We start from the raw sequence: 70880 nt of genomic DNA, 5'->3' as shown, positions 1-70880 counted from the left end.
CATCAGAGACTTCACACGGGTGAAAAGCCCTATAAATGCAATGAGTGTGGAAAATCCTTCAATCAAAACTCACATCTTATTATACACCAGAGAATTCACACTGGTGAGAAACCTTATGAATGTAATGAATGTGGGAAGGTCTTCAGTTATAGCTCCAGTCTTATGGTACATCAGAGAACTCATACTGGGGAGAAACCCTATAAGTGCAAAGATTGTGAGAAGGCTTTTAGTGACAGCTCACAGCTCATTGTGCATCAGAGAGTTCACACTGGAGAGAAACCCTATGAATGTATTGAATGTGGGAAAGCCTTCAGTCAGCGTTCTACTTTCAATCACCACCAGCGAACTCACACTGGAGAAAAGCAGTCAGGTCTGGCTCGGTCTGTTTTTTAAGACGTGATTCTCTAAGACAGCAAGGAACTCTGAGTTAAGGTTTCTATAGAAGAAGTATGCTCACTCTGGTCTCCTCTTGGAACCACTAATCAAAGTGGATCATTCCTTAAACGTTCTCTGGTGGTCAGGAAGGTGGGAGAGTGGGATTAACAGTATGGTCCTTCCCCACTAAGGACTACACATTTCATGTGCTTGTAGATTTCTTTCCTTCTTTCTTTTATTTCATCTGTTTAAAAATCTATCTCATTTCTTACTTAGGTGTCCCAAAATCAGAACGTGTACTTCTCAAGGACAGAGGTATTTCCTTATTGTGTTCCACTTCCTCCGTTTTACCATTTACATAAAGTCATTCTCCAAGGTACTGATTCATTCTTTCTTTCTCTTGGCTGTGGCCCTCCTTATTCTACTTTTTGAACTTCTAATATAGTCCCTCATCACTTATGTTCCCTGTCTAGAAAATCTTTTTTCTTTTCTTTTGCTAATATGTGTCCCTCAGAACCTGCCAGATCCAACTCATCTCTGAAAGACTTTCTTCTTCAAATACGTCTTCATTCATCTTAAACTGCTATTCGTTGGACCTCAGTGCTTTGACTTAGCTGGTGCTATGTGTACAACTGTTGTTAAATTGTGTTGTAAATTATTCTGTATTTAATGCATATGTGTTCATACCAACTTATAGGCTCTTTGAGGTTGGGTATAGTATCTATTTCTTTTAGTATATAGATAATAATTTTCATATGGTAGTTGTTTAATAAATACCTTTTGAAAACTCAGCCCTGTAATTGAATCATCCTTAAATTGGACACAATCTCCCCTCCCCCCATCCCCACCAGACTAGAAGCTTCTAAAGATAGAAGTGACATCTCTTCATAGGATATCTCATATAAAGCCCTCATTGATATCTTCTACGTGTACCCCTGGAAGTTTCACTATTGTTACTTCATTGTTGGTTTCTCATAAATATTCTATTGGGTTTAGGAAGTTTCCTTCTTTTCCTATTTTTTTCTTTGTTTGTTTTGGCCATTCTGCACAGCATGCAGCATCTTAGTTCCCTGACCAACGATCAAACTCACATCCCCTGCATCTGAAGTTCGGAGTCTAAACCACTGGACCACCAGGGAAGTCCCTATTCCTGTTTTTAGAAGCAGCAATATAATACAGTAGTTAAGAGAATAGATTTTTGTGCCTGGTACTCAAGGTTCAAATCCTGACTCCTTACTTTCTTACATGTGTGATCCTGAGTAAGTCATTTAGTTTCCTTGTGTCTAGCTCTTCCATATATAAAATGGAGCTACCTCAGGGCTGTGAGGGTTAAATTAGTTCATAAGTGTAAGGCACTTAAAACAGTGCTTGGCACATACTATACCCTATAATTATTATTATTGTTTTGTACTTTGAGTTTTTGTTATGGTTTTTAAGTTCTACCATTTTTTTAAAAAAAATCTGTAATTTCATGGATAATGTCCTTTATTTTTGTAATTTTAGGGGGAGCAAGTTTCTAGATAATTGAAATTTCCTTGCATTCCTGGAATAGAATCCATTTGTTAATGTTTTAAGTACAGAACCAAGTTGAATTTACTAATAAGGTTTTGCCTGCCTTGCAAAGTGTATTTGTTTTTCTTTAATTACTCTGGAAGAGCTTGAATAATGTGGGAATTATTCTTTGAACAGTAAAAATAACTGGGCTTGATCCATTTTGGGGGATGAGGGAATTGAGAGGGAAAAGTCTTTTTTTTTTTGTCCTGCCCCACCCCAAGAAGCATAAATCTTTAGCAACATTTTGATTTCTTCAATTACTGCCCTCTTTAAGTTTCTACCTCTGTGACTTTTGGTGAGCTCTATCTGGAAATCATCCTTTCTACTGGACTGTCAGAGAGTGGCATAAAGCTGCACCTAGTATTCTGTAAAGTTCTTTTTTTTTTTTGGCAGTACTCAGGCCTCTCACTGTTGTAGCCTCTCCCGTTGCAGAGCACAGGCTCCGGACGCGCAGGCTCAGTGGCCATGGCTCACAGGCCCGGCTGCTCCGTGGCACGTGGGATCTTCCTGGATCAGGGCACAAACCCGTGTCCCCTGCATCGGCAGGTGGACTCTCAACCACTGCGCCACCAGGGAAGCCCTGTAAAGTTCTTTTATTCTCTTTTGTATATGTAGTTAGGGCTGTGTTTCATCCACAGTTTTTTTTATATAGATTTTATTTAGTTATTTTTTAGGCTGCACTGGGTCTTCCTTGCTGTGCGCGGGCTTTCTCTAGTTGCGGCAAGCAGAGGCCACTCCTTGCTGCAGTGCACAGGCCTTTCACTGCAGTGGCTTCTCTTGTTGCGGAGCATGGGCTGTAGGCCTGCAGGCTTCAGTAGTTGTGGCTCGCGGGCTCTAGAGTGCAGGCTCAGTAGTGGTGGCGCATGGGCTTAGTTGCTCAGCAGCATGTGGGATCTTCCCAGACCAGGGCTCGAACCTGTGTCCCCTGCACCGGCAGGCGGACTCCCAACTACTGCGCCACCAGGGAAGCCCCATCCGTAATGTTTTACATTTTGGTTTCCTTTCAGTTTTCCTTTCATGATTGCCAAGTTTGTGGGGATTTTTTAAGGTTTTTTTTTTTTTTTGATGTGGACCATTTTTAAAGTCTTTATTGAATCTGTTACAATATTGCTTCAGTTTTATGATTTTTGCTTTTTGGCTGAGAGGCATGTGGGATCTTAGCTCCCCAACCAGGGATTGAACCCGCACCCCCTGCATTAGAAGACGAAGTCTTAAGCACTGGACCACCAGGGAGGTCCCTTGAATATATTTTTTTCTTATGTCCTTTCACTGCCTCAAGTTGCAGAGACTTTTTATTAGCCTCATATTTCATTTGTCTTTTTCTTCACTAATCAACAATATTTGCCCCAAGATAGGGAAAGTGGGTTTTCCTTGAATTGCTTTATATTCTATTTGCGTGCTGTTAAAATTGTCTGTTTAGACTTGGAGCTAGAAGGTGAGTTATAAATTTATATTACTAATATGCTGTGCAGCAGTAAAGAAGTAAAAGAGCAGCTCGACATTTTGCTAATCTGGTTGCAAATCTTCCGCCCAGAGCCCTCTTTTCTTTTTTGCTCAGCTTTCACACTATGGGTACAGTGGAGGCTCCTTCCATGTGCTCTACCTGTTGTGAATAGCTTTGTTTTAAAAGAACTGAATGTGGAAAAACCTTCAGTCACAACTCAGACTTTATTTTACCTCGGCAACTCCAAACTGAGAAAATAAACTATTCCTGAGATAAGTGTGAGAAAACATTCAGTTGTGTGAAACATCCACCAGAGACTTTATGCTTACAAGGAAGTCTACTTATTCGTGTGTGGGAAAGCCTTGGTTATAGTTTATTTCTTGTTTGGCATAACAAAACCCACCTGGGTTATAATCTGTTTTGGATTTTAGAGGGCAAGAAATCATCCAGAGCTTCTATTATTTTGTACACATTTTTGAAAAATATTGTTCCTAGAATAAGTGTAGAAAAGCTTTTAGTTATAGCACATGGCTTCTGCTCCATTCATGAGTCCACAATGCAAGTAAAGAATTACAGTAAGCAGTGTGATAGAGCTCCCAATTTGTTTTTAAAAATCAAAGTTTGGAACTTCCCTGGTGCTCCAGTCGTTAGGACTCCATGCTTCCATTGTAGGGGGCACGGGTTCGATCCCTGATCCAGGAACTAAGATCCTGTATGACGCGCGGCACAGCCAAAAAATTAAAAAAAAAAAAACAGACAAAATTTATACCCAGGAGATAGTTCAGGTGACCAAATATGGTGGTAAACGTGTTAGGAGCTGGACACTTACCCTCTTACCTCTTAAACACAAAGAAAATATTCCACAGCTATATTCTGCATCTCAAACCCTGGTAATTCATCTAAGACCAGTAGGAAAGGTCCAGAGATTTTGGGTGCTGACAAGTTGACGAGTACTGTCCCATGCTGGAAGACATTTCTGTGAAGTTGTCGACCTCTTGGAGTGTTACAAAGGATACTCTAGGTGTTAGGGACAAATTGTGAATACCCACAGGGTGGCTTTTGCTCTATAGAAAATTAAAAACAAACCCCCTATCCCCCCTAACATTAGGATGTGTTCTAGCCTGATGGAGCCTTATAAAACTCTTGCCCAAGGGGGATAATGGGAAGGTGTTATGATGTCAGCTGGCTCCAAGTACCTTGTTGTACAGGTATTTGACCCAGGATAGGACATTATAGACTGATTCCTTAGTGAACCACAACAGTCCTCCCACTAATATATGCACAGAACCAACGGCCTGTACTTTGCCCAGGTGGATGCCCTGTAGGATGAGTGCACTTTCCCTTTCAAGACCTGTGAATACCCTGCGTGAAAACACAGTTTGAGAGATATATTCGGTGTTCCACCCCCTTTTCTGATCTGTGACTCTTGGTTAGGAATTTGCAGCTGACTGAAAACATAATGTTTTTCCACCCTAGGTGGCGCAGTCCAATGACTTAAACTTTTCTAGAGATGTATGTACAGTTGGCATTTTATGATATCTAACAGGCTTCTCCCCCAAGTCCCTTCCAGTTGCAATGTCTTGTGTATGGATGATGCATTTACAAGATATTAAGTTTCCCAAGCTGGTGCCATATGGATTGTGGATGGAAAGGGACAGGGCCAACAGTCACCCAAGATTTGAGTACAATTAGATGAAAGGACAGAGTAATCACAGGACAATATATATTCCTCTAAGATTAAATGAGGAGTGGTAACAACGGCTACATGTTCAGGGTCACGGGGTGCATAGGTACATGCTCATCCACCAGGTTGTATACATTATACTTTGGTTTCCATTTGGATGAGATTGAAAAATGCTATATCCCCTCTCTGAGACTGTCTGTGTTGCTCCCCAGGCAAGGAGGGAACAGAATGATGCAATTACACCATACCTGTAGGGACCCTGGCAAGTCAGCATGACCTGATTTCAGAAAAAGGCCACTAGTGAAACCTCTAGTCAGGCTGCCTCAACAATGAGCAAAAATCGATGACACTCAGGCTCTCACTGGGGAGCCGCACTACTGGTGCCCTTAGGATTTGAGGTATGTGCAGCCTACTACACGGGCCATTTATGAGGAAGGTGGTCGTGGCAGCTGTTATGGTGCTAAAATTAAAGCCACTGGCAACTGTATTCTCCAGGCTAAGCTGTGCACTTACCACGCTATCCATTGTCAACATCTGTCCTAATGAGCAGCACTGAAATAACAAGATAGTGAATTATTTAAAAGACTTTCAAAAGAGAACCATTAGAAGAAGTCTAGACAATTCACCTCTTCTCAGGGGCTCCCTGAGGTTTCCATTGAGAGTGGATATGTGGGATATTTGAACTGTATAATCAGGAACAGCTGGGCAATTCCCAAAAAATCTGCAAGAACTAAGGAAGTTGCACATCTGGTTGGGGACCTCTGATTTGCCCAGAGCAATATGCTCGAATAAGAGTCAGGAATATCTTTCATTGGGGCAGAGCTAAAGCTGTGCTCTACCTGCTCTCCCCCAAACAAGAAGCTATAATGTCTTTGCCCGTAATTAATATCAAGGGTAAAGCCATCTTCTGACATGCCACCTGCTCTGCATCTCCAGGTTCTGGAACACCCCTTTTCCTCTTCTTGGGGGAATCATGAGTTGGTTGCTTCTCAAGGAACTATGTTGCTTCTCAAGGAAGTTGGGTGTATTAGTCTGTTTGGGCTGCCATAACGAAGTTCCACAGACTGGGTAGCTTAACCAACAGAAATTTATTTTCTCACAGTTTTGGAGCTGAAAGTTTGAGATCAAGGTGTCAGTGGAGTTGATTTCTTCTGAAACCGCTCTCCTAGGCTTGTATATGGGCATCTTCTCCTTCTGTCTTTACATGGTCTTCCCTCTGTTAGTTTATGTCCTAATTTCCTTTTCTTATACAGTGGTATTGAATTAGGATGTACCCTAATGATCTCATTTACCCTTTATTACCACTTTAAAGGCTCTATCCCTAAATATGGTCACATTGTGAGGTCCTGAGATTTAGGACTTCAACATACAAATTTGTGGGGGACACAATGTAGCCCATGGTATCAGTTTAACGGAAGGGCAAGTCTGGATTGACCTGCTAATGTGGGGATTGGCCTTATTCTTAAGTGAACACATTTCCCCCTAGGTTGAACACTGTGGCCGCTGCCTCCTAGGTTGTCTTCCAAATGGCTCCTCAATCTGTATTTTACTCTCTGTTGAAACCTGGACATTTCAGCACTATGGCAGGCACACGAATGGTTCTCTGAGGTGAGTTCCTGACTCTTTTTTTAAACGTTTTTATTGAAATATAATTCACATACCATATACTTCATCCTTGTGAAATGTACAGTTCAATGATTTTTGGTATATTCACATGCATGTGCAACCATCCCCACAGGCAGTTTTAGAACATTTTCATCACCTGAAAAAGAGATTCCCTACCTTTTACCTATCCCTCCCCCTAATTCCCCCCTCTGCCAGGCTTAATGTTTTGTTTTTACTTTTTACTATGGAGAAATTTTAATGTACACAAAATACAAAACAAGAAGAAAAAGAAATTAAGGATGGCATGTAATACATAAGTTCTAACACCACCAGTGAAGCAAAGATATAACTTGAATCTAATCAGGCCTCTTTTCCTACCTTCCAATTTACAGGAAATATAGGGGGATATGATGAGAAAATAAGTCGGATTCACTGATTTTTAATTTGTACAATGTGAGACACTATATAGGACAATTGACCTAGACTCTTTGAAAAGTCAGTGAAATGAATAAAGTTGGCCAACTGTTCTAGATTAAGAGAGACTCTTCAGAAACACAACCACCAAATGCAGTGCATGAATTTTGAATTTTTTTAAAAAGCTGTAGCAGATATTTGGGGATCAATGGAGACACTAAATATGGAATGGATGTAATATTTAATAGTAGGCCCATTTATGATAATATACAATTGTTTAGATTTCTTAAATCTGACAGTTATATTTTGCTTCTGTAAAAGAATGTCCTTATTCTTAGGACATGCATGCTGCAGTGTTTAGGGTTGGAGGCTCATGATCTCTTCAACATATTTTCAAATGGCTAACAATAACAACAAATAAAATGTGTATGTGTGTGTAGAGAGAAAAAGCGAATATGGCAAAATGACAGTTGTTGAATCTACCTAGAGGGTATATGCATGTTTGAAAGTTTCAAAATAAAGTTTGAAAAAGGTAAAAAGGGATTATGGACGGCTTGTTATAACTCAACACCTTTTAGAAGAAATGCAACTTATAGTTTGAGGCAGTGTGGCAGTAGACAAAAGAACACAAGATCTACAGTCAGAAAACCCAGTCCAAGTTTCAAATTGTCCACTACTAGCTGTGCAACCATAAGCAAATCATTTGACATATCCAGGCTTTAGTTTCCTTATCTAAAAATAAGGATAGAATTGGAATTCCCTGGCGGTCCAGTGGTTAGGACTCCACACTCTCACTGCTGAGGGCCCAGGTTCAATCCCTGGTCAGGGAACCAAGATTCCACAAGCTGCGTGGCATGGCCAAAAAAACTAAAAGTAAAAATAAATAAAAATAAGGACAGCATTAAGCCATAAAATTACTCTGAGGCTTAAATTATTTAATGCCCATGGAAGCCGTGTGTGTGTGTGTGTGTGTGTGTGTGTGTGTGTGTGTGTGTGTGTGTATGGCAGTAATGTCCCATTCACTTTTATACTTTTGAAGTATGCTTTGATCTTTTTTAAAGGACATGTATTTATTTATTTGTTTTATTTTTGGCTGCATCAGGTCTTGGTTGCCACACGTGGGATCTTCCTTGTGGCATGTGGGATCCTCTGCTGTGGTGCACGGGCTTCTCTCTAGTTGTGGCCTGCGAGCTCAGCAGTTGTGGTGCACTGGCTTAGGTGCCCCACAGCAAGCGGGATCTTGGCTCCCTGACCAGGGATTGAACCAGAGTCACCTGCATTGGAAGGCAGATTCTTAACCGCTGGACCACCAGGGAAGTCCCTGATTTTTCTTTCTTTCTTTTTTTAAGTGAATTTATTATTTATTTATTTATGGCTGCGTTGGGTCTTCGTTGCTGTGCACAGGCTTCCTCTAGTTGCAGCGAGCAGGGACTACTCTTCATTGCGGTATGCAAACTTCTCATTGTGGTGGCTTCTCTTGTTGCAGAGCATGGGCTCTAGGTGCACGGGCTTCAGCAGTTGTCGCATGCACGCTTAGTAATTGTGGCTCACGGGCTCTAGAGCGCAGGCTCAGTATTTGTGGCACATGGGCTTAGTTGCTCTGCGGCATGTGGGATCTTCCTGGACCAGGGCTCGAACCTGTGTCGCCTGCATTGGCAGACAGATTCTTAACCAGTGCACCACCAGGAAACTCCCCCCTGATCTTTTTGTAAAGCCAGAGTCATATCCTCAAAGAGACTGTGAATTACCAGAGGGAAGCATTGTGTTATCACCATTTTGACCAATAAAGTAAGACCTGAATAACTGGATATGTATTTCATTTACCCAAAAATGAGTTGTAATTTCTTTGGTTGACAGATGTCATGATAAAGATTGAAACTGCTGAATATTTAGGCAATTATGAACCCCACAAATACTCTGATTCTGAACAGTGACATCATTCTGGACTGAATGAATAGGTTTTGTCAGAAAAAATAAATATCCTTGTGGATAAAGGCAACAAGTTGGATAGGGTGGCCTGGAATTTGTATTTTTAACATGTGTCCTCATTATGCTCTCTAAAATTAGAGACCAGCTGGAGCTGGAATATTAATGAAATATTGTTACCCCCTGGGACCAGAGGTGGAGTTAAGAGTTTTAATCAGAATTAATAACTCCTCCCCCAAATAAAAGAATAGGTGAAAAGCAAGACCAAGTTGATCATTACGGTCATAATGTACATGAATATTCTTCTTAAGTGTTTCCTGATGTAGTGGCAATAGTGTTGTGCTCCTGAGTTCTACTTCCAGCATCAACTGGGGGTATGAACTTGTGCAAGTCTTATTATTTCTCTGAATCTCTGTGCCTCAATCTTCTTTGGAAAATGTTGTGCCACCTATAAGAATTGATGGATAAGAATGCTCCTGGTATGCTTTAAGTATTCAATACACATCTATTGATTAATGAGCTTCAAAGCTCATTGCTCAGATGACTTCTTTACCTACAGTCACTCCCTAGATTGTCCCATCCTGCCCTATATAGCAACACCTAAATTTACATCTCTAGCTGTGATTTCTTCACTGAACTCCTGACTCCTATCCCAATTGCCTGTTTGACATTTACTCTTGGATGTCTAATTAGCATCTCTAACTTAACACATCCATAACAAAACTATTGATCCCTCTCCCTAAACCTGTTCCTCTTTCAGTCTACTCTATTTCCAAAAGACAGTCTTATTTTAGTTGCTCAGATCAATAACCATGGAGTCATCCTTAATCAACATCCAATTAATTAGCAAATCATGCTGGACATGCCTTCAAAATATATGTAGACCATTTCTCATCACCTAAATCACCTCTAAGCTCGTCCAAGCCACCATCATTTCTCATCTGGAATAGTGCAGTAGCTTCTTAATTTCTCTACTTCTACTCTTGCCCACCTTCAGACTGTTCTCAGCAGAGCAGCCAGAGCAAATTTTTAAAACGTTATGTCATGGAGGTTTATGTCAAAATGACTAAGAACTGAAAGCAAGAAATTAGAATTTATAGAAAAACAGGTTTCTTGGCTCCATTAATATCTGATAGCTAATAAACCTTTGAACATGGGGCAGGAAAAAAAAAAAAAAAAGGTAAGATCATGTCACTTCTCATTCCCAAAACCCTCCAGTGTTATTTGGGACATATCCAAATCCCTCTTGGACCAAAACGTGCGCCCCCTTCCTTCTGGTTTAAGGCCTTTGCTTCCTGATGTTCCATCTATCAGGAATACTCCACCAGCTACCCACATGCCTAAGTTGCTCACTTCCCGTCTCTGCCTTCCCTGTCATCTATAAAATAACCCCACCACTACCTACCCCCTTCTCTCTCTCTCTCTACCTCCCTCTCTTCCTCTCTCCCTCTCTCTCTCCCCTTAGGCACTACTACATTCTAGGTATTTATTTATCCATTGTCTCCCTGACTTGAAGGTAAGCTTCATGGGGCAGTAAGTTCATTGTCTTCACTACTGTATCTGCAGAGCCTAGAACAATGACATAATAGGCACTCGACACGTATTTTTATATGCTGCCGATAAATGGTAGCCGATCCTGACTTTGAGGCTGAAAGGAGAAGGATGTGTGAAAAGGATGACTTTTCCGCTCAGCAGCCAGAGCTGGGGGTGTGACTTCAGAGAGTTTCAGTTCGAGGAAGGTAGTCTGGCCGCCCAGTTGATTGGTCCCTCTTCCCGCCCTAACCAAGTCCTTTCCCCAGGCTCCACCCCGTCCAGGATCTCTCCGCCTATTGGCTGAACTCTCCACGCCCTTTCGCCCTCTCAGCCAATGGTAGGATAAAACTGGGAGGGAGGCGGGGCCAGAGCGTCCCCTGACCTGCGGGCTCGCGAAGCGGGCACAGAGATGCAGAAACCTCCCGATGCCTAGAAGGACCGGAGGGTTAGGGTGGGAGTTAGTGGGGAGTCGGTGACGTAGTTCCTTCTCCGCATTGTTCCAAGATGTGGGTCGGGCGCTTTCGGTGCGGGGTATGTGGCAGCTTGGTGTGGGGCTTCGGGCCGGTTCTGGGAGCGGGTGGGGCACATAGGCCGGGGGCCAGGCCTCCTTCACCGCTGCCCGCTGCGGAGACGGGGGCGCGGCAGGTCAAGGGGTCGTCGTGGGCCCCGCTCCCCTTGTTCTGCGCTGCCCCTTTGTCTTGGGTCTCGTCTCCTGCTCCGCGTAGCTGCTCACTCGGACCAGCTGACAGCGGTGACAGAACTGTATCATCCTCGTTGCTAGCCACGGGGCCTCCCTGGTAAAAGCGGTCCACATCCCGCTCAGGCTCTCAAAGGGCTCCGCAACACCTAAGTATATGGCTCAGATCACTAATCCAATCCCTGCTGTGTTCTCAGTGAGGAAGCAGACCCAGAGAGGAGGGCAGAGCCTTGCCGAAGATTACTCATTCATTCATTCAAAAAATACTTAGCACCAACTTGCAGTGTATTAGATCCAGGGATTACAGTTGTGTACAAGGCAGAACTATATTCTGGTAGGGAAGAAATGGAACAAGCTTGAAGGGTTAGACGCGGGGTCTGGGAATCTGAAGGGGGAAACACAAAACCGATTTTGAGGCCTAGTGATCCTGAGAGATGGGTAATCATAAAAAAATTCTCCTTCTAGCATCCCTGTAAAGCCTTATTTCTTCCTGTCTTTAAAGACATTTGACTCAGCAGAGTTTCCCTCATCCCTTTTCTGCAGACTTTTGTTGGAAAGCTGGATTGCAGAGAACTTCTCACTTGGAATGCATTTGTCAGTTAGAGGAGAATGTGGAGACTTAGATATCAATAGAACAGGTGAAAAGGAGCGACCGTGGTGTGATGGAATGAGGATTTCCTTCCGACGCAGAAGGCTTATCTCTTACTACCCATACGACCTTCAGCAAGTCATTCCATCTCTGGGAGCTTCATTTCCTCATCTTTAAAATGGGAATGATTATCCTTATTGCTCTCAGTTCAATAGGAAGGGAAGTGACCCAGGGATGGGACATTGCCCTGAGTGTCCACTTGCAGTTGAGCTGTCAGAGAACTCAAGTCGTTTCTGTGTGTTTACAGTGATCCAAGACCCCACCGGGAACTTTTTCCTGGGCAGATCCTTTGGAGTGAGGCTACTGTGCACAGGTGTGAAAGTGAGCCATTCCCTTCTCTTTGGCAGGTGAGATGTTTATTGTGAAATTAGTCTGGGGACGGGAATCCTGCCTGCTAGAGTATGGGAACCAGGTCTGAAAGGGAGCATTTCTCGAGAGAAACAGAGAAGTGGGAGGAGGACCTCTGGACCCTGAGGAGTAGAGTTTTGGTGAGGAAGGGTGATGTAGTGGAACTCAGTTTTGGGTGTCAGGAGACTTTGGCTTGAGTCCCAGCTCTCCTCTAAGTTCCAGTTTCCGCAGCTCAAAATTTTAATATGAGACGAGGTGGTCTAGGAGTTTCCTTCCAACTCTGACATTCTGAGAATCTCTGAGCAGTTAGACTAGGTCAGTCTCTTAGGGAATTTAAGCCCTTGGATGGCCCTGTTGAGACAGAACTGCCAAGAATGTCAGTATTGTCATGGTGTTTCGACAATATGAAACACCAAAGAGATAAACAGGTGGAGAGGAGGGATGAGGGTGGTCATGTGTGGAGGGTGCACTTCTCACCATCCCTACACCCAGATAGAATTAGATAGAATTCTGAACTTACTTAACGTTTCAAATCAAACATTTATTGAGCCCTATGTGCCAGGCACTGAGTGGGATCCACATACGAATATCATGGGCCCTGTTCTCTGGGGGCTTAGAGCTTAAAGTATACATGTGAGGAGGGACACAGACATACACAGAAGGAATTATGGTATAAGGCAACTTTATTTTATATTACAGATTTTTAATTTTTTTTTTAAGTGAAGAAATTTTTATATGGTCAAATCTATCAGCTTTTCTGTTATGGTGTCAACTTTTGTTTTATGCTTAAGGCCTAGGCCTTTCCCTGAGATCAAGATAATTTCTAATAGTTCTTTTTTTTGTCCTTTAAATTTTTACACTTTATTCATCTGTTTCTCTGGAATTTATTTTCAGGTATTGCCTCTTATTCATCACTCCACTGCAGCTAAACAGTAACCAAAGACCATGTGACCACTGCCCAGAGGAACCTGAAAGGCTGGTGATGCTGGTGAATTAAAGGAAGACAACGCCTCTAGGTAAAACCTCTGTCTCTCTCTCTCAGAATAGAACTTTGCCCTTTGTGGGTTCCTCACGGCCTGAAATGAATGGTGCTCCTGAGATCAGGACACTCATCCATCACTCTCAGGGATTTGTGGGTCAGAGACCTGTGGGGCCTCATTGGTCCTCTTCCATTTACTGATTGTCTGAGATTGTAATTTTGTGCCCAGTTGCCTGGATACTCCTAGTGACTTGCTATCCTTATAGCCTCATCTATCCCTCCTCCTACTTCTTTAGCTAAGACCCCACCTCCCTACTGCCTGGGAATTCTTCCAGAATTTCTGAGGGAATTTCCCATCCATTTGGGCAGAGGGCAAATAGTTAGGTTTCCTTGGATCAAACTCTCTTCAAACTATCCCTCCCTGCTCTCCTGATAAGTCTTGCTTCCTCCTCAGGTCCCCCAGAACCACCCTGAGCATCCTTACAGCACATCCTTGTGCATTTCTCTTTCTCTCTGCCTGCTCTTTAACCAAAATCTCTATTTCAGCAAGCTTATACATTTTCATGACTTCATCTGTCCCCTATGTCTTATTCTCAAATTAGTATTCCTGACATATTCTTCCTCCTCTTGTCTAAAGTGTTTTCCCACATCCCCATCTTTCTTAGTGATAGTACCATTCTCAATATTTAGACCTGGATCTGATGGCCTAGAATTCTTTCCTTTAGTCATCCTCTATATCCAGTCTGATATATGCATATGCTTTCCTGGAAATAGCTGGACTTGTTTTCTATCCTGTTGTTATTCTGGACTAGGGTCTCACTATCTCATACATTTGTTTATTCATTCAGCAAACATTTATTCAGCACCTAGAAAGTCGCAGGCCCTCTAATGGTCACCCATACTGCATTCCTAAACTTTTCTCCCAACTCATTTCCCTTCCTCCATTCTTTTTTTCAACTCTAATCCATCTGGGCTAATCTTCCGAAAGCATTCTTTTCCTAATTTCACTTTTGGGTAGGGGGATACAAAATTTATTATCCAAACTGGGATGCTTTTGTGAATTAAGGGGGGCACTATTAATAATGGTGCTGGAAAAAAATTTTTTAATAAAAAAATAAAGAATAATGATGCTGGAATAGCAGGTATAAACCAGGACTATTCTGGGAAAACCAGGGTATATGATCACCTTACTCCTAGGTGACAGCTCTTGGATTCTTTCTTTTTATTTTCCTCAGTTTACTCCTCATGGGATACCCCAGCTGCCTCTTTCCTGTTTTCCACTTCATGAAGCCCAGAGAAACATGAATGTGCTGGGGGTGGAGGGAAGTCTGGGACTAGGGGAAATGAATGGTAATGCTTGAAAAACTTTGTTCTTGACAAGTGAAAATGAGAAGGAAAGTAACAAGAAAAGAGAATAGCAAGGTAGAAAAAAGAATATGGAAAATAGAGGGAATTCCTTCGTGATCCAGTGGTTAGGGCTCCGAGCTTCCACTGCAGGGGGCACAGGTAAGATCCCTGATCAGCAAACTAGGATCCTGCAAGCTGTGCCATGGCGCAGCCAAAAAAAAAAAAAAAAGAATATAGAAAACAGAGAGGAAATTAAGGGTAGATTTCACTCTTCCATTTAGAACTTGTTTCCGTTGACCAGCAGATTATATCCATATTTTTTGCCCCGTGATTTCAGTGTTCTGGCTGGTATCACTTCACGCAATTCGATTGTTTCATTTCCTCATTTGTTCATGAAACAACAAAAAAAATTTTTTTGAGTGCTTGGTATGTGCCTGGAACTTTGCTAGGAATACAATAATGAACAATATGGACAAAAATCCCTGCCTTCATAAAGCTATGTGATAGTGTAGCCTCCCACTTATTTCTGAGTACATCAACCCTGTGCTAACATCCTTTTGAGAAAACAGTTCTTGCTTATCCTCAGGTTCAGCCAAAGTTCTACCTTTTTTTTTTTTTTTTTTAGTTCTACCTTTTTAAAGCACCTTTCCACAAGCGTCTCAAGCCCCAGCACTCACTCCCTCTCCTAGCCCTTCATCCTCTGATTGGGTACTTTGTAAATTTGTAATTTACTTTCTTAGTGTATTGTCATCACTCCATTATAAGTTCCTTAAAAGTAGGTATGATATTTCACGTTTATATTAGTCTCCTTGGGCCTCCATAACAAAATTCCACAGATTGGGTGGCTTAAACAACAGACATTTATTTTCTCACAGTTATGGAGACTAGAAGTCCAAGATCATGATGACTGGCTGATTCAGTTTCTGGTGAGGACTCTATTCCTGGCTTGTAGATAGCCACCTTCTTGCTGTGTGCTCACATGGCTTTCCTCGGTTTGTGTATGTGGTGGGAAGGGGGCAGGAGTGCAAGTTGAAAGCTAACTCTCTGGTATGTCTTCCTATATGGACACATTAATCCTACTGGGTCAGGGCCCACCCTTATAACCTCATTTAGCCTTAATTACCCACTTAGAACTCACATCTCCAAATATAGTCACATTGGGGGCTTGGGGTTCAACATATGAATTTTGGAGGGACACAGTGTGTAACAGAACTTTTTTTTTGCATTCAATAATGGTATTTATTGCTTGTGGAAGACGGAGTCATGTAAATACCTGCTTATTAATGTTTTTCTTGAACACCTCTTTTTGGAAGGCTGCAAGACTGATCTTTCCATAACAGCCTTTAAGGATATAATAGTTACTGCACTAGCTAACTGGGGAGCATTGGATCAGCCATGCCTAGAAATGAGACATCCGGGGGCTGGCTTCAGGGCACTGTCTCATTCTGAATCTCTAACATACTTTGTTCTAGTAATTATGGGAATTTGTTCCTCTAAAGTCATTTCCTGAGTTTTCATAAGTAATACTGTAGAAAGAAGAAGAATTAAACAATAACATAAGTTAGCAGAGGACAATTTGCCAGCAAAATGGGAGGCTTTCATAACAGCAAGTCCATAAACTTATCCACCTAGTCATCCATCCATTCATTCATACCACAAATGGTTTCACTTTTCTGCAACAATGCTTTTTGAAAATTTCCCTGCATGAGACCCAGGACAGAGATATGTACAGGGTAGAGTGTTCAATAATTACTAGTTGAAGAAATGTATGAAGAAAAGAAAGTTTCAGAGAAGATTAAAAATGGAAAAGAAACTGAGAAAGAACCATCAACTTTCTCAGAACTCTGGAGGCGGCTTCACTTACTGTCCCACTCTGCTCTGCAGTTCCCCTGGCTTCTCACTGAGTTTCCTCCACCTGCTAACTCCTGTTTGATTAGGAGGGTAACAGCAGCTGGATGTGAGTGTGCTCAGGCTCCTGCCAAGAACCCCTCCTCCCCCACCATTTTCTCTGCCTGCCCTCCATATCTTGGGCATGAGTCCGTGTATATGTGCCTGTGTATCATATGGGTGGCACTCACCCTTCTGAGATGTGAACTCTAACCTCCACAGTTCTCTTCTTGCTGGCCTTGAGCACTCACCATTGAATATGTCCTTCCTTCAGAGATCTTGACTCAGTTTATCAGAATGCTATGGGATAATGAAAACTGGTCAAGCTTTTTGAAAAGCAGTAGGTAGTACTACAAAACAACGTCATTCCTTCTGACCCAATCACTCACTTGTGGAACTTCTATCCTAGGAATATATTTCAATGAGAAGAAAACTTTATATGTATAGAGTGATCATGATAGCATTATTAATAGTGGTTAAACCTCAGGGAACAACAGAAATGTCTGACACTAGCAAAATTGTAGGTAAACTGTAAGGAGTTTAATTGGTGGTGAATTATGCAGTCAGAAAATGATCATATGAAGAGTTAATAGCAATATGGAAAAATACTTATAAAAATTAAGTAAAAGAAGTAGGATGCAAAATTATATCTACTGTATATTTACAACTATATAATTATGAATATGGACAAGTCTGAAAAGGAACATAGTAAAAGGAAAATTAGTCATGTGTTAGTATCATGGAGTCATCTTTCAGTTTTCTTTTATGACTCAACCCCCTCTAGATTGAGGTCTGCTAGGGATATCTATATGTTCAGAGCTTTACATCAAACCAGTTGGGAAACTCCTGCTCATCCCTGACATTGGTTTCATGTATTGGCCCCTCTTAGTTGTGCTGCCCACTGCTCTCACCCTATTGCCATCTTTAGATACTTTACCACTGTACCATGCAAGGTCCTATTAGAGTTTCCCCTGCCATGCTTTAATTAACCCTGTTTCCCAGTTCAGCCTCTCAGGTTCACCCAGTAGACTGCTTGGTGAAAAGCAGACAGACTGAACTAGCACATACGGCTGGATCCAGCTACAGACCAGCCGCTACAGAGTAGGCTATGATATGACTATGCTCCAATATTGGAAGAATTGTGTTACCCCTATCACAACAAAGTTTAAGAAGAGGGATGTAGTACCTCGACCAAAGCAAAAGATGAAATCTTAGTCATACCTTAAGACAAAATCCGAGTTATTATTCTATAAAACAATTTTTGAGCACCTATTTTGTTCCAGCCACTGTATCACTGGTACTAGGGGAATAGGTCAGCATGAACTAAATGCCAAACTGATCTGAAGATTAGTCACTTAAGCTACTGAACGAAGGATCTTTCAGTGCATTTTTTCTAGGGATCAGATTAGGAGTTAGATGGCTCCAATTCTGGGAGTAGAGCATGAGACAGGAAGAAACCAGGATGGGTTTTATACTACTCATCGTTCATTCTGATGCTGGACATGTTGGGCTCCTGTCAGCCCCTGGCTTTCCATAAGCCTTTCCATTGGCTTCTATGTCTATCCTCATTTTTCTCATCTTTTTGATCAGGTCCCCCTGCCTTTGAACACTTACTTTTCCATGAGGGACCTTGTGTTCTGCCACATCTTGTTATCCTTGGATAATTCTCCTTCCTCTAGTATAGAGAGCAGGTGACATGTGCAACTTTTCTTTCTTCTGTCAGATGGTGAAACGGGGATTGAGGAAGTATTGATTCAAAAACATCATTCCCGAAAAATCTGAATCTCGTACTTTCAAGAGAACTCCGCAGAGGTGTTGCCAAGGAAGTCAATGTTTAGAAAGCTCCTCTGAAGGGAAAGGGAAGACTCAAGGGGCCACTGGGATGCTTCAAGCAAGAGAAGATGAGGAGAAAGACGAGAAACTTCAAACAGAAGACAGTTAAGGATAATAAAACATTCACAGAAGTGAGTGACCAAGAATCTGAAAAAGATGACCCTACAATAAATGAGAGAAGTCAGGCTGAAAAGAGACAGTATGTGTGTACTGAGTGTGGGAAAGCCTTTAGTCAGAGTGCAAACCTCACAGTACATGAACGAATCCACACAGGAGAGAAACCCTATAAGTGTAAGGAGTGTGGAAAAGCCTTCAGTCATAGCTCCAACCTGGTTGTTCATCGGAGAATCCACACTGGACTGAAGCCCTACACGTGCAGCGAATGTGGGAAATCTTTCAGTGGTAAGTCACACCTCATTCGGCACCAGGGAATCCACAGTGGGGAGAAAACTTATGAATGCAAGGAGTGTGGGAAAGCCTTTAGTCGGAGTTCTGGTCTGATTTCACATCACAGAGTTCACACTGGCGAGAAGCCCTACACTTGTATCGAGTGTGGGAAAGCCTTTAGCCGTAGTTCAAACCTTACTCAACATCAGAGAATGCACAAAGGAAAAAAAGTTTACAAATGTAAGGAGTGTGGGAAAACGTGTGTTTCTAATACAAAGATTATGGACCATCAGAGAATTCACACTGGGGAGAAGCCTTATGAATGTGATGAGTGTGGAAAAGCTTTCATCTTAAAGAAGACCCTTAATGAACATCAGCGACTTCATCGTAGAGAGAAACCTTACAAATGTAATGAGTGTGGGAAAGCTTTTACTTCTAATCGAAATCTTATTGATCATCAGAGAGTGCACACTGGAGAGAAACCCTATAAATGCAATGAGTGTGGAAAAACCTTCAGGCAGACTTCTCAAGTTATTCTACATTTAAGAACCCACACAAAGGAGAAACCCTATAAATGTAGTGAGTGTGGGAAAGCCTATCGTTATAGCTCACAGCTTATTCAACACCAGAGAAAACATAATGAGGAGAAAGAAACGTCATAAATGCCATATATTGTTGGAAGTGGACCTAATTGCTACTTTCTGGAAAAGCAATTTTTCAGTATCATCAACCTTAATTCTCTAAGAATTCATACAGGGAAAGTAATCAGAAGTAGACAAAGATTAACAGAAGGGCTATTCATGCCAGCATCATATATACCTGGAGGAAGAAAACTAGATTTTCAACCATACAGGGTTTAAGTGAATGACGGTCTAGCCATATGATGGTTTGGCACCCATTGTAAACATTTTTAAAGAATATTTAATGCCATGGGGGAAATGATTTAGATGAAATAGAAGATAAAGAGAAAAACAATGAAATACGATCCAAATTTTTAAAAAACATTTATACAAAGGAAAGAAATGGGAATGAAATAATACCAAACCAAAATGTTAACAGTGATTATCTCTGGGTAATAGGATTATAGGTAATTTCTATTTTTTTCTCTGTACTTTTCTATGCTTTTTAGATTTTCTACAGTGAGAATGTACTACTTTCATATTTTTCTACAGTGAGAATGTACTACTTTTGTATTTTTTAAATACAACGAGTACATGTTCATTTTCACTCAACAGGGTTATGAAAGGCGCATAGAACATAGACTCTAAAGTCCTGGGATTGCACCCTAATACTGACACTTAGTAGCAGGGGAACCCTGAGCACGTCACTTCCTTTTAGAGCCTGTTTCCTGTGTATTACATCATAAATACCAGTTGTTGGCTTTTGCAGTTTTGAGATAAATTGACTTTACAGTTGTCAACAGAATATATAATCCACTTTCTTAATCACTGTTAGGTTAAAAGAAAACAGCAAAGCTTTACTACATTCTCCTCTCCCACAGTTTTAGAAGGATCCGCAGATAATAAAGAACCACCTAGGCTCCACCTTTTCGATATATGTCTACAGAAAAAATGCCATCTTATGAAATTGGAACAATTGCAGTTTCAAAGCCTTTAAAGAGACACAGCATAATTCAAACAAGGAGAAGACTCTGCCTTCACATGTTACATGGATTTTCATAGCTGAAAGTGCAGACTTTTGGGTCAGAGACATATGAGTTCTAATTCCAAATCTGCTGTGCCCTAGCTTGTCAGTTTTGGACAAGTCCCTCAAATGCTCTGAGCCACAGATTTATCTGTAAAATGGGAATAACGACCTACCTCACAGGGTTGTTGTGAGGATTAAATGAGATAATGCATGTAAATGTGTGACAAGCCTTTCTTTTTGTCTAGCCCTCTGACAAGGCCTTAATCTGTTTACAACCAATATTTTAAACTTTTAAGACAGCTCAGAATCCGTCTGGGAACCCTTAGAATCTCCCCATTCTTAACGCAGCCATTCCTCTTTCTTTGTATACAGTGAATGCCCAAACCTAACACCATTTGTCTTATGCACATAGTGATTTATTGTTTCAGGGATTACTGAGGATTTGATATCCCATCCAATCCTCATAACATTGGTACAAGAAAATTGAGTCTCAGTGAGGTTAGGTGACTGGCTAGTAAGTGGTTGGAGCCAGAATGTGAACTCAGATCTGACTTTCAAGTCCATGCTTTCTTTATTATACCAAAGTGCCTCTGTCCATCATGATGGTTCTATGCGAGGGGGAGACCAGTTGGGATCCCCCTGAGTAGCCACTTCTGTGAAAGGTGGTTGATTATATCTGGACAGTTATTTGATCATGGTTTCCTAAGGAAGATGCTGTCAGTCTTCTCTGAGTTAGATTTATGGCCTGTCTCTGCACCTTGTAATTTAGTTTTAAGGATTATATATTTCTTCCTTGCTGTTACTTCTTAGAAAGAATTGGAAGGTGTGAAGGGTATATTTGGGTGAAAAGGGATTGTTTGGTTTCGTCCTATTTTGATAGGATAATGGCTTATATATTATTTTGTGATGTAATAGTCCCTCTTTGCATAGTTATTCAAAGCAAGGTTTGGAGGCTCTGGAACAGATCTGCTGCATTCAGGGGGTAGGACTCTTGTAACATTGGTTACCCTTGGGTAGGCACTTCCCCAAGAGTCTGGGTGGACACGAGAGTAGGGTCACCCACATGTGGCAGTGGCTAAACAGAACTGCAGCAGTAAGGGCACTTCCATCATTTTTCCCTTGTCATGTGTCCTTTTAAAATTCTACAAGGGATTTGTCATTAATATTCATGCCTTTTGTCATGGCAGCCATCCTCACCTGCTGATTACCTATGTGGAAACTCCCAGGACTAATGTCTCCTGGCCCTGCTAAAACTGCTTTAAGAAAATAGGCAAACAGCTTCCTGTGTGCCTGTCAGGTGGTATTTTTTAAGCATTTATTATTGCTAAGCAGAGTTGTTGATGCTTCCTATATTGCTGAGCAAGTGTTCTCTGACCAAAACATTTTCCTACCACTGTGTCATAGCATCTGAAATTTTTTCTTCAAATAGGTTTTCTTTTTCATCTTAAAAGACTGTGATCTTCAAGAGTAAATACCTTCTAGGAGACTGGCCAGAGATCAGAATACGTTCACTTTTCTTGCCCAGGCAAGCTAAGATAGCGGACCCTGGAGGAGGCCTTCACTAGCTTCTAGTCTGAGAGGTTGATGCCTGTCTTAAGCTGCAGGAGTAAATGTTGACAGATGGTCTCTGTACCTTTTCATATAAATATTTTGCAATATAATTTGAACTGACCATCCACCTTCCTCCAGAAGTTTTTCAATACTTCCAGCTGCCTGCTTCAGCCAGAGTTTAATTTTGCAGTTCCTTTCAAGCCCTTTCATGATACACTCTGGAATTCAGGATCTGTCTCCTTGAATGTGTTTTTTCCAACTTCCTGTTCTAATGGAAGCCTGGTTGATCCCTAACAGCAGTGCTTCCTCTGCAGTCCCTCAATTGCTAGTTTTTTCTCCCCCAACCCGTTTACCTCTTTGTACGGCCATTTCTTCTCTATTCCATCAAAACCCCAGCTCTTTTGAAATGTACATCACTAAACTACTGTGTATTGCCCATCCGTGTTCTTGTCATCTGCCAGCTTCCTGTGCACTCACATTTATTCACTTTAGTTTTTAGTACCCTGAATATTCCTGAGGAATATGAAGAGGCAAGTATTTTTTAGTCACAGATACCCTGGTTATTGAGAATTGCTTTGGTGTGGACTAGAAATATACACGTCTCTTTTTAGTTGTGAGAAAAAGTGTGAAATTAAAATCTTATGTAGCCTTGATTAAAGGGAAATATGAAAGACAAAGAATCATGCATAGAGAGGAAAGTGTCTCCCTAGACTTAGAGATATTTTTCATTGATGGTGTGTACTATGTTAGGTCTTATTAGGAACTGAGAAGAAAATTGAAACCAAAAAGAGCTTTAAATAGCTGAGTAATTCCATTGAATATGAATCCCATAAGACTATATTTCATTTCAGCTCTGTATCCTGAGAGACAGACTTGCTTTTTAATGTTTTCCCATTCAATATAAATAAAATAGTATGCTCATATTGTTAGGTTGTGTTTAGAAACTAGACTGTCTATAGTCACCTCTGATGTTATAAAACTGAAGTCATAAAACTGTTTTTGCAGAAGATAGCTATAATTCCTCCAATAAATATCTGTTGTTATTTACTTGTTATAAATATCACTGAATTTTTTTCCCTTTGCTTCCTTCCTTTATTGAGAGTGGGAAGAAAACTGTCCAGTTTGCTCTTCTTTTAAGCAGCTGTTTTTAGAAAGAATGATTCTGTTGTTTGAGATTCAAACACAACATGAAGCTTGTTATTTTCACACTCATAATAGAGTTGTCCCTCGGTAACTGCAGGGGATTGGTTCCAGGAGCCCCACCCCTATACCAAACTCAAAGGATGCTCAAGTCCCTTATATAAGATGGCAAACTATTGCATACAACCTATATACATCCTCCCGTATACTTTTAAATCATCTTTAGATTACTTATAATACCTAATATGATGTAAATGCTATGTAAATAGTTGTAAATACAATGTAAATGATATGTAAATAGTTGCCAGTGTGGCAAATTCAAGTTTTGCTTTTTGGAACTTTTTGGAATTTTTTTTTGTTTTTAATATTTTTTATCTGTGGTTGGTTAAACACATGGATGCAGAACCCAGAGATACGGAGGGCCAACTCTACATAAACTAGAGCTCTAACCATTAGAAAGTGTCCTTCTGTTATTTCCTTAGAGAACTTGAACAGCCACTTATTGTCCCACCCACCCCCCCACCCGCCCCCCGGTCTCATCTGTGTTTCAAACCTATACTATTATGTAGACGTCATTTGGCTGAATAAAACCAGCATGTTCCCTGAAGTCCATTTCTGCTCCAGAAGGCAGTTTGGTGAGGGGTCAAAAAGGATATGGCAGATGCCTTTCTGGACAACATAGATACAGGACTTGACTAGGTCACACTCTTTCCACTGACCATTTCAAATCCACGTGGCATAATTTGACGTACAAGGTTTGTAGACACGAAAAAGCTATAACCAGTCTCTAAGCCCAGTGAAGTCCAAATCTGGGAATCACAAGAAGTAATATAAGTAATTTCCCAGGCCCAGCAAATCAGCATTTCTGGGACAGGGTGTAGGAATCTATATAAAGCAAAACTTTTGCTGTGGGGATTTAAGAAAACTCTCCATTAGGAGCCTTGACTCTTTACATGACTATTTGTGTGATGACTGTCCATTTTCCCTCAGAAAAGTCTATAAGTCACAAAATTATTGAGACATATACCAAAGTTAGTATAATCATAACAAATTAGCAACCAGTTTACTGAGTGAAAGAAAATGCGGTCACATTTGCAGTGTTGGTTTAAAAACAGAGTTGGACAGAGATTCATGTTTTAAAAATTTATAATAGAACAATATGGCAAACAAAATAATCATAAAGCCCTTTGGCTATGAAACAACCTAGAAATGCTGGATAAAACTTGAACATCCTTTTACAGGGCTTTCAAGAAAGTGAAATAAATCCTCAAAGCCTAGAACGAAGAGGAAATGGAAGTCAGAAAGATAAGTGGGTGATAAAGCCTTGGGTGCCGTGCAGCAGTTTGGAGATCTTGGTCGCCAAGGGACTTAGATTTTATCAGCCACAAGGGCAGGATTTGAGCCTTGGGCTTACAAAGAGGTGGAAAATTGGAACCTAGATTAACAAGAAACCTAGATCTTCACAGGGCTACATCCTCAGTGAAAGCATACATTAGGAAAAAAAGTGAGTCAGGAGCAGAGGGAAGACATTAAGGAAGTTTGTGGGGCTTGTCCTGGGCTTTAAATGTAAAATAAAAGTCTCCCTAATAATTTATAGCCATGGATCAATCCTCATGGTATTTTAGGGTTCAAATTTGGTAAACACCAGACCAAGAAAGTAATATAAAATTAGGTATTTACATATCCAAGTACACCTGGAACAGTTATTTAAAAATTAACAATTTAAAAAGTTGAGTTATCTGATTGTTTTAAGTTGAACTTTTTGGGAAGTAAATTCTGGGACAGGATAATATGCAGCAAATTTATTGGAGAGCGCTATTGGGATTAACATCTGTAGAGAGAGTGACGAAAGCAGGATTAGCAGTGGGAGAAGATAGCTATGTTGTAGTCACAGAGTTACCTATGTTCCCTTTGCTGGCTTCAGACTCAGACTGGGATGGCCTTTCAAGATTGCCCAAACTTGAAGTGAGAGGTCTGGGCCGTTAGACCCCTTCACTGACACAAGTACTGATTGGCACAATATATGAGGAAACATATATATATAACCAAATCATTGCTGTACACCTGAAACTGACACAACATTTTAAATCAGCTATACTTGAATAAAAAAAATTTTTTAATCAAAGTGAGCAGAAGAAATGAAGTAATAAAGTCGGAGTGGAAAACTAGAAAACAGAAAACAAAAACAATAGAAAAAAATTAATGAAACCAAAAGTGCTTCTTTTAGAAAAATCAATAAAATTGATAAACCTCTAGCAAGACTGATCAGGCTAAAAGAAGAGAAGACACAAAATACCAATGTCAGGAATGAAAGAGAAGACACCAATTAGATGAGATTCTACACTACTTAAAGGGATAATAATTATGATGGTTAATTTTTTTTTTTTTTTTTTTTTTGGTACGCGGGCCTCTCACTGCTGTGGCCTCTCCCGTTGCGGAGCACAGGCTCCGGACGCGCAGGCTCAGCGGCCATGGCTCACGGGCCCAGCCGCTCCATGGCATGCGGGATCCTCCCGGACCGGGGCACGAACCCGTGTCCCCCGCATCAGCAGGCGGACCCTCAACCACTGCGCCACCAGGGAAGCCCTATGATGGTTAATTTTACGTTGAATTTGACTGGGCTAAGGGTTGCCCAGAAAGCTGGCAAAACATTATTTCTGGGTGTGTCTGTGAGGTTGTTTTCAGAAGAGATTAGCATTTGAATCTGCAAATCTGGGAGTTAGAAAGGGCTCTGACAGTTTGGTTGACTGGCTGAAACATGGACCAAAAGATGGCCTGTTGTGAATGAATCAGAAATGCCCGCCCTCCCTTGGTTTAATGTATGGGGCGGGAATTCAAAGGTTTAGGGAGATTGGATTATTAAAGTGGATTTGCCGTTCAAGACCTACTCACCCACACTGGGAGGGTCCAGAAGACAAAACTTTCATCAATACTATGAGAAATAAATTGGCAAAGGGAGAGCTAGCATTCTTGAAGAGCTCCATGATCTCTTCTCCATATGCCTGACTCAGAATTTAGTGTCTAGAAATAATCCCTTCAACCATGTAGTACTAATTCCATTATTTTCCAATACCTGAAAGAGAAGTATTTGCATAATCTCTTGGACTGGGGAGGGCCTCAGTTACATTTTGTTCTGCCCAGACACCTAGCCACTGCTAAGGATGGAAGATTCTAGATTGACTTAAAAGTATGCTTTTGGACCTCTCCGAATTAGAGGTGTAAGAGCATCAATCAACATCATAGATAGGTATTTGAGAAGAGGCTGGAGGGAGAGGACCGATAGTCTAAGATGGGGCTAAGACCTCAGAATACTGGTCAACTAAAACAGAAATCCTAGTCTGAATGTTAAGGTCGTGTTTCTCATCTTTCTATAAAATCCTACTCTACCAGTGTTGTGGGGCTGTTTGTTTGTTTGTTTTTAAATGCAAATTGGTGTGTGACTGACCTATGACAAAGGATCTGGTATAATTCTTCCCTCCCCAAAATGAAGGATCAATTTTCCTTCCTGTTAAGGCAAGACAATGAAATTAAACAGGAGAACCACAAAGATAGGAGAATGTGTTGATCTTGCTTCTCAGAGACAAAGTGGTCCATGAGAAGGTGAGGCAGCCGTGAGTGTACGTCTGGTCCCTCTTATTTTTTTTTATTTTTATTTTTTAGCCATACCACACCGCATGTGGGATCTTAGTTCCCTGACCAGGGATCGAACACATGCCTCCTGCATTGGAAACGTGGAGTTGTAACCACTGGACCGCCAGGGAAGTCCGAGGTCCCTCATTTTTTAGTGTGCTTTTCTTTCTCACAAAAAGGGGGTTGTACTCACATATGAACCTGGATTTAAAATCAGAGATTTTGGCTCCAGAGTCTGGGCCCTTAAAAACTATGGGAATGGTTGAAGGGATGTTTGGAAACTGCAATATTAAGAATAGAACTCAAGTTTCCAAGCTATTAATTGGCATTAAAGTAGGGGCTTAGTTCAGAAGAATGTTTCAGAGTTGGCATGTTCTATGTTTAAGTGATTTCTATGGTATCTGGACAGTTTAGGTGCATGTAACCTGTTGCAAAAGAAAGAGCAGAAAGATCTCGGTTCCATTCTTGCCTATGTCCCTAATTAACTGAATATACTGTATAGCCCTAACAAACTCATTTAATTCTTGTTTGCTTTTGAGGTGCCTGAAGTCCTAATATTAACTTAATGAACAAATATTACATTATGCCAAGTTCTAGATTTTGACCATTACTTCTTTTATCCAACTTTTTTGACAACTAAATTGTCTCATAAAGTATTTTCACATGATCCTTTTACTGAATGCTCACAACAACGCTATGAAGTAGGCATTATACCAATATTTGACCGACAGAGAAACTGAGACTTAGAGGCGGACTTAATAACATCACAGAGCTAGTAAGAGAAAGAGCCAGGACCCAAACCTAGGTTTTCTGATTCCAAATCCAGTGTACTTCACCTGTGGGAATTCTATGTGCTAAGAATGTGTGAGTGTACGTAAAACAGAGGCTATGTGTTGTATTCCACCAACATCCCAGCTCTCTGGGCCACTTTAAACAGATTCCATATAGTTCCATCTTCTTCAAAGGTAGGGTATCCCTTTTCGACTACCATCATCCCACAAGATAACCAAGCCTTTCATCTTGGGGTGAGGATGAGGAGGCTTCAAATTCCTTGACTGTCAGATGGGCACCAGGCTGAATCTCAGGGCACAAACTGAATGATAAAACTGGGGCTCTAGGCTGACCATTGGCAATTAGTGGTCCTCACCAGCAGACAACTCTGGTTACATCCTTCCAGGCCACTGCTTGGTAGGGTGTGGATGATTATAGGCTCACTGGTCAGTCATCCACAGCCCAATTAGTCATTTTGGCTCCTCTCATTCCTTTCTTCTTCCCTAGCAGAAACACTTGTTTGGCAAGCATGTCTTTCCATCTCCCAAAAGTGTCTATTGAGCTGACAGTATAGTCTTTGTACCCTTTTTTTCTAGTCTCACAGTGAATAACCTCTGTCTACTTGGGCAGGCAGGGGAGGAGAAGGGGCCTCAGGTCACAAGTAAAATGATTTAGTGTAGGGGGAGCAGGGACCACGTTGATTATTATTTCAAAATCTCCCATTCGTGCTTTGAGACCTATAAAGTACTATCTCCTGGTTCTCCTTCTACTTGGTTGGCTGCTGCTTCTAAGCCTCCTTTGTTGGGTCTTTACCATCTTTCTGCTTAGCATGTATCACTCCCTGACATATTTTGTATTTGTTTTCCTGTCTACCCCCACTAGAAATGTAAGCTCCTAGGGACTTTACCTCTTCATTTATGTCCCTAGTGCCTAAAATAGTGTCTAGCACATGGTTAGTACTCAGTTAATACTTGTTGAATGAATGAAAGAGTAGAGGCTGAAATGTTTAGGCAGGTGTTCATTGAAAGCCAGGAGAGGACATATATACAGAATAACACCTTGCTCATTCAACAAACGTTCATCTAGCACCTAGTATGGCTTTGTGCTAGGTGCCAAGTATACAAGGGATCCAGACAGACATGGCCCTGGCCCTTGACACAGGAGGGAAAGGGGCAGGACACAAACTCTAGATAAATGAAGATGGAGCGCAGTTGTTTGGATTCGATAAAGACCAGCTAGAACCTGCTTGGTAACCAAGGTAGCTTTGAGAAAAGTCTGGTCATTGACCTTTAGCTCATTATACCTTCATTGTAATACTAAAAATCATGCCCCTTCAGCCATGACAGTTCCCAGACAGACCAGAAAAGGCGAAAAAGTGGGCAGTGGCCCAATTCCTGGGAAATCCCCACCCTTCCGAGAAATAGCAATATTCCTTCTGGTAACAGCAATATTCCTCCCATTCCTTAGCGTATTAAATTACTTAGCCCATAAAAACTACAGCCCCATGCCCTGGGGCCGCTCTCACTTTCTGAGACAGTCCACATTTGGCCCGTGGAGTGTGTATCGCTCTAAATAAACTTGCTTTCACTTTTCTTTGGTGAGCTCTTGAATTTTTTCCTGCACAACCCAAGGACCCTCACTTGGCCATGGTCCATTCTAAGGGCTCCTGTGGGTCCCAGGACATGACATTTCCCTCTCCTGCAACACCCTCTTGGAGCATCTTTCTGGTCTGTCTTATATAGGGGTTGACGACTCCAGGAGTCCAAACTTAAAATATCTAAGTATCAAAGAGAGAATCAGAGTTCAGTTTCCTTTACACAGACCTAAATTTACCCAGGGTGATGGACAACTGCAACAACTTTCTCATTCCAGAGAGGCAGTGTCTCTCTATTGCAGTTTCAGCTTGATTAATATTTAACACCAGAGCTCCATTATCTCATCATTTGGGCAAGAGATACTCGACAGTAAGCCAGTTCACAAGGGAGTCATTTACAAGCCATGTTATTTACAGTGAGAACTGCTCCAGGTTCAAGAATAGATTGGAAAAGTCACCCACGAAGTCACTCAGACATATGAAGAATTACTCCCCATCAACCTCAGTTGAACTGCAAATTAAAACAAAAAGGTTCCGTTCCTTCAGGAGACAACAAGCGTCCTGAGGGCCTGAACCGTGTGATTCACCGCTGATCCTTGTGTTCCGGAACACAGCTACGCCTACTCTCTGGTTGGGAGGAATGAAGACCCAAGGGTCCAGGAGCTCCGCTTTTCTTCGCCTTCACCGGGAAAAACTAGGAACCATAGAGCTATGGCTTCCTAGAGAGCCGGCACTGGGAGGTGGGGTGAGCGACCGGAAATCGCGGTATCCGCGGGTCAGCCATTATTTGGGGCCTCAGGTGCCGTGGCGTCCAGTTCCCGTGTCATCTCCCGGCGTCCCGGCGCCGAAGCGGCGGTCCCCAAGGCCGGAGCCGCTGCGGGAGCCCCCGGTGAGCGGGGTGGGCTCGGGTTAGGTTGGCACGCGGGGAGGGCGGCCCGGGGTGCGGCTTGAGCTCGCCAGGGCAGCGCAGCCTTCGCCGACCCCTCTCCGGCCCTTACCCCCAGGGCGGTCCCTCCGCTCCGTGTTGAGGTGGACGCCTTGGCTGCGGCTTGGGGAAGGTATTGAAGACAGAGCCCCTGAGTCTGAGTGTCTGTGGACCGGCCCTCGAGTTAGTAGAATGTGCTGCCCCTTTGAGAACACCGCCCTCAGTAGTCAGGTTCCCCAGCTCAGGCTTTTCTGCTCTTTTCCCATCTTCTCTGAGACTGATGCTGAGAAACAGCTTGAGACTTCCCTGGAGCAGGGGCTCCCAGACTAATGGGGCCTTTTTTTTTTTTCCCTCGAGGTATGGACCGGTTCTCATCTTTTAATTTTGTAATATAATGGTATTTAAGAAGCAAACTTAGACAAGCCGTACCACCATTGCTTTAGAGAATGTATTTTCACATTAAGCACTAAGATGGTAAACTCAGCGTAAAAGCCGTCTTTTGCAAGAAAGGTCATTGCCAACCTGCGAGTGACTACGTATGGTTGTTTATTTTCGTTTTACCGCTTGCCAGATTAAAGCTTTATAATGAATTGTTGTCATTATTATTCTAAACCATTGCTTTAGAATAGTTGTTTGGGTTTCAGAAGTCTTTTCTTAGATGCAGTTATTTTGGACTTTTGGAGTTAGAATCCCTGAGTTCAGAATTTGCTCCCATAACTGAGTGGCCTTGAGTGAATCACTTAGTTCCTTTGAGGCTTCTTTTGTTCTTTTTAACGTGTGGCTCACAAACCTTTTGTGAGAAGCAAACAAAATGTATGTTTAAGGATTTGTTATTTGTATCTATCTGCAAAGTAAGAGTAAATAGAATTCTGATAATTTACCGTAGAAAATTATTTAGAAATCCTTCTCGCCCCGCCCCGGGTTTTATTTACTTACAGACTTTTTTTTTTTTTAGAGCAGTTTTACGTTCACAGGAAAATTAAGCAGAAAATACAGAAATTTCCCATATACTCCCTGCCCCCTCTCTTGCATAGCGTCCCCGCATATCAACATCCCCCACCACTGAAGGGATGGAGTGGGAGTTTGGGATTAGCAGATGCAAGCTAGTATTTATAGAATGGATAAACAGCAAGGTCCTCCTGTGTAGCACAGGGAACTATATTCAATATCATGTGCTAAACCATAATGGGAAAGAATATAAAAAGAGTATATTTATGTATAACTGAATCACTTTGCTGTACAGCACAAATTAATACAACATTGTGTAATAACTATACTTCAATCCAAAAAAAAAAAAAAATCCCCCACCAGAGTGGTACCTTTTGTTGCAGTTGGTGAACCTGTATCAGACACATTTTAATCACCCAAAGTCCAAAGGTTACATAAAGGCTCACTCTCTGTGTTTATATATTCTATGGGTTTGGACAGATTTATAATGATTTGTATAATGTATCCACCATTTTAGTATATAGCATGGTTTCACTGCCCTAAAAATCCTCTGTGTTCTGCCTGCTCATCCCTTCCTTCTCCAACCGTTGGCAACCACTGATCATTTTACTGTCTCCATAGTTTTGCCTTTTCCAGAATGTCATATAGTTGGAATTGTACAGTATATTAATTTTCAAATTAGCGTCTTTCACTGGGTAGTCCATATTTAAGCTTCCTTTGTATCTTTTCATGGCGTAATAGCTTGTTTCTTTTTACCACTGAGTAATATTCCATTGTCTGGATGTACCACAGTTTATTCATTCACCTATTGAAGGACATCTTGGTTGATTCTAGGTGTCGACAGTTACGAATAAAGCTGCTGTAAACATCCATGTGCAGGTTTTCGTGTGGATGTATGTCTTCAGTTTCTTTGGATGAATACCAAGGAACACAATTGCTAGAATTTATGGTAGGATTATGTTTAGTTTTGTAAGATACTGCCAAACTGTCTTCCATAGTGGCTGTACCATTTTGCATTCCCACCAGCAATGAATGAGAGTTCCTGTTGCTCCACATCTTCACCAGCATTTGGTGTTGCCAGTGTTCTGGATTTTGGCCATTCTAATAGGTACGTAAGGTATCTCATTGTTTTAACTTTCATTTCCCTGATGACATATGATGTGGAGCATATTTTTGTGCAGTTATTTGAAATATGTATATCTTCTTTGGTGAGGTATTTGTTTAGGCCTTTGAGTCATTTAATCTTAATTTTTTTTTTTTCCCTTGTCACACAGCTTGTGATATCTTAGTTCCCTGACCAGGGATTGAACCCAGGCCCCTGGCAGTGCAAGCTCTGAGTCCTAACCACTGGATCACCAGGGAATTCCCCCTTGGGCCATATTTTAATTGAGTTGTTTGTTTTCTTATTAAGTTTTAAGAGTTCTTTGTGTAAAATATACAAAGGAAGGATAATAGTATGTGTCTTTTGCAAGTATTTGTCTTCTCATTCTTTTTTTTTTTTTTTTTTTTTTTTTTTTGCGGTACACGCGGGCCTCTCAGTGTTGTGGCCTCTCCTGTTGCAGGGCTCCGGATGCGCAGGCTCAGTGGCCATGGCTCACGGGCCCGGCCGCTCCGCGGCATATGGGATCTTCCCGGACTGGGGCACGAACCCATGTACCCTGCATCGGCAGGCGGACTCTCAACCACTGTGCCACCAGGGAAGCCCTGTCTTCTCATTCTTGACATTACCTTTTGCGGAGCAGAATTTTTTAATTTTGATGAAGTCTAGTTTATCAATTATTTCATTCAAGGATTGTGCCTTTTGTGTGTATCTAAAAAGCTATCACCATACCCAAGATCATTTAGGTTTTCTCCTAGGTTATCTTCCAGGAATTTTATAGTGTTGCATATTACATTAGGTCTTTGATCCATTTTGAGTTAGTTTTTGTGAAAGATGTAAAGTCTGTGTCTAGATTCATTTTTTGCATGTGAATGTCCAGTTGTACCGGCAGCATTTGCCAAAAAGACTATATTTGCTCCATTTTATTACGTTGACTCTCTCTCAGAGATCAGTTGACTATTCATGTGGGTCTATTTCTGGACTCTCTATTCTGTCCCATTGATTTGTCTACAATTTTGCCAGTACCATGCTGACTTCATCATGGTAGCTTTTTAGAAAGTTTTGATGTGGGTAGTGTCAGTCTCTCAACTTTGTTCTTCTTCTTCTTCAATATTGTGTTAGTTATCCTGGGTCTTTTGCCTCTCCATGTGAACTTTAGAATCAGTTTGTCAATATCCACAAAATAGCTTACTGAGATTTTGATTGGAGTTGCATTGAATCTATAGATGAAGTTGAGAAGCACTGAAATGTTGACAATATTGAGTCTTCCTATCTGTGAACATGGGATAGAAATCCTTTTTTTAAATTCCTTTCCATCACCCCCAGATCAGTTACCAAAGAACTGCTCAGTTTTTCTCAATTGTTCTATCCCTACTACTACTTAATTTAGAACTTTAATTATTTGTTTAGACTACAGGTTTCCCCTAATGTCTGAAAGTAGAGTTGTTTTTGTTTTGTTTTGTTTTGTTAATTTAGGTTGCACCAGGTCTTAGTTGCGGCAGGCAGGCTCCTTAGTTGCGGCCTGTGGGCTCCTTAGTTGTGGCATGCAAACTCTTAGTAGCAGCACGCATGTGGGATCTAGTTCCCTGACCAGGGATCAAACCTGTGCCCCCTGCATTGGGAGCATGGAGTCTTATCCACTGCACCACCAGGGAAGTCCCTGAAAGTAGAGTATTCTTATGAAACCTTTCATTAGCTGAAATGATGTAAAGCAAAGAAGCAGTTCCCTTAGGACACATCTTGCTAACAGATGCACAAAGTAAAAATAGGTAAAGCACAGATGCTCACAGACACAGGTTAAATCTACAGTGGCTTGGTGCTGAAATGCTGAGTGTAATTCCTGTGGAAGGAGCTTGACAGTGCCACTCTGGCTACTTGGGATGCCTCTGGCTGCCTCTCAGTAGCCTTTAGAATTGGCTTCTGTTTACCTCTTCACTCTAATTCTACAAAATTACCTCAAAGTTTACTTCCTTCTCTGATTTGCAAAGAATCTTTTTAACAGAGCTATATGTGCTGTCTCTCCCTTGCTTTTGAAATTACAGTTTCTTTATTCCTGGAATGGCTTTCCTAATACTCCAGTGGTCTTTTTTTCTTTACAGCCCAACCCAAAATTACGTTCATGAATTCTTACTGTGCTTATATGTCCTCCTATTAATTGTACTCACACATTATATTGAAATTATGTTTATATTTTGGCCTCCTCTGCTCCATTATAAGCATGAATTTTAAGAGTCCATGTGTTAAATAAAATTAATGAGGCACTCTTATATGTTACTGATAGTAATGTAACTATTACAACCTTAAAAGTTTAAACTATTTGTACCTTTCAGCCAAACAGTTTCTTTTCTGGGAAATTTTCCTGAAGAAGTAAGCAGAAATGTAACCAAAAATTCATTAACAAAGATGGTCATTGCAGCTGAATTTGTCATAGGAAAAAATATAAATCTAAACGTCTAACAACAGAGGACTAAAGTATGAATGGGCTGATATATTCTTTTTTTAAAAAAAAAAATTATTTATTTTTGGCTGCATTGGGTCCTCATTGCTGCACACGGGCTTTCTCTAGCTGCAGCGAGTGGGGGCCACTACTCCCCGCGGTGCGCAGGCCTCTCACTGCGGTGGCCTCCCTTTGTTGTGGAGCACAGGCTCTAGGCACGCAGGCTTCAGTGGTTGTGGCACACGGGCTCAGTAGTTGTGGCACACGGGCTCAGTAGTTGTGGCACACGGGCTTAGCTGCTCCGCGGCATGTGGGATCTTCCTGGACCAGGGCTCAAACCCATGTCCCCTGCATTGGCAGGCGGGTTCTTAACCACTGCACCACCAGGAAAGTCCCATGGGCTGATGTACTCTTGAAAATAACGATGAAGAATATTTGATATTGTGTTTACAACACAATGTGTGTGAAATTATGGAGCAATACAGTTGGATCCAGTTTTGTGATCCAAATTGCCCGTTGGAGAAAGGACTGGAAGAATGTAGTCCAGAACAACAGCAGTGATTGTTCTTTGGTTTTGTATGTGTTTTCTGGTTTTACAGATTTTCCATTTTGTAATAAGAAAGAGACATATTATTTCTAAAAAACGCACTATTTCTAGAAAGCAGAAGCCTAAGAACATAGGAAAGGGTGCTAGTTGCAGAAAGATAATGATTAACATTTGAATCCATATACCAGGCACTATTCAAAAGCCTGAAATGTATTTCACATCAATTTCTTACAACAAGCCCATAAGATAGGAATTGTTGTTGCCCCTATTTTACAGGTTACCAAACTGAGACTTAGAAGTGAGGTAACTTGTTCAAGGTCACACAGGAGTAGCCAGGATGCCCATTGTTAGAATGGTGGATAAAGGATTTATTGTAATTAGGTGGAAGAGAAACTGTGAATAAAGACCAAAGGAGGGACTTCCCTGGCCGTCCAGTGGTTAAGACTCCATGCTTCTAATGCAGGGAGCACGGCTTGGATCCCTGGTTGGGGAACTAAGATCCCACATGCCACGTGGCCAAAAAAAAAAAGACCAAAGGAATTTCATGTTTTTGATATCAGCAATGGTCTGGGTAACATGCGTATTAGTGTCCCTAGAGCCTTGGGCCCGGGCTTCTCTGTTAGAGGAGGCATGGCCCAGAATCTAGAACTTTGCATTCAAGGAGGTTTCTTCATTAGTGAGAGCTAACTGGGGTCTGGAAAACCTGATTGTTTCTCTGGGTTAACTTTAACAATGATTTCTTGAGGTCTTATAGATGATGTTCTCCAAGCTCTAAGGAAGAAGGCAAGCAAGGATTGAGGGGACCTAGAGAGGAGCCTTTCTTAAATAACAACAATGACAAGAGAAAATTGGGCCCACAGTGCTCTGAGACAAGAGGGCCTTGTTAAAGGGAAGGATGATACCTGGAAGTGGGGAACCAGCTTCCAAGGGAGCAGCTCCTCTGTTTGGGAGACCTCCCACCTGCACTTTAGACAGTTACGTTACCATGAGACATCTGGACCCCAGGAGGCACTGAGCCGGCTCCGGGAGCTCTGTCGCCGGTGGCTGAGGCCAGAAGCACGCACCAAGGCACAGATCCTTGAGCTGCTGGTGTTGGAGCAGTTCCTGAGCATCCTGCCCGGAGAGATACGGACCTGGGTGCAGATCCATCGCCCCGGGAGTGGTGAGGAGGCAGTGGCCCTGGTAGAGGAGCTGCAGAAAGACCTCGATGGACCAGCACTAAAAGTGAGAAAGGGGAAGGGGGAAGAGTTTGAGGTGGAAGGAGGGAGTAGGCCCAGGACAGAGGGGGTAGAGGATGATGCTGTGATTTTCATTAACAATAACACAATAGCAACCCTAATGCTAATTAAAACAGGTTCATGAGCTGTTCAGACCACAGAATGTATTTTGAGAGAAATGGATTTATGATTGGGGTCTTTGGGCCAATTCAGAATCAACACAAGGCATTGACTCTACTTTGCCTCCTTGGCTGATGCTTGCTAATGCTGAGTTTGGTTCAAGAATCTGAAGAATGTAATATTTGTAAGTGTTCCTCTAAACAGAAACATATGTATTGTTTGTATAAGTATGTTTGGAGTGATGTTGTAAGCCTGAAGTATAAAAGGCAGTGGGAAAGCATGAATGAAGCTTTCTAGATCTGGCAAGACCTCCCCATGTTTTCCCCTACTGGGGATTCTGTGAGCCAAGGGATTGGGTTGAGATATTTGCCTCTGATAAGATTTTATATCCTTGGCTATTAAATTGGGATCTTGATATAGTTTCTAGTATGTGTCAGATCTCTTTCTGTCAATCTGGAGCCCACTAGAAACATTTCTATATAAGAAGTCTGGAATATAACTTGGAAGTGATACCAAGGATGGGCTTATTTGTTTAAATCATAAAAATGAAGAATTGAGAGCTACATATTTCAGTATTAATCACTAATCCATCTTTCTCATTTGAGAGATAAGAAAATGGAGGCAGGAAAAGGTTCACTGCATTGTCTTAGGTGAGACATCTAGTTAGCAAAAAAAGCAAATGTCTAGACTTCTAGTGTTCCTTCTATTGGAGCAGGAAAGGATAAGTAAAGGGGTAAATAAGTAGAAGAGTGTATTGAACCCAGGTGTAATCTAAAACGAGGTCTGAAGCTCTTAATTGCTTGTTACTTCCCATTCCCTCCTTAACCCACACCCAGGTCTGGCTTCTGTTTCCACCGTTGTGTTCAGTCTCCTCTGGGAGAGGTCACCAGTACCATGAGTGGGGCTAGAGGGCAGCTCCATTGTTCTCAAGGCAAAGCTTTACTGCTGTTTTGATGCTCCATATTTGAGGTGGGTCACTCTCATCTCACAGTTCTAGATTACGGGCAGAAAGAGGTCCATGTTAGGTGAGTCCATTTTCTGGAGGTACAAGAAAAGTCAGCTTATTTTGTTCTGCTTGTTCCCAGGTTCCAGTCCTTGTCCAGGATCAGGACAGTCTCCAGGAGGGTCTGAGCACTCCAGGAATAGCACTTCCTCATGCACCCACTGGCAGCCACATATCAGCTGAAATTCGCTCAAATCCTCTTACTGACCCAGTGGTGTTCAACTTGCTCCAAGATCCTCAACATGGTAACTTACTGGCTATGACTTTGGACTTTTCTCAGGACTCTTACTGTGGCTCATCTCCCTACTCCCAGATAGTTGCTTCCTCTCCTGCCCTTATATGAACCCCTTATGGTACCAAGCTCTTTCCTGTTCTCCCTCTTATCCTTTCCTGGGTCCCTCTGACCCTTTATCCATTCTTTTTTTTTTTTTTAATTTATTTATTTCATTTACTTATTTTTGGCTGCGTTGGGTCTTTGTTGCTGTGCGCGGGCTTTCTCTAGTTGTGGCGAGCGGGGCTATTCTTCGTTACGGTGCGTGGCCTTCTCATTGTGGTGGCTTCTCTTGTTGCAGAGCACGGGCTCTAGGCACATGGGCTTCAGTAGTAGCAGCACGTGGACTCAGTAGTTGTGGCTCACAGACTCTAGAGCGCAGGCTCAGTAGTTGTGGCACACAAGCTTAGTTGCTCTGCGGCATGTGTGATCTTCTGGGACCAGGGCGCAAACCCATGTCCCCTGCATTGGCAGGCAGATTCTGAACCACTGCACCACCAGGGAAGCCCTTTCTTTTTTTTTAATTAAAAAATTTTTTTTTAATTTGGTTACGCTGGGTCTTATTTGCGGCTCGTGGGTTCCTTAGTTGTGGCTCGTGGGGCTCCTTAGTTGAGACTCCCCAGCTCCTTAGTTGTGGCATGTGAACTCTTAATTGTGGCATGCATGTGGGATCTCGTTCCCTGACCAGGGATCGAACCCGGGCCCCCTGCATTGGGAACACGGAGTCTTATCCACTGTGCCACCAGGGAAGTCCCCCTTTATCCATTCTTATTGCTATTCTTTGTGCTATTCCAGCCCTGCACGTGGGGGTCAGAAAATATTTGTAGGTCATTTTACAGCCATCGTTGCCTAGTTCTGGGAGCTCTGTGTCTTTTTGAATTCCTTGTTTATAGAAGATAAAGATATTGGACTTGGAGTAGTGGGCAGGAACAACAGTTATCTCATATGCAGCTTTTTCTCCTTCAGATTCTCCTGCCCCTGAAGCTTCTGCCCTTTCCCAGGAAGAGAACCCAAGAAATCAATTAATGGCTCTCATGCTCCTGACAGCCCAGCCCCAGGTAAGATTTGCATCCTCTTTTCTTCCTAAGATCCTATCTGCACTATCTCATTGTGGCTGAAGTATCCTAATTGTGGTTGGAGTATCTCTCATCCTTGTGCTTAGGTGTCCAGTCAGCTCCTATCTCTAAATCAAGGTCGATGCTATTGGAAGGCAGACTTCATGTGGGGTCTCCTATGTCTCCCTGGTATCCCTTGCCCACCTCATGCCCTCACAACCTGTCTTCCCCATAAGTGAAAGGGACCTTTCAGTAGGGGAGCTTCCTGGGCATGGATAATCTCACACATACCTGTTATTTCAGGAATTGGTGATGTTTGAGGAGGTATCAGTATGCTTCACTTCAGAGGAATGGGCATGTCTGGGCCCAATTCAGAGGGCTTTGTACTGGGATGTGATGCTGGAGAATTATGGAAATGTGACTTCCTTAGGTAAGGACACTTTCTTTCCATAATTCTTACCTTTACTTCATCAGCTTTTTTTTTTTTAACGTTTTTATTGGAGTATAATTGCTTTACAATGGTGTGTTAGTTTCTGCTTTATAACAAAGTGAATCAGTTATACATATACATATATCCCCATATCTCTTCCCTGTTGCATCTCCCTCCCCCACAACTTCATCAGCTTTTGTTTGTTTTTCTTTTCTTTTTTTCTTCCCCCTACAGTGGAAGTGCAGATTCTTAACCACTGGACCACCAGGAAAGTCCCAGCTTTTGTTTGTTTTTCTGATTATGAACATAGTATAGCATACTTATTTTAGAAAACACAGAATATTAGGAGAAAAAAAAATTTTTTTAACCCACTATTTGCAAACAGCTACTATCAAAATTTTGATATATTACCTTTCTGGCTTTTTTGTGTGTGTTTGAGGTTTTTTACATTGTTTTGAGAGTGTGTATTTATGAATATATACAGTTTTTTTTTTTTTGAATATATACAGTTTTATAGCTTGCCTTCTTTGCAGTCACCTCACTCTCATATTATCACAAATTCTTTGCAACAATTATCTGTATTGGCTGCGTAATTTGTGTCATAATTTAGTTAGCCATTTCTTTATTTTAAATAATTGCCATAATAATCATCTATCTCTATGCCTAAGGTTTTGTGTGTGTGTGTGTGTGGTACGCGGGCCTCTCACTGTTGTGGCCTCTCCCGTTGCGGAGCACAGGCTCCGGACGCGCAGGCTCAGCGGCCATGGCTCACAGGCCCAGCCGCTCCGCGGCATGTGGGATCCTCCCAGAGTGGGGCACGAACGCGTATCCCCTGCATCGGCAGGTGGACTCTCAACCGCTGCGCCACCAGAGAAGCCCCTGTTTTTGTTTTTTTAATTTCTCATTATTTTTTAGAAGTAGAATTACTAGGCCTAAGTGTTTGAATTGTTTTAAGGCTCTTGCTTCATACTGCCAAACTGCTTTCCATAGTGATCTCAGTCCTCTCTGCTCTTACCAGCTGTATGTAAGAACCACTCCTTTGGCTCTGCCTTCATTGCTGCTGAGTAGTCCTGTTCTTTTAAATTATTGTTAATATAATTTTTTAAGTTATAATATTTTTATTTAGTGGATTTCTTTGATTAATAACAAGAGTATTTTTTTTAAAACTGTTTGCCATTTATGTTTCCAACAAACATTAAACACCTACCATGTAATGGCAACTATGGAAATGACGTGATTCTGCCCTTAAGTAGCATGATTTGGGAGATGAACATAAAAAGAATAAACAAAGCAGAGTAAAATAATTGGTAATAGAGTGACGTAAGCCTCTTGAGATGGAAATGAAGAAGACAAAACAACCAGTACCAGTTTCTGGGGATTAGGAAAGGCCATGAAGGAAGTAGCTTTGTATTTCATTGTCTGGGTATCATGCTTTACATTGACAGCTTTATGATACTGAATTTCTATTCAAGAACATTACATATAGTTCCATTTGTTCATACTGCCTTTGTCTGTTTCAGGCCTGTTTTAAAATTGCATTCAGGTGGATCTTACGTATTCTGGTTACATTGATTCTTTGAAATAGGAAACTTTTCTGATGTTTTCTAATTGATCATTGTTTGCATACATAAAAATATTTAATTTTTGTATGTTAATTTTGTACCCAGCAACCTTAGTAAATTTTTTATTGTTCATAGTAATTTATACTATATATTTTTACATATATGAGAATATGTCTTTTAGTATCTCAGCTATGGTGTGGTGGTCAAAAATTTTGTAGATTTTATATTTTGATACATATTCCCAAACTGCTTTCTATCAATGATGTACCAATTTACACTTCTACAAAAAGAGTACAAGAGGGCCCATTTCCCCTGTATGTGCTTTTGGTCACTGTTTTGGGTTTTGTTTTTTTTTTTTTAATTTTGTTTTGGCTGCGTTGGGTCTTTGTTGCTGCACACGGACTTTCTCTAGTTGCGGCGAGCAGAGGCTACTCTTCATTGAGGTGCGCGGGCCTCTCATTGCAGTGGCCTTTCCCGTTGCAGAGCATGGACTCTAGGCACACGGGCTTCAGTAGCTGTGGCTCACGGGCTTTAGAGCGCAGGCTCAGTTATAGCGCATGGGCCCAGTTGCTCTGCGGCTTGTGGGATCTTCCGAGACCAGGACTTGAACCCGTGTGCCCTGTATTGGCAGGCGGACTCTTAACCACTGCGCCACCAGGGAAGCCCTGGTCACTGTTTTAAAACTTTGCTAGCTAGGTGAAGGATACTATCTTTTGTTTATTTTTCTTTCATTTCTTTGATTATTAGTGTTATCATGTTTATTGGTCATTTTCTGCTTATTCATATTTTTTCTACTTATTTCTTTTATTTATTAGAACTGCTAACCCTTTGTCACATGTTGCACATTTTCCCATTTGTTTGCCTTTCAGTGGTATTATTATTACCATTATTTTTTAAGTCTTAGAAAATCTTTCATGAAGTCAAACAGCAATATTTTCCTTTGTGGTCTCCTTCTCCGTAAAATTATTAGTTTTTAAATCACCTGTATTTTCTTCAGACATTTTCATTGTTTCATTTTTACATTTAAGCTTTAGTCCATCTAAAGTTTATCTTAATATACAGAATGACATAGGAATCCAGTTTGTATGTTTGCTTTTTTTTTTTTAACCCAAGTGGCTTTCAGTAGTTCTAATGCTATTTACTCAATAATTCATCTTTTCTTTGAAGAATTTTAAAACATGCTTTATGGGTTAATTGATTAATTTTATGAAAAACACTCACCATGGATCCATACCTCACGCTGTAAGCCAAAATAAATTCCAGATGGGTCTAGGAGTTAAATTTGGAGTTAAATTTAAAAACTAAGAAGAAAATGTAATTCCTTACTTTTCCAACTCTTTAAGGGAAGAGAAGTTTGAATCAACTTTAATAAGTAAGATATGCTCTAACTGCAATGCTGTTAGGGCTTTGGGCAAGCAGATACCAAGGTGTTTATGCTCTTTGACCTAGTAATTCTGACTTGAGGAGGCTACCTTAAGGAAATGGTTCAGAAAGAGGGAAAATAAGTAATGTGTCTAAAGAATCTAGTCCCCGCGAAGGATTTATAATGTTTAAAAGTTGGGCACGACCAAATTCCCCCAGAAAGAGAAAGTACTACACAGCCCATGGTGTTTTGACCTGGGGGTAGACTGTGACACTATCATATTTGACAGTTTTGTGCACTCAGTTTCTGTGCATTGATAAGCTGATAGAAAAGCAGACTCCCAGATAGCTTGCACATACTTCTTCAATATGTAAAAGACTTGTATATGTTCATTTAAGAGATTGGAATAGGATTTGAAGGTTATTATTCAAGAAATATTAAGTATCTCCCACATCAAACTTAGCCCCTGCCATAAAGTACATTCAAGTTGGAGTAAAAGACATTTACACAAATAATTACAATACAGTGTGACAAATGTTATATAATAAAAGTATGCATGAGTGCAGGAGCACGTAGGAGCTTGGTTAGATGGAAGAACTGGGAGGGTGGGGGGAGGGGTGGATGGTTTAGGAAAGGATTTACAGAGGGTGAAAAAATGAAATCTCACTGCTGTTTCAATTTGGTTTCATGAGCACCCTCATTACTAGTCAGGTTGAGTATCTTTTCATATGTTATGAACTACCTAGTACTGTTCTTTGCCCATTTAACTTTTGGAATATTGGTCTCTTTTTTTTTTGGCTGCACCGTGTGGCTTGCAGGATCTTAGTTCCCAACCAGGGATTGAACCTGGGCCCTGGCAGTGAAAGCGCCAAGTCCTAACTGGACAACCAGGGAATTCCCGGATGCTATTATTTCTTAATTTCCTGTTTTTTGGTTGTTCAGTGCTAATGTACAGAAATACCACTGACTTTTGTATATTGATACTTATCCTACAACCTTGCTGAACGTACTTAGTTCTGATAGTTTTTTGGTAGATTCTTTAGGATTTTCTATATACAAATTTTGTAAATAGAGATAGTTTTATGTCTTCCTTTCCAATCTGGGTGCCTTTTATTTCTTTCTTTTGCCCCATTGACCTGGCTAGAACCTCCAGTACTGTTGCGTAGAAATGGCAGGAGCAGACATCCTTTTCTTGTTCCTGCTCCTAGAGGGAAAGCATTCAATCATTCACCATTAAGTATGATGTTAGCTTTAAATTTTTTGTAGGTGTCCTGTATCAGGTTGAGGAAGTTCCCTTCTATTCCTACTTTGTTGAGTGTTCTTATCATGAAGGAGTTTTGGATTTTGCCAAACACTTTTTCTGTATCTGTGAGATGATTATGTGAGTTTTGTCCCTTATACAGTTGATATGGTATATTACATTAATTGATTATCTGATGTTATATCAGGATTTGCATTCCTGTGAAAAATCCCACTTGGTCATAGTGTATAATTCTTTTTTATATGTTGCTGGATTCAGTTAGCTAATACTTTGTTGGGGATTCTTATGTTTGTATTCGTAAGATATGTTTGTAGTTTTCTCTTTTTTTGTCATATCTTTGCCTGGTTTTGGTATCTAGGTAATACTGGTCTCATAGAATGAGTCGGAAAATGTTCCCACCTTTCCTATTTATTGGAAGAGTTTATGAAGAATTGGTATTCTTTTAATGTTTGGTAGAATTCAGCAGTGATACAGTCTGGGCCTGGGGTTTTCTTTGTGGGTAGTTTTTTGGTTACTGATTTAATTTCTTTACTTATTATAGAACTATTCAGATTTTCTGTCTTGAGTCAGTTTTAGTGGTTTGTGTCTTTCTATGATTTTAGCCATTTCATCTTAAGTTGTTCAATTTATTGGCACAGAATCATTCATGGTATTCCTTTATAATCCTTTTTTTATTTCTGTAAGATCAGTGGTAATTCCGGGGGCAGGGGTGACTTTTGTACTTAGTTTTTAAGGCTGTAGGTTTGGGCAGGTAGCAGATTGGGACGAGGAAGAGCAATTTGGGAAGAGAAAGGGGCAAGGGCAGTGATAGAGAAGCAAGCAAAAACATGACATGTTTGGGCATCTCTACGTAGTTTTCCATGCCTAGAGTCTCCAGGCATAAAGGGTACTAACAAGAAGTGAAGCCAGAAAAATAGGCAGATATAGGGTGAAGGCAACTCTTGGGCTGTCCTAGTCATTTGTGCTTTATCCTATAAGCAGTGAAGGGTTATTTGTTTTGAGCAGGTGAGTGACATGATCAAATATACTTATTGGAAAGATAATTAGCAATGGAGTGGACATGGATTAGAGGAGTGGGCAGTATTGGAGGTAGGGAACCCTGTCTTTTTCTTGCAGGCTTCACCAAAGATTGCAGAAGGTAACCAGCTTCCTCTCTCATTCTCATATTTTTCTCCCAAGTCCCTTAAAGCTCAATAGGCCCATACATAGTCTGATTTCTATACTAAAATTTCAGATCATTTAACCAGCTAATTAGCTACTGTGTATATAAAAGTTGCTCATTTCTTAACGATTTTCCATCTCAGTTTAACCACTTGCAACACTTCTATTCCTTAAAACACTTCTACTTCCTTAAAGAAAGGGAACCTTCCTTTCCACCAGCATCCTGCTTAAATTGTGAAACCAGTCTTGATACAATCACAAGGAAACTGGTATTGGATAGGCCTAGGACACATGCCCATCCCTACTGCCAAGTGAAGCAGTGTAGTGTGATGGGCAGTCCTACCCAAACTCCAGAGAGAGGGACAGTTGAGATGAGATATGATGGCCTGATCTAAGAATGTAGTTCACTTTAACATTTATTGGATGTTTTCCATTTTCATACTCTCATAAACTTTAAGAAGTTCGTAATAGAGTAAAATAGTTACACTCCTTTCCCATGTCTTTTCTATTTAGGGAGAAGAATAGTGTTTTCATACTCAAATAGAAGATAATGTTACTATTATTTACATAATTTTACTTATTAGATAATTTGGGGAACTAGTTCATAATTTTTCTCACATTTGGATGGTGAAAATAAGTTTCCAAAACATTTAAAATATATATAATTTCACATTTTAAAATATTTGAGAATGTTAGAGTAGAAAAGAGGTTAACTAACTTAGCCTCATTATTTTATAGATGTTTTCATGGTTTTTAATGTCTATGTTTTTTCATTTTGTTCTGTATTTCTTCTCTTTTTTATTTAATTAAGTGAGGGAGTCTAACCAAACCTGATATTTTTGTGAAATGAATTTTAAAATTGTTTCTCAATTTTGGAAGGAGAATTCTAAGCATTAAGTTGCTTTTTCATGGATTTTTTTTCCCTGTAGGTTAATTGCTTTCAAGTAATTAAAAAGTGCTTATACACTTGACTTCACAAATTAAAGATTGTCTTCCAAGTTTTTAGGTATATTTTCTTTCTTTCAGAGTTCCCATCTTCCTAGCAAGAAGAAAATAAAAAGACAGCTCTTTATAAGCCAAATGGTTCTTTTTGTCCCATCCAACTTCTTGAGCCTCAGGTGTGAACCACCTACGAAAGATCCCATGTTCTTTCTCTGGTTCTTCCTTGCATCTGTTTTTTCAGAATCCTGTCTATGTTTACATCTGCTCCCTGAAGGCAAAGAGCTTAGAAGTATCTCAGAATGAATTTTATGTTAATCCATTTACAACATTCTGTCATTAGCATTCTGCTTTATACCCTCATTTAACAAAAATCTTTTCCTTTTTGTATGCATATAAAAGTTTCCTTCTAGCTTGTTTTAAAGTCATTTGAAGATCTTGTTCTCACTAACACAGGGATATGATAATATTTGCATTTTTAATTCCTTTTACCAGAGTGGGAGACCATGACTGAGAATGAGGAGGTGACATCAAAGTCAAGCCTATCTCAAAGAGCAGATTCTCAGAAAGGAGCATCAAAAAGACTTCAAGGAAGTGTTCCCCAGGTTCTTGACTTTGAGGAAGAGTATGAATGGCAAGTTTTAGCAAGTCAGTGGGGAAATGAAACAAGGGAAAGAGATACACTGAAGAAAGATTCCCTGTGTGAACGAGAAAAGAAGAAAAGGACTCCATCAGAAAAACGAGGCCAAAAGTGGAAGGAATTTGGAGAAAGCTTAACTTCAGATTCAGCTTTTTCTGAAAGTTTAATAGGCACTGAAGGAAAGAAGCTTTATAAATGTGATATATGTTGTAAACATTTCAATAAAATCTCTCATCTTATAAACCATCGGAGGATCCACACTGGGGAGAAACCTCATAAATGTAAAGAGTGTGGAAAAGGCTTTATTCAGCGCTCAAGCCTTCTAATGCATTTACGGAACCATTCTGGGGAGAAACCTTATAAATGTAATGAATGTGGGAAAGCCTTCTCTCAAAGTGCTTACCTTCTAAACCATCAGAGAATCCACACTGGGGAGAAACCTTATAAATGTAAGGAGTGTGGAAAGGGCTTCTATAGGCACTCAGGCCTTATTATACATCTAAGGCGCCATTCTGGAGAGAGACCTTATAAATGTAATGAGTGTGGCAAAGTTTTCTCTCAAAATGCTTACCTCATTGATCACCAGAGGCTCCACAAAGGAGAAGAACCTTATAAATGTAACAAGTGTCAGAAAGCTTTCATTCTGAAGAAGAGCCTCATTCTGCACCAGAGAATCCACTCTGGGGAAAAACCTTATAAATGTGACGAATGTGGAAAAACCTTTGCCCAGACCACTTACCTTGTTGACCATCAGCGGCTCCACAGCACAGAGAACCCATATAAATGTAAAGAATGTGGAAAAGTTTTCATTCGAAGCAAAAGCCTCCTCTTACACCAGAGAGTTCACACAGAAAAGAAGACCTTTGGTTGTAAAAAATGTGGGAAGATTTTCACTTCTAAGTCAAGCCTCATTGACCATAAGAGGATGCATAGCAGAGAGAAGCCTTATAAATGTACTGAATGTGGGAAAGCCTTTACTCAGAGTGCTTACCTTTTTGACCATCAGAGACTCCACAATGGGGAGAAGCCCTACGAATGTAATGAATGTGGGAAAGTTTTCATTCTGAAAAAGAGCCTCATTTTACATCAAAGGTTCCACACAGGAGAGAATCTCTATGAATGTAAAGACTGTGGCAAGGTTTTTGGTTCTAACAGAAACCTCATTGACCACGAGAGACTCCACAATGGGGAAAAGCCCTATGAATGTCGAGAATGTGGAAAAACCTTCATTATGAGCAAGAGTTTCATGGTCCATCAGAAGCTCCATACACAGGAGAAAGCCTACAAATGTGAGGATTGTGGGAAGGCTTTCAGTTACAATTCAAGCCTGCTCGTACATCGGAGAATCCACACTGGGGAAAAGCCCTTTGAATGCAGTGATTGTGGTAGAGCTTTCAGCTCTAACAGAAACCTCATTGAACATAAGAGAATCCACAGTGGTGAGAAACCCTATGAGTGTAATGAGTGTGGCAAATGCTTCATTCTGAAGAAAAGCCTCATTGGCCATCAGAGGATTCACACAAGGGAAAAGTCTTATAAATGTAATGACTGTGGGAAAGTCTTCAGTTACCGCTCAAACCTTATAGCCCATCAGAGAATCCACACTGGTGAGAAGCCCTATGCATGTAATGAGTGTGGGAAGGGCTTTACTTACAACAGAAATCTTATTGAACATCAAAGAATTCACAGTGGGGAAAAAACCTATGAATGTCATATATGTAGAAAAGTCCTTACCTCTAGTAGAAATCTTATGGTACATCAAAGAATCCATACGGGAGAGAAACCTTATAAATGTAATGAGTGTGGAAAAGACTTCAGTCAGAATAAAAACCTTGTTGTACATCAGAGGATGCACACTGGGGAAAAACCATATGAGTGTGAGAAGTGTAGAAAATCTTTTACTTCTAAGAGGAATTTAGTTGGCCACCAGAGAATCCACACAGGGGAGAAACCATATGGGTGTAATGATTGTAGTAAAGTTTTTAGGCAAAGAAAAAACCTTACTGTACATCAGAAAATTCATACAGATGAAAAAAACTGTGAATGTGATGAGTCTGAAAAAGAATTCTCTCAGAGTTCAAACCTTCATCTTCAACAAAAAGTCCATTCTGTGGAGGAATTCCCTTGGCTCCAAAATGCCAATGAGTCCAAGACAGAGATTCAGAAAATCTAGTATCGTGTCAAATGGAATAGAATCCCTGCCTACTTAAGTAACTGTTGGATAAATGGCAGCATATGGTTTTTATAAGGAAAAAAAAAATCATGATCACCCCTTTATAGACAAGTATGTTGCATGAGGAAGAAAGTTAATCTAGACTTTCAAGACTACAAAAACATAAGCCAAATTCTAGTTAAATACTCTGTCCCAAACCATTTGTTATGAACCTAGGAAAGGACCTTGGAACGATCAAAGATTCTGAAGAAATTGGGTTATGTTTTATAAGATGTAATGGTGTCATTGTAAATGATAGCAAAAATATCTTGGTATTAAAAAGTGTACATTTTTGAAAAGGTATATATACACTGTACATTTTAAAGATAGTATTACTGCTAGAGAAAGTCTCTACAGATGGTATGATTAAGACATATCAAACATGGAGTTGGATGGGCAAGAGTCTGCTGTTTGAGGACAACTTAAGTACACTGGATTTGGAATCAGAAAAGATAGGTTTGGGTCCTGGCTCTTTCTTTTACTAGCTCTGTGATGTTATTAAGTCAGCCTCTAAGTCTCAGTTTCTCTGTCAATCAAATATTGGTATAATGCCTACTTCATAGTGTTGTTGTGAGCATTCAGTAAAAGGATCATGTGGAAGTACTTTATGAAACAATTTAGTTGTCAATAAAGTTGGATAAAAGAACATGATCTAGAACAAAATCTAGAACATGGCATAATGTAATGTTTGTTCATTAAGTTAATATTAGGACTTAATGCACCTCAAAAGATTCATTTTTATAGTAAGAGGAAGTATGGTGGATAGCTAACTTTGGAATTTTGTACTTTAAAAAGACCTTTTTAAAACAGCTTTTTAAATGTCTAAGGGAGATAATAGATAATATATTAGTTTTAATGGAAAAAATATTGGCTTATTAAATAGTGTGTCCAGCTATTAATATGATGCCAAGAAAAACAATTTATTTTTCAACCTTTGGATTTTAAAAACTAGTGGACGTAGAGTATCAAAATGGAAGGACAGTCCTATGTTGCTTTCCTTGTCGACAGGAAAAAATCCTTAACCCCAGCCCTTGAGCTGATTATCCGTGCTACTGTCATTCTGAATTCTAATCAGCATTTCATCATTATTGACATACAAATAGCTTGTTACTTAAGAAACAACATTCTGTCCCAGCATTCAACTTACTACATAAGATTTTTTACACAGAGCCAAGCCCTTCAAAGCTCTGATTAAACCAATTCAGAATCCACCTCTGAGTGTTCAGGCCCATTTACTCCCAGTGAACCAATCATTCATTCAGTCTGTACCCTTTTGTACATTTGTAAATTTATTTCTTCCTATATTCTTTATTTGATAATTTTATGTTGTAATTCTCAGAACTCCAGTTCTGTCACTGGAGTATAAATACCTGACTATTAGGATTGTGTTTTCTAATACTAGCAGCATTGAAGTGGTGTGTTGATTATAATAAGTGTTATTAATTCAACCCCAAAGTTCCTTGAGGGCTGGTTCCTCAGACTGAAGGGACCAAGAGTGAAAACTGGAAGGGGTCTAGGTTAAAAGTCTGAGGACCCTATGAGTCAGATTCTGCCACTCTTCCTTGGACAAATGCCTTCATTTCTTGGAGCCTCGATTTCCTTATCTGTTAAACAGAAGGAAGAATATCTACCTCACCAAATTGTTATGAGGTAATGAATATGAAGATGCTTTATGTCCATACAGAAGAATCACCCCGGATTATGTAATAATTACACAGGGAAAGATGTAGTTTAACAATGAAGAGAGTTGGCATTTACCTCTTAATCAGTTTAACAAAATGTAACATTGCTAAGACTGAGACAACTCACATAATGTGCCTCTCCGCATGTAATGCAATAAAGCCAAAAGTATAACCTGAATTTATCAAGCTTCTTAGACCTGATTGCCAGTTTACAGGAAATACAGGAGGCAGAGGAACAAGATAAAACACACCATGAGAAACAAGTTTAAAACATGGGATATTGTGTAAGAAAACTACTGGGAGACTCCCCTGGCGGTCCAGTGGTTAGGACTCCTTGCTTTCACTGCTGAGGGCGCAGGTTTGATCTCTGGTCGGGGAACTAAGATCCCACAAGCCAAGCGGCCCGGCTATAAAAGAAAAACAAAAAGAAAACTGGATTCTTCAAAAAGATACGGTGAAAAAGGGAGGGGTGATAATTGTTGATGCTGGGTGAATATTGAGAGTTCATTGTACTGCTTTTGTATATGTATGAAATTTTCCATAATGAAGGTATAAAAAGTGGAGGAGAAGGTTGTTTTTAAAAGATACTAAAGAGCCATAAGATACTGAGCCAGGAATAGACGCACAGATGCCCAATGGATTTTTGACAGGTGCAAAAGCAATTCAGTAGAGGAGAGATAGCCTTTCAACAAATGCTGCTGCAGCAGTTGGATAGCCATAGGCAAAAAATAAAAATCACAGCAGGAACTAAGACTAAGCAAAGAATTCTTAGACATATCAAAAGCATGCTCCGTAAAAGGAAAAAATTGATAAGTTGAACCTCGTCAAAATAATTTTCTCTCCAAAAGACTCTTTAAAGAGAATGAAAAAGCATTACAGACTGGGAGAAAATATTTGCAAATCATATATGCAACACAGCACTTGTATCTAGACTAAAGAATTCTCAAAACTCAGCAGTAATAAATAGATCCAATTAGAAAATGGGCAAAAGACATGAACAGACATTTATGGCATATGAAAAGACGTTCAACATCATTAGCCATTAGGGAAATGCAAGTTAAAAATCTGCACAGCTATCAGCTTTTTAAAAAAAGTTTTAACACCAAATGCTGGCAAGGATGCAAAGGAACGGAATCTTTTACATTGCCAGGAATGAGAAATGTTACAGCCACTCGGGGGAATAATTTGGCAGTTTCCTATAAAACCAAACATGCACTTGCCATATACCCAGTATTTGCACTCCTGAGCATTTATCCCAGAGAAATGAAAACTTGTGTTCACAAAAAAACCTGTACGTGACTGTTAAAAGCAGTTTTATTTGTAATAGTCAAGATCTGACTGGTGGTTAAAACAAATATCCTTCAACAGGTGGTTAAAACAAACTGCAGTATATCTATACCATGTAATACTACTCTGCAATAAAATGGAATGTCCTATTGATACCTGCAGTGACTCAAGTGTATTCCACGAGAATTATGCTGAGTGAAAAAAATCCAATCTGAAATGTATGGCCAGATTTATATAATATTCTAAAATGACAAAAGTATACAGATGAAAGTATACAGATTAGTGGTTGCCAGAGGTTGGGAATAGTGGGAGGGAGCAGGGGAAGAGGGAGGGGTAGCACTTAGGGAGGCCTTGGTGGTGTTGGAACAGTTGTGTATCTTGATTGTGATGGTGGTTACACAAATCTACACGTGATAAAATGACAAAGTGTACACACACATTGTACCAGTATCAATTTCCTGATTTTTTAAAATATTAAACTATGTAAGATGTACCCATTGGGGGAAACTAGTTGAAGGGTATTATCTTTGCAACTTTCTGTGAATCTGTAAATTCAAAATAAAAAGCAAAACTGAAAAGCCGTACCAAATAAAGTGTGTGAAACTGATTTGGAAAAACAAAATTATGAAATATATATTTTAGGACAGTTGGAAATTTGAAAATGGTTATTAGATGGTTTCACGGAATTATTGTTAATTTTCCTACCTGTAATGATGGTATTGTTAGTTTGGAGATTATTCTTATTACTGAAGGATGCATATCGAAGTATTTGGAATGAAGGGTTTTGATGATTACAACTTAAAAAAATGTCTTCAGTATATAGAGAGATAAGGCAAACATAGCAAAGTGTTAATTGTTGAGTACAGAAGGAGGATACAGGCATTCGTTGTACCATTCTCTGTACTGTTTGATATTTCCAGAACATTTAGGGCAAAATTATCAGGGTCTTCCACAGATGGATGCTTTGTAGCTTCAGGCTGTCGGGTGCGCGCCTCGGTTAAGTGGCCTTACCCGACCCAGGGATGCCCCGCGCTCTGAGGCTCAGTTCCCCAATCCACCTGCACTCTTCCTCTAAGCGCTTTTGCCCCCATCACTGGTCGGTAGCGATATTGGACACCCAACGAGAAGACAGCACCTCCGAGATTCCTAGAGAGGCTGGCCTGGCGACTTGGGGAGCCGGAAGCCCATCCCCAGGCACTTCCTGTCCGGTCATTGTTCTCGCGCCGGTAGGCGCAGGGGTCGCGGCCGCTTGCCTTCTGCTCCAGAGCCCGCGAGCTGCGGCCGGGCTGCTTCTCCGCGCATGGTGAGCGGGGTTGGCGTGGCCTGGGCGCGAACGTCGGTGGTGAGGGAGGGGCCATCCCAGGGTCCACTAGCCCCGTCCTCCCCTCGGGTATACAGCCCTGTCTGTCCGGAGGCGGCTCCGCGCCCCGCCACCTCGGAAACTCGGCTCTCGCCTACTTATGGGGGCCTAGCCCGCGGGAGGTTGGACACGGACCGCCCAAGGGGCCAGGGTCGACCCCACAACAGGGCTGCGTGGGGCCTGGAGAAGGAGGAGATGCGTTGCCACGTTTGGAACTAGGGAAAGGACATTGAAAGGAAACCCTTGTTAGGAGACTTTGCTCTCTAGGGCTGGAGGCCGATGAGAGTTTGATCAGCAGTCTGATGACAATACTCAAAGTAGGCAATCTTGCGTATAGATAGGTGAAACGAGTGTTAAGGGCCTTCCTCCCTGGTAGAATTCAGCTAGTCATGGAAAGAATAATTCTCCAGAATTAAGATGTGTTGCAGGACTGAAAATATTGCATTATTGAAGAGATGCAGTGTATACAATAAGTTGCCAGTACGTTAATGTAGGATAAAGTATGTGATCACTTCAGTAGCAGCAAAAAGGGACTTAATGAAATGTAGCACTTTTTTCCCTAATAAGACATCTAAAGGGGAATAGGAAAATTTCAGTTTCTTCATAATCAACTAAAATGGTAAGGTTATTTTACTCACAAATCAAAAAAAAATCTGTTGGCTTGGCTATGATACAGGGGTACTGTTAAGTTGGTGGTGGTATGATTTGGTGCAGTCCTTTTAGAAAGCAATTTGGGGAACTTCCCTGGTGGTCCAGTGGTTAAAATTCCTCGCTCCCAATGCAGGGGGCCCGGGTTGATCCCTGGTCAGGGAACTAGATCCTGCATGCTGCAACTAAAAGATGTGCATGTTGCAATGAAGACCCGGCGCAGCCAAATAAATAAACATTTTAAAAAATAAAATAGAAAAAAAAAACAATTTGGCAATACATGTCACTCATAAAATCCTTCAATCAGTAATCCCACTATTGTAAAGGAATAACTCAGCAGCAGAAAAAAACTATTTGCATGAAAAGAATCTTAACAATTATTAAGAAAATAAACTGGAAACAAAAGTCCTTTTACTAAAGCAGTGGCTAATAAATAGGGGCTGGGGACTTCCCTGGTGGCACAGTGGTTAGGGGGCCCGGGTTTGATCCCTGGTCAGGGAATTAGATTCCACCTGCATGCCGCAACTAAGAGTTTTCATGACACAACTAAGGAATCAGCGAGCCACAACTAAGACCTGGCACAACCAAATAAATAAATACTTTAAAATAAATAAATAGGGGCTGGTTAAGTAAATTATAATGTAGTTGTAACTTAGAGTACCATGGTAGAAGGAGGTGGTGCTGTATGTACTTATATTGAAACATCTACCTACGACTATTGTGAAACATAGAAATTGAGTTCAAAAAGCAAACAGTTCAGGTTGTAGTCTTTTGTTCATGCTATTGTCCTTGGTGATTAAAAAAAAACAACCAAGCAAACGAAAAACTTTGCATTGTAATGTCGTTTCTTAAAAAGAAACCATAGTTAAGAACTTTAAGTCATAATTGTCAGTATGGTTGGAGGTTTTTTCCTTAAAAGAAATATCTTAAATTCTTTAATAAGCAGCGATTATCTCTTTGGAGATGAACCAGGGGTAATTTTTCTTAATCATTTTCTGTATTTTTTAAGTTTTTATAATTAAAATATATTAACTTTATAATCAGAGGGAAAATCAATAAATATTATATAAAGGTGTTTGTAATGTGATTATTATGGGGATAAATTGCTTGTATACATTACAACTCCTTCCATCCTCTTGAGGAGTAGAGCAGACCCTGTAGCGGTAGTGGCTGCTGCCTAGACACTGGTGAAATTGGCTTGTGGGCTTGGTGGCATCCAGGCAAACCTCTGCTCTACTGCTAACAGTGTTTTCTGATTTCTCAGTAGACATTACTCATCCTGGCCCCGGGAAGAAACTCAAGAAGAAGCTTTTGAGACTTAAAGATTAGATGGGGCTTGACTTCTGCTGGGCAGCCCCCAGCTATAGGAGTTCCCCTCCTGAGCAGAGAGGATGACTACAGAATTGAGAGAGGCCATGACCCTGGCCCCTTGGGGCCCAGTGACAGTGAAAAAGGAAGAGGAAGAGGAGGAAACCTTCGTGGGTCAGGCATCCAGCCAACAAGTGCATTCTGAAAACATCAAAGTCTGGGCTCCTGGGGAGTGTCCTCAGACAGGCCTCGATGTATCAGAACAGGAGGAAAAGGTAAACAATGGTCTGGGAGGAGGGAGGAAGGAGACAGCTAAAGATCTCAAGTGATTTCAGAGGGGACCCTATCCCTCTGCTCCCACATCTGTAGTCTTGTTGTCTGGTGAGGGCTCTGGCCTCTAGTCTTTTTGCAGTATAATTGAAACATTATATTATTCTATTGATGTGACACTTGGGACTTTCTATAAACCAGTGCTTCTCAAACTGTGCTACAGTTTGCAATTACCTGGGGAGCTTCTTATCAAATCATGATACCCATGCCATACCTTATGTCAGTTAAACCAGTATCTCTGGGGGATGGGACCCAGGCCTCTGTATTTAAAAAAAAACTCCTCAGGTGATTCCAGGCAGGATTTGATAACTCTAACCTGTACTTCTCAAACTTTAATATGCATAGGAATCACCAGGATGTGGGGGAGGGGATCTTGTTAAAATGCAGATTCTGATTCAGGAGGTCTGGGGTGTGGTCTGAGATTCTGCAGGTCTCACAAGCTCCCAGGTGATGGTGATTCTGCTGATCTGCAGACCACGATTTGAGTTTGTGAGGCTGTATGTTTTCAAACACACACCTTTCCGTCACTAGCCAAATGAGGCCTGAGGTTCCCCAAAGCCTCTCTGTAATAATATGATTAGAACCTTGCTTCTTTGATCTTTAGACCTTGGGAAAGTGTACTCTGGAGAATCTCCCCATATGCTCTCTTGTCTTGTGCTCTCACTGGCAAGTTAGGTTTGGGTGCTGAAGTGGACAATGAGATGAAATCAAAATGATCAGGAGGAAGGTAACAGGCTTGCTTCTCTGCCCACCCCACCTTGGGAATTAGGGAAGACTCTGGCTTCCTTTTCCTTTCTTTATCTTTAAATGTTTGGTATTTTTCTTTCTTTTTTTAAATTTTTTATTTTACGGTCTCCAAGAACGGGTGCTTATGTTCTCAACCTCAAAGCTATAATTGTACCATCTCCCAGTGACAGTCTCCTCATAAACCCACCTGTGCCTGCTTGTTTCTAGGGTCAGAACTTGTTCTGGGACATGGCTGTCATCCTGAAACCAACACAGGAGGCGTCTGCTGCATCAACCCCCGGCAGTTCCTCATTACCAGAGACTCTGGCCAAGAGGGAGCTACTGGAGACTCATGGGAGCATGACCTGTCTAGGTGAGGTTCAACCTCAATTCAGAATCTGACCATTGAGGTTTCTCAAAATCTTTTCAGAGACTGGTGGTCTCGTCTCCTAACCTCAGCAACAGAGAGTATTGAGGTGTTGGAAGTGTCAGGGAGAGCTGGACAGAGGAATACTGAAAGATGCCTGTGCATTTGTCACAGGAAATGGCTTATTTTGCACACAGTCTCAAGACACCAGACAAACACAGGTGAACTCCAAATTTACCTTTTAATCACATTTATTGTTCAGCAAGTTTCATATTTATTCACCCGTGTAGACACGTGTCCTCTTCAGTATGCTTCGTGTTTATTGTAGCTTGGTGAGCCTGCAAGAGAAGCTGGCTAAGGTAGGAAGGGTCACCTTTTGTGGTGATATTTTGAGGAAATGCCCTGGAGGTGTTCTGTTTTCATAGATCTTTGTGCAGATTCTAGAGGATTTTGAGCACTTGCGTCAGCCATGATGAGGTTTAAAGCTAGGTCTTTATGGAGGCTACTGATGGCTGGCTTATCACCTGGTTCTCTAAGCTGGGACTCAGGATGTGTCTGGCTAGCAGTGGCAGAAGCTTGCCTGTGAAGGAGTGACATGTAACTGTGGGTCAACAGTGTGGTAGCCATGAGTCCTGTGCTGTGGAAGCAATCCCTGGATGACTGCCAAGGCCCCTCTGGTACTCATATGCTATGAGTATAGGCCTGTGCCTGAATATCCTGAGCCTATTCTCCTCCCTAGCCAATTACTCAGGCATTTGCAAACCAAGTCAGTTTCTTAAACCAGTGTTGTAGGGAAGGCTAGGATTGCCACCTTTCATTTTCTTGTCTCTTCTTTAATTCCCCAAACTCTCAGCAGCTTCTGTTTCCCGCTTTCTGCTTTGTGCTCCATTGTCTCTGGAGCGTTCCCCTCTGTATCACTTCTTTTCTGTTTCCTTGCTTTATCAGTCAGTCATTTATAGTCTTAATTCCAGCAGCTGCCCCCATCCACCAGGAATGACCACTGTTTTCTTTCTCTGCTATTCCTAGCCAGGACTCATCTTTCTGCCAGCCATTTCTGTTGTAATAGGTAATGGCGAGGGACTTCCCTGGTGGTCCAGCAGTTAAGACTCTGAGCTCCCAATGCAGGGGGCCCGGGTTCAAACCCTGGTCAGGGAACTAGATCCCACAGGCCACAACTAAGCACCTGCATACCGCAACTAAAGACCCTGCACGCTGCAACGAAGATCCCATATGCCACAACGAAGACCCAGTGCAGCCAAATGAATAAATATTAAAAACATATATATATATATATATAGGTAATAACGAGCTCACTGAGCTCTAGGAATTGAGAGGGAGTCACGAGTGTAGTTGCTGCCCTACCTCTGATAACTCTTTGACATTGAGCAAATCCTTTCTCTTCTGGACGTCCATTTCCTATTCTATAAAGTGGGGTGCATTGATTCAGTAAATACAGGATTCGTTGGGGGTCTGCTTCCTGGGTGCCGGCAGTGTGACAGGTGCTAGGGATATAGCAGTGAGTAAGAACAGCCTTGCCCTTTTTTAGCTTCCATACAAGTGAAGGAGAACAGTTTCATCTTGATGATAAAATTGTATAATATACATGAAAGTACTTTGGAAATTTTGATGTTAATGTTTGTGAGTTTTATCTACAGTTTGGTATGTATTGATTAATATTGAATTTATTAAAGTTTATACATTTAAAGCCAAGTTTTTAAGCTTTTAAGCATAACTTATTTTTATGTCCTTTATACATCTAGAAAAATTCAGAATATTTCACAAACAAAAAATGTTTTTACATAAAAACCAGGAAAGGAAGGGTGGAGAGGCAGTAGGGGAAAGAGGTAACAGGGAGAAAGTAAGATAAGAAGGAAGAAAAGAAGATGTAATAGCAGTTTTAAACTGCAGGGAGAAAAGTGGAGTAGATTGAGAAATCAGAGCAGTAGTAATAGAAATAACCAGAAAAAGATTAGCCTTTCAGGGTTTTTTGTTGTTGTCGCATTCGGGGCTTTGCTGTATCCAGCGCTCAGGCATTCCCTTTCTCTGACATTGCCCTTCTTTCTGAATGACTGTGATGGCCTTAGCCTGGCAACCAAACTGGGCTGTCCTCCTTGCCCAGTATTGGTTTGTGCCTCACAACATCCCTGTCCCACCCACTCATCTTACTGGCTGGAGAGTTGCCCTGGCCTGTGCCAGTAGGATGTCTTTGGACATTAGATTCCCCTGTGCAGTTGCTGCATGACCTGCAGCTCACAGCTGAAGTCACACGCTTCCTGACCGTTATGACTTGACTATCCTATTCTTTTTCTAGGCCAAAAAAATATGACATTTATTTTTTCTGTCTGCTGTTTCAGGTGCTGAAACCAAGAACCCACAGTTACTCGTTCCAAAAACTGAGATATGTGATGAAGCAGAAAAACCTTTCATAATATCAGGAAGAATCCAGAAAGTTGACCCTCCAGGACCTGAATTAGGAGAAGGCTGTGAAAAAGGGAACATGTTAAAAAGGCAGAGAATAAAGACGGAAAAGAAAGATTTCAGACAAGTGACAGTGAAGGACTGTCACATACCTGAAAACTTCAAAGAAGAGGAAGACCAGAAGTGTCACAAATCTGAGGAGAGATATAGCCTTGGTTCTGGCTCTGTTAAAAATCAGAAAAGCCAGGCTGGGCAGAAACCTTTTACATGTAGCGTGTGTGGGAAAGGTTTTAGTCAGAGCGCAAACCTTGTAGTGCATCAGCGAATCCACACTGGAGAGAAACCCTTCGAATGTCACGAGTGTGGGAAGGCCTTCATTCAGAGCGCAAACCTTGTTGTGCATCAGCGAATCCACACTGGACAGAAACCGTATGTTTGTTCAAAGTGTGGGAAAGCCTTCACTCAGAGTTCAAATCTGACTGTACATCAAAAAATCCACTCCTTAGAGAAAACCTTTAAGTGCAGTGAATGCGAGAAAGCCTTCAGTTACAGCTCACAACTTGCCCGGCACCAGAAAGTCCACATTACAGAAAAATGCTATGAATGTAACGAGTGTGGGAAAACATTTACTCGAAGCTCAAACCTCATTGTCCACCAGAGGATCCACACCGGGGAGAAGCCCTTTGCCTGTAATGACTGCGGCAAAGCCTTCACACAGAGCGCAAATCTTATCGTGCATCAGCGAAGCCATACTGGTGAGAAGCCATACGAGTGCAAAGAGTGTGGAAAAGCCTTTAGTTGTTTTTCACACCTTATCGTGCACCAGCGAATCCACACCGCGGAGAAACCTTACGACTGCAGCGAGTGCGGGAAGGCCTTCAGTCAGCTCTCTTGCCTTATTGTGCACCAGAGGATTCACAGCGGGGACCTTCCGTATGTGTGTAATGAGTGCGGGAAGGCCTTCACCTGCAGCTCGTACCTGCTGATTCATCAGAGGATCCATAATGGGGAGAAGCCGTACACATGCAGCGAGTGTGGCAAGGCCTTCCGGCAGAGGTCGAGCCTCACCGTGCACCAGAGAACCCACACCGGGGAGAAGCCCTACGAGTGTGCCAAGTGCGGTGCGGCTTTCATCTCCAACTCACACCTCATGCGCCACCACAGAACCCATCTCGTTGAGAGCACATAGAGGGACGAGGGAGACCTCCAGGCGCCAGTCAGAACCTCCCGCCCCCGCTCCCCCCAAGTCAGACACCTCTTGGCTGTTTTCTCCTCCTTGGTGAAAACGAGGCCTGCTCTGTCCTTAAAAGTAATAGTTTTCAGGAGTGCAGCGCAAAACACAAGAGGGGCATTTCAGAGGCTAATTTAAAGAAAATGAAAACGAAGGCCTCAAGGCAAGGATTTTGTTTTTCACTTGGTGCCCCAAGTGTCATGGTGTCTGAAGTGGAATGTGGCTTTCTTAGAAATGGATCATACAGAGCTCAGTGATAAAGATCCCTTTGGGGGAAAGGCATTTTTCACTTAACTTTGTTTTTGAAAACTCTGGTAATTTCTTGGGCAACGGGCAGGTTACTGGTGGAGGTCTGCCTGATGGAATTCCGGAGCTTTGAACCTTGTATTCTAATATTTTGGGTTAAGCAGCGACTCATTAAGGAAACCACTTGGGGTAGCAGTTCACCAACAACTCACCTATGAACATTTATAGGTTTTCCATTCCCTAGGTAATTAAAAAAAACAAAAACACCCTACTAACCATCTATTGCTCCTAACATGGATGGAAGTAGGAAACATTCGTTTCCCTCATCATCTGTACCTCATGAACGTTGGTGTGGTAAAGCTCTGGGGACCTCTGACGAGAGTCTCTTCTGACCGTTTCCCAGCCTGCATGGCCAAGCAATTGAGGACTGATGGAGACAGCCACAGACGCTGCTGGGCTGTGTCCCTTTGCTAAGGTCAACAGCTCTTCCCATAACTTAACCCCAGTTGCCATTGCATTCCGTTTGAGTGAGACGCTGCTAGCAGCCCCCTTCCCAGATAGAGGCATCAGAGAATAAAGCTTCCCTGGAGGTATGCCCGCTTTGTCTCTGCTCTCATTCTGCTCAGGCCCAAGCAGGGGGCTCAGTTGGGTGTCATTGTCACTTTCTGGATGGTCTTTAGAAGAAATAATGGAGCCCTTCTAATTCTGAGAGGAGCCAAGAGGGAAATGAAAAGAGAGGGAGGAAGCAGAGTGGGATTCCTAAGGTCTTCATTTGTTTTTTTTAGAAGTTCAAAGGTATTGGAATATGCAAACTTTTAGAAGGATGAAGAAACTGGCTAAGGTAAGATACCTTTGTTACCATTGAGCCTTTACTCCCGAAAAACAATTTCTACAACTATGCAATAGGTAGAGTTATGTAATAATATTGCCTTGTATTTATATAGAACTTGATTCTTTGTCTGTGTACCTTCACGTGTAGAGTCATGATACCCGGCACTTACCTCATACTTTCAGATAGATCATTACCTTAATCCTTGTAACACTGAAAGAGGTGTTTGCCCCCTTTACCTGAGAGAGGTCATTTAACACAAGACCAAGTAACAAGTGACAGCCTGTATTCAGGCCCAGGTCCTAAATCCAGGTTCCCTCTGTTCTTCTATGTTTATCCCATGTCTCACCACCTGTAACCCCACCCAGATCTGTGGGAAAGCCTGAGAAAAGGGTATATAGAAAAGGTATATATATATATATATATAGGTGAGGAAGCTGAGGTGACAGATTTGGGGGTTTGCCTTAGGCAGTGTGCCCAGCAAGCAGCAAATCTAAGGCTGGAGTTTGAGTCTCCTAATTTCTGGGTCTGTCTCCACTCCCGCTCTCAGCAAGCAAGAGTGTTTATCATAAATGCTATACCTGGTGAAAGCAATTGGGGGCACCTCTCGTGCATAAGTCCACGCATTTATTGTGTCATTTCTACAAGACTAAATATTAGTTAGCATAGCGTTTTGTAGTTTACAGAGCACTTTCACATACAGAAGGCATACACAAGAAAGCTTATTAACTTTTTTCCCCCCTTTAACCACAGTCTTTCATCAAAGCATGTGTGACAACTTCTCCCAGTTTCATTCTAAATCATATAGACACAAATACAAAAACATCAATACAGTTCAAAAGTAAGAATCAAAAATGCTCATGCGGGGCTTCCCTGGTGGTGCAGTGGTTGAGAGTCCGCCTGCTGATGCAGGGGACACGGGTTCGTGCCCTGGTCCAGGAAGATCCCACATGCCGCGGAGCAGCTGGGCCCGTGAGCCATGGCCGCTGAGCCTGCGCGTCCGGAGCCTGTGCTCCGCAACGGGAGAGGCCGCAACAGTGAGAGGCCCATGTACTGCCAAAAAAAAAAAAAAAAAATGCTCATGCCCTCACAGACCCTGGTAGTGACTCTTTCTGTCCCCTCTCTGGGAGTGGAAAGACCCAAAGATAACACCACATGTCTCCACTGAGATTAGGAACAAGTTAGGTTTTTCCCCCTGCATGATCAGGAGGCTTAGAGAGGGTGAGCAGGTCTGAAGATTTGAGGTAGATCCGTGACCCTGACCCACCAAGAGGCCAAAAGTGTGCTTTCCTGAAAGGTATCAGCTGGGATTTGTGACCATTAAGATGGTTAAACTGTTTGAGCCACATGCTGTATATTTATTCTCGTAAATGAATACTCAGTCATGACTGATTGTGATCTCCTGGCTAGAGATTTCTATTCATAGGGAGCTCAGAAGAGCTGTCCAGGTGATTGTGATATAAAGCCAGGTTTGGGAATCACTGACCCACCGTTTTACAGCAGTGGTTTTTAACCTTGGCTGCATGTTAGAATCATCTAGGGCACGTGAAATTTTTTCCATGTTAGGCCTCAGTACTTTTTAAAACTTAGAAGGGGAATGAGCCACTACAGACAAGTAAAACCTGCAGGTCACAAATGTGTGTGATCAAAGGTGGAAGGGAACTCCAATATAAGGATCTGGATGCGCATTGTTCTGTTTCAGCAAAACAGGACAGTAACTACATTGCCTTCCGTGCCTCTGACAACCCTTGGCTGCTGGGACTCTGTGACCTAACTTCCTGTATTTGTATTTTAAGTGAATATACCAAACATTTTATTTATATGAGCAAACCAAGTTCTATGTAACATGCTTTTCTGTTCCTCATTCAACAAAATGACTTTTTACATTTTTGCTTATATTTCATCTCCAGGTCTGGGTTTCCACCAATCTGCACCCAGGTTCAGGACCCCCGATCCTACACAAATCCTGTGAGCCTAGTAGGTTACTAGACAGATCAGTTCCTTCCCCAACTCATAAAAACTTTCCCTTCCAATTAAATTCCAGCCCTCAAAATAAATTACCTCCCACTTTTTTCTACAGGGTTTCTGATAGGAGAGGAGTGACTACCCTTTGTTGTCAGACTTGGCTTAGGTTTTCCTTTTCCTTGGGGTCATCTCCCTTCTTTCTGGGCTGGTCTTGCCAGAAGTAGATGGGAACTCTGAAGCCCCATTTTCTTAAGTTGCCAAGAGCTATCAGTCTTATAGATCTCAGAGTCAGACCTAGTGATGAGCATTAAGGGTAGAGCCAAGAAGTCTGTTTTTACCCTCAAATGAGACCAACAGATGTATGTTATGTGGAGCACAGGGATGAGAAAGTGAAATCACGTATAGGTGCTTTGGAGGCTCGGTGGGGAGAGATTCTTCATCAGCATGCGTGTACACACACACCCGTCTCAAACATAATTGGCTGTGAATTCCTCCAGGCTCAGGAAGCTAGTCCTTTTTCTATGCTCTAGATCCCCTCCCTCCCCTAGGTGGTCATCCCTCTCCCACTTCTGTCACTTCTCCCGTTGTGTGCCTAACTTTTCTGGGGTCACAGCCCCTTTGAGAATCTGATGGAGGTTGTGGACCCTCTTCAGGAGAAACTCGGATTGCGCTCTCAGTTCTGTGCTTATTTGTGGAGGCATATAAATTCCCTGAGGCCAATCCGTGGAGCCTCCAGGGCCTCAAGTCACACCTGGGGATGCACTACATAATTGCCTTCACATGCTACAAAATGGTGGCTTTTTAAAAAATGAGGTCAGATTACGGAATCTCTGAGGATGTTGCCCAGATACATAACCTTTTCAGTCTTGCTTCTCCTGGCTTCCCTCCCTCAGCAAATGGCATTATCCAGCACCTAGACTGGAAACCCAGGAGGCATTTCTGGCTTCCGATGTATCATGCGTTGATTACAAAAATATTTATTATGCACTCTCTTTGTGGCAAACATGGTGCTAGGTCCTGGGTTGCCAAAGCAAACAAGGCCTACCATACCCCCTTTTCATGTCTCTCGGGAAAGATGCCTGGATCCCTCAACGTGATTTACTGAGCTCTTCCCAGCCTCATCGCTTCACTTCACATGCATCTTTACTGCAGCCTGGAGGCACGTGCTTGCTCTTCTCGTGCCTTTGCTCACACTGTCCTCGGTGCCTGTGATACCTCACCACCACACCCCACAGCCCCTGTCTGCTTTGCCTAACATTTGGTTTCTTTTAAGATTTGGCTCAGGCCCATCTCTGGGAAACCTCTGACTGCCCTATGGCCAAGAAATATATTTAGAAGTATCGAAGAGCATGATATTTGTATCCAGAGTTTTACTTTATGCTTTAAAGTGAAAAAAGTCTGGATTCGAAATTGTGTATATAGTACAGTTCTCAAATAATGTTATGTACACTGTATACTATGAGAAAGTATATAGATAAACATGAAGGAAATATAAGAAAATGTTATAAATGGTTGACTTGTTCAGAGCCATACAAATGGTAAATTGCAGAGCCTGGGCTCAAACCCAGGTCCTAGGGATAATGGAATTATGGGTGATTAAAAGTTTTTTTTAAAGTAATTTCCATATTTTTTATAAGGAACAAAAATTTTATAATCAGGAAAAATAAATTATTTATTGTAACTACAAATTTAGTTTTATTGTATTAACTGTAAACAGTATCTCAATTCTCCATTTTGTAGAATGGGGGATTCACCCTGCTTCTGTCTCCTCCCCTTGTCCACCTCTCTGCCTCTGACAATGTCAAGTCTGCTAATTCTTGAATTCTGTTCTGAAACCATAGTCTTTTATGCTTTGTTTATTGATTTGTTCTGAAAATTGAAATAAACAGCATGAATGTTATTATGACTGTGTAAATGTTGTTCACTGCAGACCTAAGTAGTTTATTGTGATTATATTTCCTTTTTGGAGCAGCATTTAATTTTTACCGAAGTTTCTGGTTGTCTTTCTTTTTCCCTTGTACTGGTTGCTTTTAACATATCCTCAGTTATTTTCAAATTCTCCGTCCAATTAGACACTCTTCTGAGTCCCCCTTTCTCCTGTATATATCCCTTCCAGAGACCTCCAGCCTTCTGCTCTAGTCTGTCCTTGATGTTCTTTTTTTTTTTTAACCTTTTTTTTGGCCATGCCCTGCAGCATTTGGGATGTGGAATCTTAGTTCCCCAACCAGGGATTGAACCCACACCCCGTGCAGTGGAAGCACGGAGTCTTAACCACTGGACCGCCGGGAAAGTCCCTGTCCTTCGTGTTCTCTCTGCCTACTGTCCAGTTGTTACACTGCGCTCCATTGCATCCTAAAATCCACATTCTTCCTTTCTTCGTTTACATACTCATTTCACTGCAGCACGTCAAGTCACTTGCCAAGAAAGAGTATGTGGAAGGCAAAATTGTTGGGTGCTTATATATCTAAAACAACTGTCTCTGCCCTCACAGTTGATTGGTAGTTTGGCTCTGGAATTCTAGATTGAAAAATTTCCCCCAAAGTTTGTAGGCATTGCTTCCTTGACTTATAACATCCAATATTGCTAATGAGATGCCTGATTACAGTCTGATTCTTATTTCTTTGACAATAAATAGAATTTACATTTTTGTGATCTGTTTCCCCACCCCTTTCAAGCTTTTAAAGTCTCCTGTTTATCCTTGATGTACTCAATTCCCTAACGTACTCTGAGATTTTTCAATCTAGCGACTCAGGTACTTATACTCTTGGAAATTTTCTCATGTTATTTATGTGACAGTTCTCCGTTTCCATATTTTTTTTTTCTATTTTTACTCTTTCTGGAATTCCTGTCAGTCAAATGTTGGACCTTCTGGATTGATCGTCAGCTACTTTCTCTAGTATTTCCATTTCCTTGTGCCATTTTCTGGGAGAGTACCTTGATTATTTTTCAACCTTTCTAGTGAATTTTTTAATTTTTGGCAGTAGTTAATTTCTAAGAGTCTTGTTTTCAGTTTGTTCCTTTTTTGTAGCGTACTTTTCTCATTTTAGAGATACCTCTCAAATCTGAGTATTGTAATTAGAAGGATTTTCCGAAAAGTCTCTTCTGTCACACGAATTGTCTCACCATCTTCGTTCGCCTGCTCTGGGTCCTTTTTTCTCTTTATTTTGTTGACTGTCTTTGGAGACTTTCCTCAGATATGTTGTGATTCTTAGTGATACACACACACACAAATACGTGGATGTATCTGTGTGGTGGGAAGGTGGGTAGTGGGATTGGCTCAGTAAAAGGCTTCCCTCTAGAGTGGTTGGTAATGAGCAAGCTGTTTCCCTGGTGACCTCTAAATGCCAGAATGCAGAGATCTTTTGGCTGGGGTGCTTACATTTTCTTAGCAAAAAATCCTCTGATGTTTTTGTCTGGGGTTTGGATGATGTAAGTGCTTCTCTAGAGTGGGAGAGAAGGGGATCAAATGTTATTACATACCTTCAGTTAATGCCTTATTTTTAGCCCCACTTCTCCCTCTCACCCTTCGTTGCACCTGGGGTTTCCAAGTCCCAAGTCACCTGGGGTTTGGCAGGTACTTCAGCTGCACCCTTCCACTATATTGCCCTCAACAAGTGTTTCAAGCCATCACTCACTCCACCCAACTTTCTCAGTTACCATTTCATCCATTTTCCATTTTCTAGAAATTTGTTCCCCTTGTCCCATCATTGTTATTTATATATTTTAAACAATTTTAATACATTATTGTTTTAGGGGAAGCTGAACGATTTAAAAAAGAATGTTGATATCCTTTGATACAGTAGTACCACTTTTAGAAAGCTATCCTAACAATGAATATTTTGACAATGGTATATATACTTATCAATGTCCATATTTTACAAAAATGGAAACAACCCAAGTGACTAATAACAGTGGAATGATTAAATTACAATGTGATGGAATATTATGCAACCACTAAAAATCATAATTTAAAGAGTATTTAGTGATAAAACGTTCACAATAATATTAAATAAAAAAAGCAAAGTATAAAATTCAGTGGTGTGTACAGACAGCCCAGTTTCCTTAAATGTACATGTATAGAAAAGATTGGAAGGAAATAAGTGCATCAGGTATTAACAGCAGTTGAATTTTCCTGCATTGTCCACATTTTCTACAATGAACCTGAATTACTTTTATGATCAGAAGGGAAAAATTAATTAAAAGATCATGGCTTGTTTGGAGTGGTAAGGCATCCTTTTGGGGTATGGAATGGGTCGTGGGGAACAGCAGAATAAGGGTCTGGGGAAATAAGGTGGCCAGTTACCAAGGACCTAATGCCAGGCGAAGGGATTCAGCTGGGGCATATATGTAACCCCAATGATTGTGACATGCAGTTGTGGCTGGAGTGTGGAGCCTGGGCTGGTGAGGGGAGAAAGGATCCGGGAGACCATATAGACAGCTTTTGTCAGAGTCTGAGAGAGACCCTGGGATTCTGACCCAAGCAGCACCAGGGGCCAGAGGAGAAGGGACAGAGGGGATGAGCAGGCTGCCTTTGGGGCATGGAAGATCAAGCAGCAAATTCCCAAGCCAGAAATCCAGCCCTCCACACCCTCTACGACATGACCTGTGACAGATGGGGCCTGACCCAGGCCCGAGAGGTCCTGGTTTCTTTGTGGGGCTGCCCTGTGTCGCCATGGGTAGAAGGAGGAAACCCAAGTCCTAGCAGGCTACTTGGCTACCCAGGTCCCCCTGCTGGGCCAATAGCAAGGTTGTAACTGCTCTGTTAGTTGAGGGGTTCCTGTGTGCTAGGCACTGTGCTAAACGGCAAATGTTTCTTATCTCATTCTGACCTCACCTGAGGAGGGAAGTTCTCTCACCTCCATTTTCAAAGTCAGTAGTCAGAGGATTAGAATAACTGAGGCCAAAGCCCGTTCTCCCTTTTCCGAAGCTACTTTCTCAGTGCGCCTCCATGAACCCCTCTCCTCGTCTAAAAGTGCTTTGTTTAATTGGAAGAACAGGGCTTGCCTGGGGTGAAAAGTTCAGTGGTACAAGAGCAGACAATGAAAAAGTCATCTCCCTCCCAGTCCAGAGTACCCTAGGTAGGAGCACCCCAGAGATAACTGTTGTCAATTTCTTGGGGATCCTTCCAGACATGCATTTAGAGTCTTTTGTATTCTCCCTTAAACACACACACACACACACACACACACACACACACACACGAGCTTAGGATTCACTAAGCTTAGTGTGTCTTGGAGACGGTTCAGTGTCACCCCGTAAGATTTACCTCATTCTTTTTTTCACTGCCGTGTGATAGTGTGTTGTATGGATGTACCATGATTCATGAGCAAGGGTCCTATTGGTGGCCATGTAGGTTCTTTTCTATCTTTTGCTTTTGCAAACAATGCCATGCTGAATATTCCGGCACACTGTCCTTGTATGTGCACGACTTTGTCTGCAGGATATATTGATAAAGGGTAGGTACTTTTGACATTTTGATAGAAATTGCAAATGCAGTTCCCAGTACAGTATGTGTAGGAAAATGCTTATTTCCCTGACTCCTCTATAGAACTATTGTTTGTCTTTTCTGATCTGATAAGTGAAAAATGCTCTCAGGTTTTCATTTGCATTCAATTATGAGTGAAACTGAATATCATGTCTTGTGTTTAAAAGCCAGGTGTATTTCTTTTTTGTGTGAATTGCTTGTTCATGTTCTTAACAAGTTTTTCTGTTGGTTGTTGATCCTCTTAGGAATTTATTTCTACCAATTCTGTAGTAAAGAAGTTACTCTTTTCATCTGCCAGATGTGTTGCAAACATTTTCCCCAGTTTACAGTTAGTCCTTTTACTTTAGTTTTTGCTGTTCGGATATTTAGGATTTAATGTCAAATCAAAGACTTGCCCTCTTCAAGATTATACATTCTCCCGTGATGTCGCCTAGTCTTTGAGATAGGTCCGTTTGAAATCCATTTTGTAGTAAGGGCCGAGTTGGGTCCTGGCCCCGCAGCCCTCCCCTTTTCCTCGCAGTCCAGCAGGGGGAACTGAGCGGAAGCACCACGAAGAGGGAGGCACCTCCCTGCTTCCTGAAGCTGCGGTGTAGCAGCCGGCAGCCGAGTGCTCCCACCCCGGCCGTTTCCCTGGGCCGTTCTCAGGTCGCCGACGGTCCGCGGGCTGGGAGAGACAGGCTCGCGCCCGGAGGAGCTGGGAGTGGAGGCCCAGGGGAGGGGCAGCTGCCGGAGAAAGAGGGGATAGCCGGAAGGGGCGGGGTGGGCCAGGCTTGCTGGGGATGGAGGAGAGGGCGGGTTCCGCAGTCCTGGGCGAGGGAGAGAGAGGACGCGGCTGCAGTCCGGCGCTGGGGGGGCGTGGGGCGGGGGGTGTATTGTGAAAGCGGAGGAGGGGCTGCAGCCTGAGGTCACCTTAAGGGGAGGAGGAAGGCTGCCACGGGGGTGGGGAGTGGGGGCAGTGGGCGTGGGGCCGGGGCCCGCACGGGGAGAATATGCGGTGGGGATGGGCCAGAGCAGAGACGTGGAGGAGAGAGTGCCGGGGCGGGGAAAGGGGTCGGACAGGGTGGGAGGGCTAGGGGCAGGGCGTTGGAAGAGGAGGGGCTCATACCAGCTCAAGGGCGGGTTCCTCCGAGACCCTGGGATACCGGTCCTGCTGAGCTTGTTTCGCTGGACTCGGGCCGGTGGACACGAAGGAGGCGTGCCGCTGCGGACGGGATTATTTTCCCAAACCTCTTGTTGGGGAAGAGAGCATTCTAGACTGGCCCTGCCCCTCACTTACCTCCAACTCAGGACAAATCCCTAACGTCTCCGAACGTAAGTCCTCTCTTCCACTCCAGGTAGGAGGCTGGGATGAAATGAGGAGTTTGAAATGGCTCTGTAACCGTTAAAAAGCTGCCTGGTTGCAGAGACCTGCCATATTCCTGCTGGAGGACAGGGTAGGCATGGATAAAGGAAGCCAAGCTTTACCTGACTGGGAAAACATTTTTACTTTCGCAGTTCAACATGGGGTGCAGTTCCTGCTGACTGCCTCACGCATAGACATCAATGGCAGGAGCCGCTGAGCAGCTAGGGACCGCAAAGGCCTTAGCCAAGCTCAGTCCTGCCCCTGGAGCTGGGCTGGATTCCCCCATCACTGCTGCTGGAAGTTACACCAAATCTACATGAAGCTTGAGACTAAGAAGCAGAAGCCTTGCAGAGGCCTTGGCTGTTGAGAGGACAGGAAACAGGTCAGGGAGGGGAGATGCAAAGTCATAACTCAGGTCCCAAAAGGTAGAATCTGTTTAGACGAGAGTCCAAGGAACCACTGTGCTGAGGAAGGAGCCAGGTGCTTCTGTGACCCCTGAGGCCAGAAGAAGCCATGAGGGGATGTCTCAGGAAGTAAGAGTCTCTGGCAGGGTCTGGACTGAGGCAAGAGCAGGATGGATAAGCCCTGGTCCCAGACAGCTGTGGGTGCTGGAGTGGCTTCCAGTGCCCGGGGTGGCCTGGAGCACCTGTCCTTCCTTCCAGCCTGCTGGGCACCACTGGGCCTTTGGAACAATGGGTGCCCACTGTCGTGAGCTGTGTTCACAGGACGCCTGGTCCCAAAGCTGGCCCTGCCTCCTTCAAGAGCCAGTGACCCTCCCAGGATGGGCCAGCTCTGTGTTGAACAGTGTTTACTGCCCCTTCAGGTGACACTCCCTGAGCCCGAGGAAGTGACAGTCAGGAACACATCAGGGTTTCTTCTTTGCCATCAGGGAGTTGAGTGAGGATGCGATGCACGCGAGTGAGGACAAGCCCCGTGAGCCTGACAGAGGAGGAGCACCGGCAGTGGCTCTAGCCTTGGGAACACCACCGGCAGGGCTGAGCGGAGCTCCCATTTGGAGCCTGGTGGACCATCGCAGGCCGTGAGAGGTGGGGAGACAGGCTGGCCCCAGAAGAAGGTGAGAAAAGGACCAGGGGTTGCCGGGGCAGGGGTGGGACTCACCTTCTGGCCTTCTCATAAGCCATTCTTGGTTCCCCCGTGGGTCCTGGACCTTTAGGTGTATTAGCCCAGATGCACTGGGCTCATTTCTTTCTTATTAACCCAGTGTCAAAGTGGCCAGCTCGTACTGAGTGCTGAGTGCCAGGCAGCCCTGAGGGTCCTTTGAGGACCTGCTCTTCCTCTGACTTGTTGGGTCATCTCTGGGAAGCCACAGACTCCTCACCAGCCCAGCCAGCTTCCCAGTCAATTTCCTCACCTGCCCAGCCAGCGTCACAGGGTGGTGTGCTTCAAGGAGACGGGGCCAGGACGAGGCTGTGAACCGTCAGTCATGTCGCATTGCTGTGATCATTAGTCA

General features: G+C 42.0%; 3 protein-coding genes across 16 annotated transcripts in view; all 3 read left to right on the top strand.

Annotated features, from left to right (window-relative positions):
* ZKSCAN7 (zinc finger with KRAB and SCAN domains 7) overlaps positions 1–1083 on the top strand; it is a 13090-nt gene extending 12007 nt beyond the window's left edge. For all 4 annotated transcript variants that reach the window (XM_079933294.1, XM_079933293.1, XM_079933292.1 and 1 more), the window contains one exon: positions 1–1083. This exon is cut by the window's left edge. In XM_079933294.1, coding sequence (XP_079789420.1) covers positions 1–393 — 393 coding nt within the window. In that variant the 3' untranslated portion in view covers positions 394–1083.
* A 9955-nt stretch (positions 1084–11038) lies between these two features.
* LOC307192428 (uncharacterized protein) lies at positions 11039–51731 on the top strand. 8 transcript variants are annotated; one of them, XM_079933283.1, is made up of 9 exons: positions 11039–11066; positions 12129–12228; positions 13124–13245; positions 31895–31976; positions 35697–36175; positions 37374–37536; positions 38529–38620; positions 38921–39047; positions 45829–51731. In XM_079933283.1, the coding sequence occupies exons 5-9, from the start codon at positions 35786–35788 to the stop codon at positions 48144–48146; spliced, it is 3090 nt and encodes a 1029-aa protein (XP_079789409.1). In that variant the 5' UTR covers positions 11039–11066; positions 12129–12228; positions 13124–13245; positions 31895–31976; positions 35697–35785; the 3' UTR covers positions 48147–51731. The 8 variants fall into 8 exon arrangements, with proteins under 8 accessions (XP_079789409.1, XP_079789408.1, XP_079789412.1 ...); XM_079933282.1 differs by lacking the exon at positions 11039–11066 and having other exon boundaries at positions 12065–12228; XM_079933286.1 differs by lacking the exons at positions 11039–11066; positions 12129–12228 and having other exon boundaries at positions 12679–13245.
* A 555-nt stretch (positions 51732–52286) lies between these two features.
* Positions 52287–65061, top strand: ZNF35 (zinc finger protein 35). 4 transcript variants are annotated; one of them, XR_013830068.1, is made up of 5 exons: positions 52290–52457; positions 54427–54745; positions 55755–55899; positions 58248–60378; positions 60574–65061. XR_013830068.1 is itself a non-coding variant. In XM_079933299.1 (4 exons), exons 2-4 carry the CDS (start codon positions 54554–54556, stop codon positions 59498–59500), a joined length of 1584 nt encoding a protein of 527 aa, XP_079789425.1. In that variant the 5' UTR covers positions 52287–52457; positions 54427–54553; the 3' UTR covers positions 59501–65061. The 4 variants fall into 4 exon arrangements, 3 of the variants coding, with proteins under 3 accessions (XP_079789425.1, XP_079789424.1, XP_079789423.1); XM_079933299.1 differs by having other exon boundaries at positions 52287–52457; positions 55755–55893; positions 58248–65061; XM_079933298.1 differs by having other exon boundaries at positions 54430–54745; positions 58248–65061.
* Positions 65062–70880: the final 5819 nt, after the last annotated feature.

This window comes from Stenella coeruleoalba (assembly GCF_951394435.1).
Source record: "Stenella coeruleoalba genome assembly, chromosome: 10".
NCBI lineage: Eukaryota > Metazoa > Chordata > Mammalia > Artiodactyla > Delphinidae > Stenella > Stenella coeruleoalba.
The sequence above is the reverse complement of the archived record's forward strand: the minus strand, read 5'-3'. Positions and strand labels throughout refer to the sequence as shown.

What these genes read in the sequence shown, in the direction of transcription:
- LOC307192428 (XM_079933283.1), top strand. Translation starts at nt 35,786, where the DNA reads ATGACAAGAGAAAATTGGGCCCACAGTGCTCTGAGACAAGAGGGCCTT. An exon ending in GCTCCAAGATCCTCAACATG is followed by an intron (nt 37,537 to 38,528) that starts GTAACTTACTGG and finishes TTTCTCCTTCAG; the next exon opens with ATTCTCCTGCCCCTGAAGCT. An exon ending in TCCTGACAGCCCAGCCCCAG is followed by an intron (nt 38,621 to 38,920) that starts GTAAGATTTGCA and finishes CTGTTATTTCAG; the next exon opens with GAATTGGTGATGTTTGAGGA.
- ZNF35 (XM_079933298.1), top strand. Translation starts at nt 54,554, where the DNA reads ATGACTACAGAATTGAGAGAGGCCATGACCCTGGCCCCTTGGGGCCCA. An exon ending in TATCAGAACAGGAGGAAAAG is followed by an intron (nt 54,746 to 55,754) that starts GTAAACAATGGT and finishes GCTTGTTTCTAG; the next exon opens with GGTCAGAACTTGTTCTGGGA. An exon ending in TGGGAGCATGACCTGTCTAG is followed by an intron (nt 55,900 to 58,247) that starts GTGAGGTTCAAC and finishes CTGCTGTTTCAG; the next exon opens with GTGCTGAAACCAAGAACCCA.